The 72,089-nt window shown below is 46.0% G+C and overlaps 1 protein-coding gene across 1 annotated transcript; it reads left to right on the top strand.

Moving 5' to 3' along the window:
• Positions 1 to 16,928: 16,928 nt before the first annotated feature.
• HPGD (15-hydroxyprostaglandin dehydrogenase) lies at positions 16,929 to 62,630 on the top strand. The gene is made up of 7 exons (XM_038755147.1): positions 16,929 to 17,296; positions 18,190 to 18,313; positions 26,171 to 26,277; positions 45,184 to 45,280; positions 56,527 to 56,603; positions 57,897 to 58,060; positions 61,667 to 62,630. The coding sequence occupies exons 1-7, from the start codon at positions 17,204 to 17,206 to the stop codon at positions 61,803 to 61,805; spliced, it is 801 nt and encodes a 266-aa protein (XP_038611075.1). The 5' UTR covers positions 16,929 to 17,203; the 3' UTR covers positions 61,806 to 62,630.
• The last annotated feature ends 9,459 nt before the right edge of the window (positions 62,631 to 72,089 follow it).

The following is a 72,089-nucleotide window of genomic DNA, read 5'->3' as shown; positions in this document are numbered from 1 at the left end:
ACTACTACTACTATTACAACTACTACTACTTATTAATTAATTAATTTATTATTTTTTCACATTGATATCTTTCTCCCTCTCTAGACTGTAAACTCGCTGTGGGCAAGGAATGTGTCTGTTTATTGTTACTCGCTGTGGGCAAGGAATGTGTCTGTTTATTGTTACTCGCTGTGGGCAAGGAATGTGTCTGTTTATTGTTACAGTGTACCAAGCATTTGGGGGAGTCCAATACAACAAAGTTGATAGACGCGTTCAATGCCCACAGTGAGCTCACAGTATACTCAGTCAATCAATTAATCAATGGTATTTATTGAGTGCTTACTATGTGCAGAGCACTCACTGGAACTAGAAAAATTGCTAAAGGAATAACGACTGTCTCCCACTATTATTATTACTATTGTATTTGTTAAGTGCTTCCTATCTTTCAAGCACTGTTCTAAGTGCTGGAATATTATTATTAGTATACATAAAAATAATAAAATAATTACTGGAAATTATTATCATGCAGTAATCAACGATTATTCATTGACGTGAGAGCAGTAATTAATACTACCAGTAAATATCACCCTAGTAATAAAACGTAAGGGATTTTCAACTCTGTCTACAGGAGAACAGAAAGGAAAAGGACATTTTAAAGTGAAAGCTGCCAAAATCCATTTAGACTTTGAAAAAAGACTTGGGGAGACAGTTTATATAAATTCACATTATCCATGTGACTGCCGACGAAAGTAAAAAGATGGAAGAACTTCAAGCAGGCGCTATATATGAAAAGGGGAATTACTTCTCAATCAATCAATCAGTCAGTTGGTCTTATTGAGGACATACTGTGTGCAGAGCACTGAACTAAGCATTTATGAGAGTATCATATAACAGAGTCGGTATCACATACCGCCCCACCCCGAGCTTACAATCTAAAGTTTACAGTCTACACAAGGTACAGCCTCACCCTAAGGAAAGAGGTTAAGGCACTTAGCGTTGATTGAAATGGTTCAAGTGTGTGGGTGAAAGGAACAAATAAAGTATGTGACTTGTCAGGTGTTCAGACAGAACAGAAACAGGGAAGAGACCAAAAAATAGATGAATCTGGACACAGGAGACAGTCAATCTATTACTGTAGGTCAAATACAAATTGAGTAATAGTAATAAGAATAATAATGGCATTTATTAAGCACTTACTATGTGCAAAGTACTGTTCTAAGCACTGGGGAGGTTACAAGGTGATCAGGTTGTCCCATGGGGGGACTCACATTCTTAATCCCCATTTTACAGATGAGGTAACTGAGGCCCAGAGAAGTGATGTGACTTGCCCAAAGTCACATGACTGACAAGTGGAGGAGCCGGGATTTGAACCCATGACCTCTGACTCCAAAGCCCAGGCTCTTTTCCACTGAGCCACGCTGCTTCTCTAGAGTGCTGCACTCCGCACTGTGTACATATCTGGAATTTATTTCTGTTAGTGTCAGTCTCCTCCTCTAGAATGTAAGCTCCTTGTAGTCAGGGAATGTCAGTTCTATTGCTATATTGTACTCTCCCAAGCGCTTAGTACAGTGCTCTCTGCTCAGAGTAAATGCTCAATAAATATGATTGACTAGCTAACTGACTCTATCCTCTAATGTGTCAGGGCTGTGTCACTGTGTTTTGGAGATGTTTCCACAGTAGAGTTTCTTTCAGCTGATCGTGGGTGTTGAAACACGCCCTGTCCTTTCGACACCTGGTATCCAGATTTAACAAGCTTTTAAATGCTTCTGGTGTTCAGGCTCTTGACTGAACAATAGAACAGTAATCTGGGGAATGAGAATAAATTCACAAACATTTCCTAAACTTCCGTAGCCTCATGCCATGTATCCTCGGGTGCAGGTGATCTAGGACTTAAATGCAGATCAATTTATAATTTGAGGACTTACAGGGTATCAATTACCCTGCGGTGCTTTGGTGCCATCATTTATTCAATGGTCCTTTAATGGACAGCATTAAATGAGTAGTGGTTAAATAATTCAGTGACTCTATACTGGCCTGAAGGGGTGGGTTAGGTCTGATATTAGTTCCATCCCTGTCAGGTGCTATTTTCTCATGACTCTTTACATAGGTCTTCAAGGCATGAGCTGGACAATCAGTAAAGCATCAATGGTATTTAATTATTATTATTATTATGGTATTTGTTAAGCTCTTATTACATGCTAAGCACTGTTCTAAGCACCAGGGTAGGGTAGATACAAGGTAATGAAGTTGTCCCATGTGGTGCTCACAGTCTTAATCCCCATTTTACAGATGAGGTCACTGAGGCACATAGAAGTGGCTTGTCCGAGGTCACACAGCATACTGGATTTGAACTCACGTCCTCCGACTCCCAAGCCCGTGCTCTTTCCACTAATGAGCATCTTTTGAGTGTTGAGCCCTATAAGAGGCAATTGGGCCAACACAACAGAAGCAAGGCACACATTTCCTGCCTTTAAGGAGCTTACAGCCTAATGGGGAAGAGAGAGAAAAACGGATGTACAAATACTGAGATTAGGAGGAAGAGCAAGGATAAAGCAGAAACTAACAGAAAAATGTCAATGTCTACATCTCCTACGACCCAATCCACACACCGCTCCTCTAAACGCCAACCTACTCATTGTACCTCCGTCTCATCTATCCCACCACCAAACTCTGTCCCCCATGCTCCCTCTGGCCCAGAACTTTCTCCCCCTTCGCAGCGGACAGTCCACCACTCTCCCCGCCTTCGAAGACCCACTAAAATCACACCACCTCCAAGAGGTCTTTCCTGACTAAGCCCTCTTTTCCTCCTCTTCAATTCCCTTCTGCGTCTCCCTGACTTCCTCCCTTTATTTATCCCCCCTCCCTGCCTCACACCACTTATCTGTAATTTATTTATTTCTGTAAATGCCTGTCTCCCCCTCTAGAGTGTAAGCTCATTGTGGGCAGGAAATGGGTCTGTTTGTTGTTGTATTGCACTCACCCAAGCGCTTAGTACAGTGCTCTGCACACAGCATAGGCTCAGGAAATGTGACTGACTGACTGACTGACTCACTGACACAACTATAAGCATCTCCGAACCCATGAGGGGTAGCCCAGACCCCCGAGCCACTGTGAATTTGCCAGCTGAAAAACCAGCCCCACCCGCTCTCCTCCCCCAAAGACCCATAGTGTGGGGCGGTTCGGCACTGATTTTTAAACACCATCCGTTCTGAAGTCATTCTTACCGCATCATCATCATCATCATCATCAATCGTATTTATTGAATGCTTACTATGTGCAGAGCACTGTACTAAGCGCTTGGGAAGTACAAATTGGCAACATATAGAGACAGTCCCTACCCAACAGTGGGCTCACAGTCTAAAAGGGGGAGACAGAGAACAAAACCAAACATACTAACAAAATAAAATAAATAGGATAGATATGTACAAGTAAAATAAATAAATAAATAAATAGTGAAATATGTACAAACATATATACATATATACAGGTGCTGTGGGGAAGGGAAGGAGGTAAGATGGGGGGGACGGAGAGGGGGACGAGGGGGAGAGGAAGGAAGGGGCTCAGTCTGGGAAGGCCTCCTGGAGGAGGTGAGCTCTCAGCAGGGTCTTGAAGGGAGGAAGAGAGCTAGCTTGGCGGATGGGCAGAGGGAGGGCATTCCAGGCCCGGGGGAGGACGTGGGCTGGGGGTCGATGGCGGGACAGGCGAGAACGAGGTATGGTGAGGAGATTAGCGGCGGAGGAGCGGAGGGTGCGGGCTGGGCTGGAGAAGGAGAGAAGGGAGGTGAGGTAGGAGGGGGCGAGGTGATGGAGAGCCTTGAAGCCCAGGGTGAGGAGTTTCTGCCTGATGCGCAGATTGATTGGTAGCCACTGGAGATTTTTGAGGTGGGGAGTAATATGCCCAGAGCGTTTCTGGACAAAGATAATCCGGGCAGCAGCATGAAGTATGGATTGAAGTGGAGAGAGACACGAGGATGGGAGATCAGAGAGAAGGCTGGTGCAGTAGTCCAGACAGGATAGGATGAGAGCTTGAATGAGCAGGGTAGCAGTTTGGATGGGGAAGAAAGGGCGGATCTTGGCAATGTGATGGATCTTGGCAACCATATGGTTTAACCCATGCAGAATTATTAATAATCATAGGAGTAATAATGCGGTATTTGTTAAGTGCTTACTATGTGCCAGGGACTGTACTAAGCACTGGAGTGGATACAAGCAAATCGGCTTGGACACAATCCATGGCCCACAAGGGGATTCCCACTCCCACTCCCACTCCCACTCCCACTCCCACTCCTAATCCCCATTTTACGGATGTGGGAACAGAGGGGCAGAGAAATGAAATGACTTCCCCAAAGTCACACAGCAGACAAGTGGTGGAGCCAGGATTAGAACCCAGGTCCTTCTGACCCCAAGGCTCTTGCTGTGTCCACTAGGCCGTGGTGCTTCTCAATAATTCCAGAAGGTTCCTGATTACTTTCATGAGTTACTCTGTATGTGTGTGTGTGTGTATTTGTTCCTTGATGTGTTCATTCATTCAATGATATTTATTGAGCACTTACTGTGTGCAAAGCACTGTACTAAGCAATGGAAAGTACAAGTCGGCAACATATAGAGACGGTCCCTACCCAACGACCGGATGTATCTTTGCAAATGTTTGTGCGCATGTATGTATATGTGTGCATTTATATTTCTTTGTATATGTGCGTATGTGTGTTTATGCATGTCTTTGTATGTGTGTATTTATATCTTTGTGTACGGTTTGTATTGTGGTATTGTGGATATATGTATGTGTGGTTGTATGTTTTTTGTGTGTGTTTGTATGTACGTTGCAAGTTTTGTGTGGATGTGTGCACAAATGTAACTATCAATCAAAAGTATTTATGGAGTTTTTACTGTGTGCAGAGCTTTGTACTAAGCACTTGGGAGAGTATAATAATAGTAATAAGTGTGGTATTTGTTAGGTGATTACTATGTCCCAGGCACTGTACTAAGCACTGGGGTAGATACAAGCAAGTCGAATTGGAGACAGCCCCTGTCCCACATGGTGCTCACAGTCTCAATCCCCATTTTACAGATGAGGGAACTGAGTCACGGAGAAATGAAGTGACTTGCCCAAGGTCACACAGCAGACAAGTAGAAGAGATGGGATCGGAACAGATTTGGTAGGCACATCCCCTGCCCACGACAAGCTTACAGTCTAGAGAGGGAGACAGACATTATTTTAATATATTAATTTATTATCTTAAGTAAATAAATAATGGATATGTACGTGAGTGTTGTGGGGCTGAAGATAAAGTGAATATCAAGGGTCCAAATCTGAGTGCACAGACAATGCAGAGGAAGAAGGGGCTGGGGAAGAAGGCTTAATTGCGGAAAGCCGATTGGAGGAGAAGTGACCTTTAATAAGACTTTGAAGAAGTGGAGTGAGGTGATCTGAAGTCTATGAAGGGAAAAGGAAACTCTCCAGGTGTGACCCTGAGAGGGGTGAGATTAAGGTGCAATTAGTAAATTGGGGCTAGAGGAGCAAAGCGTGTGGTCTGGGTTGTAGTAGGAGATCAGTGAAGTTAAGGAAGGAGGGAGTGAGCTGATTGATTGCTTTAAAGCCAAGCGAGAGGAGATTCTGTTTGATGCAGAGATGGATGGACAGTCAGTGAAGGTTCTTGAGGAGTGGGAAGACATGGACTGGATATCTTCCTAGAAAAATGTTCCAGACAGCAGGGTGAAGTATGGACCGGAGAGGGGAGAGACAGAAGGCTGGGAGGTCAGGGAGGAGATAGATGCAGTAGTCAAGATGAGCGAGGATGAACATGGTAGCAGTTTGGATAGAGAGAAAAGGGCAGATTTCAGCAGTTATGAAGGTAGAACTGACGGGATTTAGTGACAGAATGAATATGTAGGTTAAATGAAAGAGATGAGTCAAATGTCGAGGTGACCCGTTGGTCAGTTAAGGAGGATAGTGGTATTGTCTACAGTGATGAAAGACGGGGGATGACAGGGCTTGTGTGGGAAGATGAGTTCTGTTTTACATGTGCTTAGCTTTGAGGTGTCGGCAGGACATCCAGGTCGAGATAGCCTTAAAGTCCGGAGGAAGTGTGACACCGCAGAGGACAGAGGTCAAGACTGGAGAATCGTCTGTATTAAAGTGGCAGTTGCAGTCATGTATGTAAGAGTGCATTGACGTTTCTTTGTGCATGTGTGTGCGTGTTTGCATATGTCTTCAGGTGTGTCTGTACGTGGGTGTGTGTGCAAACACTGGCATTGTCCCTACTCCTCCCCCTCCCACCCCCTTACTGTAGGGGTTCCTCAAGGTTCAGTTCTTGGTCCCCTTCTGTTCTCGATCTACACTCACTCCCTTGGTGACCTCATTTGCTCCCACGGCTTCAACTATCATCTCTATGCTGATGACACCCAAATCTACATCTTTGCCCCTGCTCTCTCTCCCTCCCTCCAGGCTCGCATCTCCTTCTGCCTTCAGGACATCTCCATCTGGATGTCTGCCTGCCACCTAAAACTCAACATGTCCAAGACTGAACTCCTTGTCTTCCCTCCAAACCCTTCCCTCTCCCTGACTTTCCCATTACTGTTGACGGAACTACCATCCTTCCCGTTTCACAAGCCCGCAACCTTAGTGTCATCCACGACTCCGCTCTTTCATTCACCCCTCACATCCAAGCCGTCACCAAAACCTGCCGGTCTCACCTCTGCAACGTTGCCAAGATCCGCCCTTTCCTCTCCATCCAAACAGCTACCCTGCTCATTCAAGCTCTCATCCTATCCCGTCTGGACTACTGCATCAGCCTTCTCTCTGATCTCCCATCCTCGTGTCTCTCTCCACTTCAATCCATACTTCATGCTGCTGCCCGGATTGTCCTTTTCCAGAAATGCTCTGGGCATGTTACTCCCCTCCTCAAAAATCTCCAGTGGCTACCAATCAACCTGCACATCAGGCAGAAACTCCTCACCCTCAGCTTCAAGGCTGTCCATCACCTCGCCCCCTCCTACCTCACCTCCCTTCTCTCCTTCTCCAGCCCAGCCCGCACCCTCCGCTACTCTTCCGCTAATCTCCTCACCATGTCTCATTCTCGCCTGTCCCGCCATCGACCCCTGGCCCACGTCCTCCCCCGGGCCTGGAATGCCCTCCCTCCCAACATCCGCCAAGCTAGCTTTCTTCCTCCCTTCAAGACCCTACTGAGAACTCACCTCCTCCAGGAGGCCTTCCCAGACTGAGCCCTCTCTTTCCTCTCCCCCTACTCCCCCCTCCATCCCCCTGCCTTACCTCCTTCCCCTCCCCACAGCACGTGTATATATGTATATATGTTTGTACGTATTTATTACTCTATTTATTTTATTTGTGCATATTTATTATATTTATTTTATTTTGTTAACATGTTTTGTTTTGTTCTCTGTCTCCCCCTTCTAGACTGTGAGCCCACTGTTGGGTAGGGACCATCTCTATATGTTGCCAACTTGTACTTTCCAAGCACTTAGTACAGTGCTCTGCACAAAGTAAGCGCTCAATAAATATGATTGAATAAATGAATGAATAGGTCATAAGGGGGGAAAGCTAAGATCACCCCCAACTGACTCAGCAGTTCTAGACTAGAAAACCTGGATTTCTAGCTCTCCAGATAGTCGATCCAAGGAGAATAAGAGAGTCCCTCCGGAAAGGGTGGGTGGAACAAATGGAGGGAATCCTCTCTCTACCATTCCTCTTCCCTCTCAAACCCGTTTTTCAGCCCCTCCTAGCTTCAATTTTCTGCTCCGCTTCACATCAGTTCTCTCCCGCATTGGAGCTGTCTTTCTGAAGGGAAGTAAACAGGAAACAGCAGAGGGTAAAAAGGATTTTCCACAGATTATGCTGGGATTCTTGGAATGATTTACCTCTTTTTGTTTGTCCCTTCTCTAAATAATAAGGCAAAAGGTCCTTGAGGTGTCAAGGAAGACGGCACCTTATCCAGGTACTTGGTTTCCATTATATACATTATTGTAAATTATTACTGGTAGTACTAATATTATAATCAATAATAATAAATTATATTTAAGGAGGGCTGATGAGCACTGTACTTACTTTGTGAAAAGCTATTGTGAGAGAATAATGCAGTTGGTAGACATGATCCCTGCCCTCAAGAATCTTACATCATCATAATTATTATTAATAATAGTGCATGTTTACTGTGTGTTAAGCCCTGCGATAAATATAAATTAATCAGACTAGACACAGTCCTTTTCACACATGGTATTTACAGTCTAAGAGGGAGGGACAGCAAGAATCTTGTGCTCATTTTACAGGTGAAGAAACTGAGGCAAAGAGAGATTAAATGATTTGCCCAAGGTCACAGAGGACACCCAAGTATGCCAGCTATTGTTTGACAGTGGGTCGATTAAAGTGTGTAACAAGATGTAGCTTGTGAAATGTGTTTTTCTCTCTGTGTGTGTACATGTGTGTGCGTGTGTGTGTTTGCGTTATTTTTATTCCTGATAGAGTTCAAAGGTTTTCATGTCCTGACACCAGGTATATTAAAGGACAGGGTGTGTTTCAAAAACCCCCATTACCTGGAGGAAATTTTAACTTGGAAACTTCCCTAAAATGCAGTGACATACAGTGTCACAGTATCACTACAGGTGGCATATTCCCTCAAGAGTCCTGAAAGTCTTTGGGCTTGGAGGACCAAATAGTAGTAATTCAGCGCTTAGACAGTGCTTTGCACATTGTAAGCGCTTAACAGATACCATTATTAGTAGTAGTAGTAGTAAGAGTTGCATTTATTAAGTGCTTACAGTGTGCAGAGCATTGTACTAAATAATGGGAACGTCTACCCTGGTGGGAATTTAGGTATAGTCCCTGGCCTAAAATCCCAGGTCTACAGACTATCAGGTCAGTGTCTGTGGTTATATTGTACTCTCCCAAGCGCTTAGTACAGTGCTTCACGCACAGTAAGCACTCAATAAATATGATTGATGACTGACTGGTGAAGGATTCCCCTCTCCACCCCCTGCTAGTTCTCCATAGAAATGGTGTGTCAGATGGACTTTAGCTAAATGATTGGTTTCCATCCAAATCATTGGATCCAGGCGAGAATCTAGGTCACCTTTGCATCTCCCCTCACCAGGGAGAGCCACTGCAATTTTCCTGATCAATAATCAATCAATCATATTTACTGAGCCTTTCTCAATGTCCTAATTGTTGAGCAATTGGCTTCTGCCCCACTCTCTTCTCCTGAAGGGGTTGATCGGGCTGTAGAGACACAGACATTTGGGAAGAGAGAGACAGAGGAAGAGAAAAAAAGGCAAAGACAGAAGAGCAAAGCACTCTAGTAAGCACTGGGGTAGACACAGTACAATCAGATCCCACACAATCCTTGCCTCACATGGGGTTTACCATCTAAGATGGACAAAGAAGAAGTATTTAATCCCCAATTTGAAGAGGAGGAAACTGAGATGCATAGAAGTTAAGTGACTGTCCAAGATTCCACCACCAGGGAACTTAGAGCCGAGATTAGAGCCCAGGTCATCTGACACCCTTTAGTCCCTGAGGAGGAGGAGGAAAAAAAAAGAAGAAGAAGAAGGAGAAAAAGGAGAAGAAGAAGAAGAAGAAGAAGAAGAAGAAGAAGAAGAAGAAGAAGAAGAAGAAGAAGAAGAAGAAGAAGAAGAAGGAGGAGGAGGAGGAGGAGGAGAAGGAGAAGAAGGAGAAGGAGAAGAAGGAGAAGAAGGAGAAGAAGGAGAAGGAGAAGAAGGAGAAGAAGGAGAAGAAGGAGAAGAAGGAGAAGGAGAAGAAGGAGAAGAAGGAGAAGGAGAAGAAGGAGAAGAAGGAGAAGAAGGAGAAGAAGGAGGAGGAGGAGGAGGAGAAGAAGGAGAAGAAGGAGAAGGAGAAGAAGGAGAAGAAGGAGAAGAAGGAGGAGGAGGAGGAGGAGGAGGAAGAGGAGGAGAACAAGAAGAAGAAGAAGAAGAAGAAGAAGAAGAAGAAGAAGAAGAAGGAGGAGGAGGAGGAGGAGGAGGAGGAGGAGGAGAAGGAGAAGAAGGAGAAGGAGAAGAAGGAGAAGGAGAAGAAGGAGAAGAAGGAGAAGAAGGAGGAGGAGGAGGAGGAGGAGGAGGAGGAGGAGGAGGAGGAGGAGGAGGAGGAGAAGAAGAAGAAGAAGAAGAAGAAGAAGAAGAAGAAGAAGAAGAAGAAGAAGAAGAAGAGTATTTGCTAAGTGCTTATTATGTGCCAAGCACTGTTCTAAGCACTGAGGTAGATACAAGGTAATCAGGTTGTCCCATTAGGGCTCACAGTCTTAATCCCCATTTTCCAGATGAGGTAACTGAGGCATAGAGACGTTAAGTGGCTTGCCTAAATTCACACAGATGACAAGAGGTGGAGCCGGGATTAGAACCCACGACCTCTGACTCCCAAACCCGGGCTCCTTCTGCTAAACCATGCTGCTTAATGGCACGGAAGCTCTAGGCTGCATGAATCTAGAAGGCACAACTTCATTAAGCCTTTCCTGATTAGGCCCTCATTTATTTATTCATTCAATTGTATTTATTGAGCGCTTACCGTGTGCAAAGCAGAGTACAACACCAAGGGCTGAGTACTGTGCTCTGCACACAGTAAGCGCTCAATAAATACGATTGAATGAATGAACAACATTCCCTGTCCACAATAAGCTTCTCCCACTGCCTTTTCTATAGCTCTTTCCCTTGGATTTAACATCCTTTCTTCACTTCTCCCTCAGCCTCCATGGTACTTATGTTCCTATCCATATCCATTTCTATCGATGTCCGTCTCCCCATCTAGACGTTGAGGGCAGGAAATGTGTCTACCAACTCTGTTATATTGTGCTCTCTGGAGCACCTGGGACTCAATAAACACGATTGATCTATTGACAGATACCACCTACCTTGCACACTTTGCTCCTCTAGTAACAACCGCAGCATCCCTGACTGTGGCTTTGGTTGTCTGGCTGTCCACCACTCGCTCCCATCCCCTCTATATGTTGCCAACTTGTACTTCCCAAGCGCTTAGTACAGTGCTCTGCACACAGTAAGCGCTCAATAAATACGATTGATGATGATGACGATGATCCCCGCTTCTGTCCGGAGTTTCCTCCCCCTTCAATGGCAGACCATCACTCATCATCAAAGCCTGTGTGAGAATCACATTTCCTCCAGAACCTGTTCTCTTCCCTACTGCATCCCCCATCCACGTGTGTGTGTGTGTGTGTGTGTGTGTGTGTTTGGTGTGTGCACTTATGCATGGAGATACTTCATCATTCCTATGTGTGTCATAGGTGGATTGTTCCTGGTTGGGGTTGTTGAGTGTGACTTCACCGGTAAGTGACGTGAGAGGCTCCTGCAGGGAACTCTTGGGCTGTCCTAGAATTTATAATAATAATGATGGTATTTGTTAAACGCTTACTATGTGCCAAGCACGAGGTAATCAGGTTGTCCCAAGTGGGGCTCACAGTCTTAATCCCCATTTTACAGATGAGGTAACTGAGGCCCAGAGAAGTCAAGCGACTTGTCCAAAGTCACACAGCTGATAAATGGTGGAGCCAGGATTAGAACCCACAACTTCTGATTCCCAAGCCCATGCACTTTCTACTAAGCCACACTAAATAAATGATAATAAATATGGTACTCCTTAAGCACTTACTATGTGCCAAGCACTGTTTTAATCGCTGGTGTAGATACAAGTTAATCAGTTGGGACACAGTCCCTGTCCTCCAAGGAGCTCACACTCTTTACCCCATTTAACAGATGAGGTAACTGAGGCCCAGAGAAGTCAAGTGACTTGTCTGAAGTCACACAGCTGATAAATGGTGGAGCCAGGATTAGAACCCACAACTTCTGACTCCCAAGCCCATGCTCTTTCCACTAAGCCACGCTAAATAAATGATAAATAAATATGGTACTCCTTAAGCACTTTCTATGTGCCAAGCACTGTTTCAAGTGCTGGTGTAGGTGCCAATTAATCAGTTGGGACACAGTTCCTGTCCCCCAAGGAGCTCACACTCTTTATCCCCATTTAACAGATGAGGTAACTGAGACCCAAAGAAGTGAAGTGACTTAATAATAATGATAATGATTACGGTATTTGTTAAGCACTTACTATGTGCCAAGCTCTGTTCTAAGCACTGGGGTAGATACAAGGTAACCAGGTTGTCCCACGCGGGGCTCACAGTCTTAATCCCCATTTTACCGATGAGGTAACTGGGGCACAGAGAAGTGAAGTGACTTGCCCAAAGGCACACAGCTGACAAGCGGCGGAACCGGGATTAGAACCCACGACCACAGACTCCCAAGCCCAAGCTCCTTCCGCTAGGCCATGCTGCCTCGCATAGCAGATGTGGCAGAGCTGGAATTAGAACTCAGGTCCTTATTTATCTTCTCCAACCAGTGTTCCAGGCTGTCCAAATCACGGAAAAACCACCCCTGGTGTTTAGCAGATCACTGGATTCCTGTAAACACAAAACCATTCCTTCAGGAGTACACACACACACACACAAACACACACATACACACACACTCTCTCTCCCTCGCTCGCTCGCTCGCGTGCTACAGACGGAATAAAAGATTCAGGGCGATCTGCATAAGGCAGTCTTCAATACCAACAGCCCATCTGACCCTGAAAAAAATTTATGTCGCAGGGGAGAGAGAAGAATAAGGGGCGAAGAGGAATGAACAGTAATCACAGAGACTCTTTTGCCTTCTGGCAGCAAAATCTCTTTTCCCTTCTTTTCGAGTCGTACTGCTTCTTCCACATTCCAGGACCGGAGACTGAGAGCTGGGTGTAGGGCTGATGGGTTGGGGGGTGGCTGGCGGAGGAGGCCTGGGAGGGGAAAAAGCCAGCAATTATTCTTCTTATTGTTTATCCCAGCCACTTATCTCCCTCTAGAACAGCTCTGACAGAGCCCAGAAGGTGGAATCTGGGCCTCCTCTGGAATACGTGATAAGTGAATGAGCCAGAAGACTGGAAGAAAGGCTTGATTTTATCCAAACCAGCCAGTCAATCCATCAAACACTAATATTTATTGCGAGCATTCATTCATTCAATCGTACTTTTTGAGCGCTTACGGTGTGCAAAGCGCCGTACTAGGCGTTAGGGAGGGTTCGACAGAGTGAATAGACAGGATCCCAGCCCTCAAAAGAGCTAGCAATCTAGAGGTTATAAAGGCTTTCTTTACGTTCTTCATCAAAGGTGCCATTTCTCCCAGTCACACGCACAGACCTGGGCTGCATTTTGCTTGGATCACTTTTTAAAAGATGTTTCCAAGCCTAGAAGCAAGTGTAAAGTGGAATTTGTCGAATGGAAATCAGTCTCAGCTCCAGAAGACTCTTTGGTGAAACTCTGGCAAAGGAGAACTCTGGAAGTTTGCTCACCCTGAAAGGACCTGTTGAGTGCACATTTGGATTGCTCTTTGATTAGAAATGTCCCTTCGAGGTGAAAGTTACAAATTCATTCATTCATTCAATCGTATTTATTGAGCGCTTACTGTGTGCAGAGCATTGTACTAAGTGCTTGGGAAGTACAAGTATATATTGCCATATATAATAATAATAATAATGATGGCATTTATTAAGCGCTTACTATGTGCAAAGCACTGTTCTAAGTGCTGGGGTAGATACAAGGTAATCAAGTTGTCCCACGTGGGGCTCACAGACTTAATCCCCATTTTCCAGATGAGGGAACTGAGGCCCAGAGAAGTGAAGTGACTTGCCCAGAGTCACACAGCTGACAAGTGGCGGAGTCCGGGATTCGAACCCATGACCTCTGACTCCAAAGCCCGGGCTCTTTCCACTGAGCCACGCTGCTTCTCTCATAAAGATGGTCCCTACCCAAGAAGGGGCTCACAGTCTAGAAGGGGGAGACAGACAACAAAGCAAAACACAAATGAAGAAACTACCTGAATGACGTTGAAGTCACTCTCGGAAATGGGGTAACGCTTCTTTTATTTCATTGCTCTATAAGGATAATATACATGCAACTCATGGACACTGTGATTCTTTGACCATGACGAAAATAATAATGATGATGATGATAATAATGATAATAATAAATTACGGCAGAGCATGTATTCACCATTTCTCCCTCCTCGAGGTCCTGTGACGGGATTTCACAGCAATGGAAATAGTAATATTATTTTAAGGTTTAAACAACTCTGATATCCAAAATGCAGTTTAAGGTCATCGTACTCATCGGGCAGAGAACTGTTTCCAAAGAGTCATCCTCTTGGCCATTTCATAGCCCGCCGGGCTCAATAAATGTCAAACAGCAGCGTGTAGAATTCTGACAGTCGTGAATTCGCAAATGTAAATATTCAAAAGACAAACATCCCGATTTATTCAGCGTTTTTGCCTGTGGTCAAAAACCCCAGTGTGGTGCCGTTTCTTGCCATTCTATTTGAACTTGTGCTTGTACCGCCAGCCTCTTTCGAGGAGAATCTGGATGAATAACCCAATTGACACAATCACCCGCACTCCGTGAGGCACGAGTGTTTATTTGGACTTGGAGAGTGCACTCCTAACTTCCTGACGACTCAACTAATTGAGGAAAAATAAACTCTGGAGGGAGTGTGAGCAAGACCAAGAACCTTCTTTTTTTTTTTCTTTGAAACAAAATCCACAGGAAGGGAATTTGAACTGGGGCAGGCCTGAGTCCAGAGTTCAGTGGGCTTTGTTGCTTAGTGGAAAGAAACGTGTATGGGGCCAGCCCCTGCAAACAACCCACAACTCTTCGACCTTACACCCCAGTGGATAGTGTAAGCTTGCATCCCTCAAACCCCCAAACACAAAAAAAGAACACAAAACACACGTTCCCCCACAGTCAATGACTCTGTTGTATTTGTGAGCTCCATTCATTCATTCAATCGTATTTACTGAGCGCTTACTGTGTGCAGAGCCCTGTATTAAGCGCTTGGGAAGTACAAGTCGGCAACATATAAAGACGGTCCCTACCCAACAACGGGCTCCCAGCCCAGCGCTTAGAACAGTCCAGCGCTTAGGACAGTGCTTTGCAAAGAGTAAGCGCTTAATAAATGCCATCATCATTATTATTATTATAAGGGGGAGACAGACAACAAAACAAAACATGGAGACAGGTGTCGAAATCGTCAGAACAAATAGAATTATAGCTATATGCACATCATTAGCAAAATAAATAGAATAGTAAATATGTATAAATAAAATAGAGTAATAAATCTGTACAAATATATACAAGTGCTGTGGGGAGGGGAAGGAGGTAGGGACAGCAACTGTGTCTAACCCTATTTACCGGTATCTGCCCCAGCGTTTAGTACAGTGCCTGGCACAGAGTAAGCACTTAACAAATACAACCATTATTATTATTATTATTATTATTATTATTATTAATGGGGCATTTACTGTGTTTACAGCTCTAGACTGAATCCTGTAGTAGACGAGATCTCTGCCCTCAGTGTATACACACACACGCACACACAAACACAAAACACACATTCACCCAGTTAATGAATCTACCATCTTCATAGGGTGCTTTACTGTGTTTCCAGCTCTGTCCTGAATTCTATAGTAGACACACACGCACACGGGGAAAAACCCAGAAGCACACCCGACACCGGAACAAAAACCCACAAATCCATTCACTCATTCTTTCCTTCAATCGTATTTATTGAACGCCTACTACCGTGTGCGGAGTCCCGTACTGAGGGCTCGGAAAGTAGAATTCGGCCACAAATAGAGATCATCCCTGCCCAACAACGGCTCAAATCTAGCCCCTTCCTCCAAAGGCACAAATACAAAGTGACCCAGCCAGGCCCTCCCCGAAAGTCCCACACCTATACAAAGACTCTGTGCTGCCTGCCACATAGGAAGCGCTTAACAAATGCCATTAAGAAAACCCCAACCTCCCACCCCAAGAGATGTCCCCAGTTGGATTTGGTCACACCTGGCCCCCCAGGCAGACCCCCCAGCCCCGGTTTGCCCCCGGCACAAGTCTATGGAGGCGGGCAGGGATGGGGGGGAGGGAGAGGAGGAGGAGGAGGAGGAGGAGGAGGAGGAGGAGGAGAGGAGGGAGGAGGGGGACTGCGAGGGCGAGGAGGAGAGGGGGAGGAGGGAGAGGAAGAAGAGGGGGAGGAGGAGGACGGGAGGAGGAGGGGAAGGAGGAGGGGGAGGAGGAGGAGGAGGAAGGGAAGGAGGAGGAGGAAGGGAAGGAGGAGGGGGAGCAGGCGGAGGAGGAGGGGGAGCAGGGGGAGCAGGAGGGGAGGGGGAAGAGGAGAACGAGGAGGAGGGAGAGGAAGAGGAGGGGAAGAGGGGAGGAGGAGGGGAAGGAGGAGGAGGGAAAGGGGAGGAGGGCGAGGGGGAGAGCAGAGGGAGGAGGAAGGGGGGAGGAGGGAGGGGGGAGGAGGGGGAGCAGGAGGAGGAGAAGGAGGGGAGGAGGAGGAGGAGGAGGGGAGGAGCAGGGAGAGGAGGAGGAGGAGGAGAGGGAGAATGAGGAGGAGAGGAGGGGGAGGAGGAGGAGGGAGGGGCCCGTTGTTGGGTCGGGATTGTCTCTATCTGTTGCCGAATTGTACTTTCCAAGCGCTTAGTCCAGTGCTGCGCACAAAGTAAGCGCTCAATAAATGAAGGAATGAATGACTGGATGGATGGGGGGAAGAGGAGGAGGAGGAGGAGGAGGGGGCGGGTCAGAGCAGGGGGGCGGCCCCAGGGGGCGGACCGCTCCCCTTTCTGCCTTCCCTCCCTCCGTCCGTCGGTCGGTGGGCCGGTGGGTCGGTGGGTCGGTGGGTCGGTGGGCCCGGCCCCGCCCCGCCCCGCCCCGCCCCGCCCCCCCGGAGGACCGGCCGGCCGGCTCCCTCCGTCCGGCCGGCTCCCTCCGTCCGGCCGGCCGTCTGTCTGTCCGGCCGGCCGTCTGTCCGGCCGTCTGTCCGGCCGGCCGCCCACAGCAGCGCAGGCCAGAGCAGCGCCCCATAAATAGCCCGCCCGCCCGCCCGCACCGACACACACACATACGCACACGCACACACACACACACGCCGACACGCATCACACAGCGCACATCACACACACTGACCCACACCACACTACCTCCCCATATCTACACATCTCCCCCCCACACTGACACACACCGCACACTGACCCCCAAACTGACCCCCCACACAGACACACAGACACACACACAGAGACACACACACACAGACAGACACACACACACACACACACGCAGACACACACACAGACACACAGAGACACACACAGACACACGACAGAGGCCGAGCAGCATGCACGTCAACGGCAAGGTGGCCCTGGTGACCGGGGCGGCCCAGGGCATCGGCAGAGCGTTCGCCGAGGAGCTCCTCAGCAAGGGGGCAAAGGTCAGACACAGACAGACAGCACAGACAGACAGACAGACAGACGGAGACAGACAGTTAGGGACGGGCAGACAGACAGAGACGGAGAAACTGAGGCAGACAGACACAGAGACAGAGAGGCACAGACAGAGACGGAGAGACAGACGGATGGAGAAACTGAGAGAGACAGACAGACAGAGACAGACAGTCAGAGCCGGAGAGACAGACAGAGACGGAGAAACTGACAGAGAGACACAGGCAGAGACGGAGAGACGGAGAGACAGACGACAGGCAGAGAGACAGACAGAGAGACAGAGACAGACAGAGACGGAGAGACTGAGACAGACAGAGAGAGACAGAGACAGGCGACGGGCAGAGAGACAGAGACAGACGACGGGCAGAGAAACAGAGATGGAGAGACAGACAGAGAGACGGAGAGACTGAGACAGACGGACAGAGACAGACAGACAGGGACAGACGACAGGCAGAGAGAAAGAGACAGAGAGACAGAGACAGACAGAGACAGACGGCAGGCAGAGAGGCAGAGACAGACAGAGACAGACGACAGGCAGAGAGACAGAGAGAGAGACAGAGACAGACAGAGACAGACGACAGGCAGAGAGACAGAGACAGAGACAGAAGACAGGCAGAGAGACAGAGAGAGAGACAGACAGACAGACAGACGGACAGATCCCAAGCAGGCGGAATACCGACGGTCCCGGGGAGGCGCTGACTATGTGCCCGGCCTGGACTGAGCGCCCCCCCGCCCCCCGTCCCTCCGTCCCTTCCTCCCTGCCCCCGGCCCCCCGGGGGTCCCCCCCCCCCCTTGCCCCCGGGCCGTCCCCCGGGCCGTCCCCCGGGCCGTCCCCCGGGCCGTCCCTGCGGGCCTCCTGAGTCCCCCGGGGTCCCCGCCTTAGGTGGCCCTGGTGGACCTCAATGGCGAAGCGGGGGAAAAGTGCAAAGCCGCCCTGGACCAGCTGTTCGACGCCCAGAAGACGCTGTTCCTCCAGTGCGATGTGGCCGACCGGGCCCAGCTCAGAGGTAAACCGAGGCAGGGGCGGCGGCGGCGGGGGGGTGAGTGGGGGGGGGGGGCACCTGGCAGTCAGCACCCACCCCGGCATAACACGCAGCTCGGCAACACGGGCTCCCCCACCTCGTCCTTTCTTCCATCAATCGTATTGATTGAGCGCTTACTGTGTGCGGAGCACTGAACTAAGCGCTTGGGAAGTACAGCTCGGCAACAAATAGCGACAACAGTGCTCTGCATACAGTAAGCGCTCAATAAATGCAGTTGAATACATGAATGAATGAATCCCTACCCAACAACGGGCCCCTCCTCCTCCTCCTCCTCTTCTTTCTCCTCCTTCTGTCCTCCTCTTCCTCCTCCCCTCCTCCTCCTCCTCTTTCTCCTCCACCTCCTCCTCCTCTTCCTCCTCACCTCCTCCTCCTCCTCCTCCTTCTTCCCTCCTCCTCCTCTTCTTCCTCCTCTACCTCTTCTTCTTCCTCCTAATCCACCTTCTTCTCTTCCTCCTCCTCCACATCCACCTCCTCCTCTCTGCCTCCTCCTCCTCCTCCTCCTCCTCCACCTCCTCCTCCTCCTGCTCTACCTCTTCTTCCTCCTCCACCTCCACCTCCTCATCCTCATCCTCCTCCACCTTCTTCTTTTCCTCCTCCTCTACCTCTTCTTCCTCCTCCACCTCATCCTCCTTCACCTTCTTCTTCTCTTCGTCCTCCTCCTCCCTCCTCCTCTTCCTCCTCTACCTCTTCTTCTTCCTCCACTTCCACCTCCTCATCCTCCTCCACCTTCTTCTTCTCTTCCTCCTCCTCCTCCACCTTCACCTCCTCCTTTCTTCCTCCTCCTCCTCCTTCTGCACCTCTTCCTCATCCTCCTTTCATCCCCAAGAGCAGTTGGGGCAAGCCATAAGTCCACTAATGCTCCCCCCCCACACACACACACACACACTTCAAAGCCCTTCTGAAGGCCCATCTCCTCCAAGAAGCCTTCCCAGACTAAGCCACACTTTCCCTCTTCTCCCGCTCCCTTCTGCCTCACCCTGACTCCCTCACTTTGCTCTCCCGTCCCCCCTGCCCCACAGCACTTATATACAGATCTGTCATTTTATTTCTTTATATTGATGCCTGTTTATTTGTATTGATGTCCATCTTCCCCTGTCGTCCCCCCACCGCACCCCCCAGACTGTGAACTTGTTGTGGGCAGTGATGATCATGCTTTTTGTTGTTGCATTGTACTTTCCCAAGTGCTTAGTACAGTGCCACACACATAGTAAGCGCCAATAAACATGACTGAATGAATGAATATTGAGTGCTTTACTATGTGCAGAGTGCTTTGTTGAGTGCATCCTTGTCCTTAAGGAGTCTAGAGGGGGAGACAACAGACATTATTAGAAATAATTAAAATTTAAAAATGTGGTTTGAAATTGCGAGCCCCATGTGGTACAGGGATTGTGTCCAATCTGAGATGCTTGTACAAAGCCTGGCATGTGGTAAGCGCTTCAAAAATACCACAGTTCTTATAAGTGCTGAGGTCGGGGGAGGGAGAAGGGGAGGGCTTTCCACAACCACAAACAAAACCTTGGAAGTGTCATGCTTTAAAATTAGGGAAACTGCACTGTAAATCAAATTCTAAGCTCCTGGAGGGCAGGGTCCTGCTCTGTAATCCTCTCCCAAGGACTTATTGCAGGGCTTCGCAAGGAGTAAGGGCCCAATAAATACCACCGATGATTGATTGAAAGGGAAGATTGATTTGAATTTCTCACAGAACCATGCTCGGACTGGGTAGGGTCAGTCAGCAAAGGCAGCAGTGTTTTCAGCAAAGGCAGGATTGCTACTTTTCTAAATGAGTTAAAACGTTTGAGTGAAAGGATCACGTCCCAAGCATTCATTCCTCTGTTCTTCCCTGTCAAAAATGTGTTCCTTTTACCGTCCGTGTCACATTATATCATTGCTTTCTGCGAACAATTGTAAACTTGGCTTTGGAGGAAATCTCTATAAGAGACTCACCCAAAAGCATTATTGTTCCACGCTCCTCTCCCCGGGGGAGGTCAATGGACTTGTGTAAAGTTAATGACAATATTAGTTTAGGGAAGATTCTAAACAGATGGGATCACTTGGAATCCTGGCAGATTTGAATAGACTCTTTTGGTGTCTTCCAGTGTGTCAGCTACGAGGAAACATGTTTTTTGCAAATGTTTCAACGCCCTCACGTTATCTATAATAAGGGGGGCATTTTAAAAATGTAACTTTCTCTTTTTTATGTAATGGAGAGGCTAAAGGTTAACACACAACTCAAGATTTCTCAAAACATATTTCATCTCTCATGACCAAGAGGGAATTCAGTGGTGGTTCACTCCGTGGTATTTATTGAGCACTTACTGTGTACAGAGCACTGTACCAAGTGCTTGGGAGCAGATGGTAAGTTGTCAGCCGTGACCCCTGCTCCGAGGAATCGATCCATGATATTTATTAAATGCTTACTGAGCATGGAGCCCTGGGCTAAGCCCTTGGGAAAGGACATTACGGCGGGATAGGTGGTCAAGTTCCCTGTCCACGTCAACGAGCTTAAAAGTATAGAGGGGGAGACAGACATTGAAATAAATAAAAAACTTAAGAAGCCTGCAGTCTTGGGGGTGAGGGACCAGACATTAAAATAAATAACACATCGGGGAAGACGTGTTCAAGATAAAATCACACCAACAACTCTTCAGAAGGAGGATGTGCTCGGGAGAGGAAAAGGAATATTCTTCGGTATCTATTAGGGGAGGTCTGGTGGTTGGTTGTTTGAGGAAATTGGGCAGCTGGGTTCAGAAAATGGGAAGGAGGAAAAGGGGGCTAAAAATCAGTGGGCAGAGGAGAACCCCCACCTAAAAATAGAATTCCGAGTAACAGTGTGGGCTTTGGAGTCAGAGGTCATGGGTTCAAATCCCAGCTCCACCACTTGTCAGCTGTGTGACTTTGGGCAAGTCACTTCACTTCTCTGGGCCTCAGTTACCTCATCTGTAAAATGGGGATTAAGACTGTGAGCCCCACGTGGGACAACCTGATCACCTTGTATCCCCCCAGAGCTTAGAACAGTGCTTTGCACATAGTAAGTGCTTAATAAATGCCATTATTATTATTATTATTATTATTGTTATTATTGGGTGCAGATGGCACAGCGCCTTTCTCATCAGCCTTTATCGACTTCCAACCCTAATCCTTTGTGGACCATGTACCCAGAACACAAAGGACAGTTGACTGAGTGCTGCTTAGGCATTTCAACTAGTTCCTAGTGAAGGCGGCTTCCTCTGAGCGAAATGCTTGTTTTACATTGTGGAATTGGGGGTTGGAAAATTCTGGATAAGGCTACAGATACTGCTTTGGTTTAGCTGAATGGCTATGGTCGAGTCTGCGCCCCATAATAACGGCGAGGTGATAATGATATTTGTTGGGTGCTTACTATGAGTTCTAAGCGCTGGGGTAGATACAGGTTTTGCAGGTGGGACACAGTCTGGAGAAAGGGGGTGATGTCGGCTGGTGTCAGCCCACTGCCCTCTGGGAACGGTGGACTGTAAGCTCGCTGTGGGCAGGGGATGTGCCTGTTTATTGTACTCTTCCAAGCGCTTAGTACAGTGCTCCATGCACAGTAAGTGCTCAATAAATAGGATTGAATGAATGAGACAGCTGCCCAGGACCCACATTCTTGGGGGCCAGGGCAGAAACTTTAGACTCCCCATTCCTGATTAGCCGGACATGCTGCTGGAGTCACTGTGTGATTCCCCAACCCATTCCTCCTCTCGCTCCCTCCTCCCTTATCGCTCCTCCCCGCACCTGACCATGGAACAGACTCGGATGCTGTCTCCCTCCTCCCTGCATCACATCCCCTCCCACCTCCACTCCTGGTCTGCTCCATTCCCAGACTGAGCCCCCTTTTTCCTCTCCTCCACCCCATCCCCCCCCCGCCCTACCTCCTTCCCCTCCCCACAGCACCTGTATACAAGTTTGTACAGATTTATTACTCTATTTATTTTACTTGTACATATTTACCATTCTATTTATTTTGTTAATGATGTGCATTTAGCCTTGTTCTGACAACTTGACACCTGTCCACGTGTTTTGTTTTGTTGTCTGTCTCCCCCTTCTAGACTGTGAGCCCATTGTTGCGTAGGGACCATCTCTATATGTTGCCAACTTGTACTTCCCAAGTGCTTAGTACAGTGCTCTGCACACAGTAAGCAATCAGTGAATACGATTGAATGAATGAATGAATGAATGAATGAATGAATGAATGAATTCCCAGGGAATTGGCCCAGACCCCGGCCCGGCTCCCAGATCTGACCTGGGCCGCTGTTTGCAGGATGGAAGGAGGCAGGCCGGGAAAACCCAGGAGAGAAGGGAGTGAAGGAAGGCCCCATCCTTAGGGTGGAGAGGCTCAGAAGCCAGGGAAAGGAACTTGAATTTTAATTCAGAGACGGGTGAAAAACCTATAAAGGCGTCTGAGTAGAGGGATGGTCAGAATAATCCTTTTCGCAGTAGTGCGATGAACGACCTGGGATCGCTCAGGTCCAGGGAGCCAGGATCAATTCATTCATTCATTCAGTCGTATTTATTGAGCACTTACTGTGTGCAGAGCTCTGTACTAAGCTCTTGGGAAGTACAAGTCGGCAACATATAGAGACAGTCCCTACCCAACAACCGGCTCACAGTCTAGAAGGGGGAGTCAGACACCAAAACAAAACATGTAGACAGGTGTCAAAATCATCAGAACAAATAGAATTAAGTCTATATGCACATCATTAACAAAATACATAGAATAGTAAATATAAGTAAAATAAATAGAGTAATAAATCTGTACAAATATGTACAAGTGCTGTGGGGAGGGGAAGGAGATTGGGCGGGGGGCTGGGGAGGAGGAGAGGAAAAGGGGGGGCTCAGTGTGGGAAGGCCTCCTGGAGGAGGTGAGCTCTCATTAGGGCAGGGTGATCAATGAAGGAAGCTGCAGGAAGCTGAAGACCAGCACTAGGACAAGGCTATTGCCCAGAAGGAGTGTGGGAAGATGTGAGAGACTTTGGTAACGGATAAATCTTGCTCTGTGGCCTCACTCCTTCCCCTCTGCCTTTTATGTTCTGTCAGTGAGTCAGAATTCACCCTCTTCCCAAATCAGAGCCCCTTGAGACTGTAAGCTTGTCGTGGGCAGGGAACGTGTCTACCCCTTCTGTTATCTTCTACTCTCCCTAGTGCTTAGTACAGTGCTCTGGACGTGAAAAGCATTCAGTAAATATGATTGATCGATTGATTGATCACTCCAGCCTCTCCTAGGGCCTTCGTAAAGCACAGAGGCTAAAAAAAATGGTGCCTGGGGAGTTGAAATCGGAGGGCGATGAATTGGAAGTTTGTCTGAACTCGCTTAGGTGCCCGCTGCTTCTGCTACAGCTTTTTTCCCTCCCTTTTTAAAATCCCAATCTCTTTTCTCCGTAACCTAAGCTGGGTTGAATCTCTTCAAATAATTTCCCCTCAAAGCTGCATTTCGGCCTCGGGGCTCTAAATCTAGGAGGGTGGGAGGGTGGACAACTTTGTCCCCATTTTAAAGATGAGGAAACTGAGGCACAGGGTGATTAAACGACTTCCCCCAGGTGAGACAGCGGGTCAGAGGCATAGCCGGCATGAAAACCCTCATCTCCTGACTCCCAGTACAGCGCTCTCGACTTTCTAAAGAAGCCGATGATGAGTGTTGTAAATTGTGTCTAGCTGGTGATTAGCTAGCTGCTGAAGGGAAGATGGGAAGGGGAAGAAAAGGGGAGGACGAGAGCGGAGAGGGAGTGATGAAAGGGTTGGGCGATTGGGTTCAATCCCCAAGCAGACCCACCTCAGGCGGGTTAGATTTTACCGTGTCAATCAACAACCGGACCGCCGTCCATTTTGGCCTGAGATAGAAGGCGATAACATTGTCCCTGTATAAACGATGCATCCTTCCGTTTCTCTGGAGAAAGGCTATCCAAGGTCACCCGGTGAATGGGTGGCAGATTTTACTTGAAGGGCTCGATTGCCTGTCCCATTCTTAGTAGCCACATTGTCTGCACAAAAGACAATGCAGTCCCCGGCTTTGCCTTCGAGTAGTAGAAGTAATAGCAGCGCTTACTATGTGCAGAGTACTGTCCTGAACACTAGGAGAGAATACACCATTGAGGACTTTGAGGACTTTGAGGGGTAAAAGACATTCACCAGCCAAGGCTAATCAAATGGTAAAACCGCTGATGATAGACTACATACATCAGCACCACACATACACCAGAGAAGCAGCGTGGCTCAGTCGCAAGAGCCTGGGCTTGGGAGTCAAGGGTCATGGGTTCTAATCCTGGCGCTGCCACTTATCAGCTGTGTAACTTTGAGCAAGTCACTTCACTTCTCTGTGCCTCAGTGACCTCATCTGGAAAATGGGGATTAAGACTGTAAGCCCCATGTGGGACAACCTGATTACCTTGTATCTCCCCCAGCGCTTAGAAGAGTGATTGGCACATAGTAAGCACTTAACAAATACCAAAAGTATATTATTATTATTATCTTCACTGTATGTGGTTGAGGATAATCAGCAACCTCCTTTCCCATTTCTCCCGCTCCTCACATATTGCTTTTGGATTCCAGAGGAATCCTGCAGGTGTGGGGAGGAGGGGGGCTCTTTCCCGGTGAGGATTTAAGTTTTCCCTGCTGAATTGAAATTTAAAAGAGATAGCTGTTTCTAGTCAGAGCCACATTAAGGAGGCCGAACTTTGGTTTGACAGTTGGGTTTCGCCTCAGATATACCAGAGTTCTCTGGGGAAGCTAGGGAGATGGGAAAAGAGTTGTCTGTGGATTTTGACATGGCCTCTCCCTCTTGCCCCCTGCTCTATCCTTCCATTTTCACTAAAGGCTTCTGAGAAAGCGGGGCTGAGCCGGTGATGGTGGGTGAGAAGAGAAAATCAGTAAATGCCAGCCCTGAAGGCTGCATCCTTATATGTTAAACCCAAGGGTAAATGCCATAGGTATGGGCAAATTTTATAATTTTTTTTTGTGCCAATACATTTGTGGTCCTAAAGATCTCCCCATCAGTGAAGGTCTTCAGGGAAGATCCATTTGCACAGGTCTGCATCAATTCTGATGCTGTTTGGAATGGAAACCATCAAAACCCAACATCATTTATAGCAGCAATTAACCTCAATTATGTGTAAAGAAATTAAGAGAGGTGAATGATCGGCTAAAAATACACTCTGCGTATTCCTTTTGTAAACACAGATAACACTGTAGATTCAACATGTCTTTTTAGACCTCCAAGAGTTAACAGATGTTGTTTATCGCCATCTGTAATTGCAGTCTAATAACTTCTTGAGGCTAAAGGAAAGTTTTGGACAGTCCAAATAGACTTATGAAGTAGTTTTGCTTGAGGTGGTGAAAGATTTTACTGTGTTGGGCTCTTGAGAGAGTATAATAGAGTTAGTAAGATATGATCCCTGCCCACAAGGATCTCAGAAGCTAGCAGGAAAGACAGACACTAAAAGAAACTACAGATTCTAAAAATAAGTTGTGTGGCAATGGATCCCGGCTAGTTTTGCTGGCATGACTTTTTTCAGAATCAATATGAATGGAGGCACTAAAGTCAAAATGGTTAGAACAGTCCTCAGTGCTTAGAACAGTGCTTGGAACATAGCACTTAACAAATACCGTCATTGTTATTATTATTATTAAAACAGATTTGCTGTAATCATAATGGAAATACAATTTCATTTGAACAATTCCTTTAAAGCACCTTCAAGATAGAATGCAGGTTTCACACTGGAAAACATGTTAGAATTGTAATTCAAGAGTAATGTTTTATATTGGAAAAATAAATGGAATTGAAATACACTAAACATTTCTTTTTTAAATTAGATACTTTTAGAAAAGTGGTTGACCATTTTGGAAGACTGGACATTTTGGTCAATAATGCTGGCGTGAATAATGAAAAGAACTGGGAAAAAACTGTGCAAATCAATTTGGTAAGTAGACTCTGAATTTTATGCTTTCCCCCTCCAATAGTCAGGCACAAAGACATTTACAGAGAAACAAAATTCAGACCAATTCTTCTTGAGATGAATTGAACTATCAAGAATAATAGGCATACCCTGGGAGAAAAGGGAAACTGCAGAATATGAGAGAGATAGAGAGACCGGGGGGTGGGAGGGATGAGGGAGAGAGAGAGAGAGTATATTTCCCTTTGAAAAACAAGGAAACTTTCTGGTCTCAAGTCTAGAGCTGAATGTGTCTAAAATACAAAGGGGAAGTCGTGGTCATTTTTGAAGTTGTTTTCTAAGACAACAGTGGAAAATATAAACATAGGACATTCTAGTAAAATCAAAACCCACAGCAATAATGTATTTGGCTTGGCAGTATGTCGATTTCAGGACTTTGAGTTATTTTGTAATTGTGAGAGGCTGTCTGTGACGTTGATGATAATTTGATAGCTGCTACTATAGATGCTATGACATTTGTTGAGCGCTTACTATGTGCTAGGCATTGTAGTAAGTCCTGGGGTAGATTCAAGCTAATCAGGTTGGACACAGTCCACGTCCCACATGGGGCTCACCAACTTAATCTCCATTTTACAGATGAGGTAACTGAGGCCCAGGGAAGTTAAGTAATTTGCCCAAAGTCGCCCAGCAGACAAGTGGCAGAGCTGGGATTAGACTCAGGTCCTTTTAACTCCCAGGCCCAGGCTTTAATGCTTAGTACAGTGCTCTGCACACAGTAAGCGCTCAGTAAATACGATTGATTGATTGAATGAATGAATGAATCAATCAATCAATGTCCACTAGGCCATGCTGCTTCTCCGTTCTGCTATAGCTGCCGCAATGAGAAGCTGCCCTCTGACATGTTTTCCTTCTCCCCAAATACCTTTCCAGATGTTCTCACACCGTGTCGCAAGTTCTTCACGGTCAGAAAAATAATAAATAGGTTTATCAGCAGATGGTAGGAATGTTGTTGGATTCGGAAACCCGAACCAGTCAAAACACAGCTAGGTTTGGGGCTTGAGAATAGAATCCAAACCGACAGAATTCTGCCTGGACCTGCAGAAACCTATAACTCTCCACCCAAACAGGCATTTGCTCCTTATCAATTGGCATGGGTCAGGGGAAATGTGTTTCCTCAGTTCTTAGCTTTGCTTTTGTAAAGCAGTAGGATATCTGGCATCTTCTCCAGTGCTTAGCACAGTGGCCGGCACTTAGAAAGTGCCCAATAAATTCAATTAATTGTACTTAGTGTTACCAATGCCAGGTAAGCAACTGATGTTCAGTAAAAATTGGCCGATCCATCAGTCATATTTATTGAGCACTTACAGTGTGCAGGGCTCTATATTAAGCAATTGGGAAAGTGCAGCACAAAAATAAAACAGACACCTTCTCTGCCCACAACAAGGTTACAGTCTAGATGGAGAGACAGAAATGAATAAAAATAAATTACGGATATGTATATAAGTACTGTGGGGCTGGAGGCCGGTGGGTAGGGAATAAAAGGAGCAGGATAGGGTGTCGCAGAAGTGAGTGGGAAAAGAGGGACTGAGGGCTTAGTCAGGGAATATCTCTGGGAGGAGATGTACCTTCAGGAAGGCTTTAAAGGTGGAGAGAGTAATTGCCTGTCAGATCTGAAAAGGGAGGGATTTCCAGGTCAGAGGCAGGATGTGGGCAAGAGATCAGTGGGGAGATAGATGTGCTCAAAGTATAGTGAGAAGGTTGGCATTAGAAGAGCAAAGTGGGCAGGCTGGATTGTAGTAGGAGATCAATGAGGCGAGATAGGAGGGGCAACATATTGAGTACTTTAAAACTGATGATGAGTTTCTGTTTGACATGGAGTTGGATGGGCAACCACTGGGAGTTCTTAAGGAGTGGAAAAATATGGCCTGAATGTTTTTATAGGAAAATGATCAGGGCAACAGAGTGAAGTAGGGGCTGGAGTGGGGAGAGACGGGAGGCAGGGAGGTCAGCAAGGAGGTTGATACAGTAATCAAGGTGGGATCGGGTAAGTGTCTGGATTAATGCATTAGCAGTTTGGATGGAGAGGAAAGGATGGATTTTAGCAGTGTTGTGAAGGTGGAACCGATGGGATTTAGGAATAGATTTTGAATATGTGGGTCGAATGAGAGAGAGGACTCCTGGATAACGCCAAGGTTATGGGCTTGTGAGACTTTAAGGATGGTGGGTGCTGTCTACAGTGATGGGAAAATCAGGGGGAGAGCAGGGTCTGGGTGGGAAGATAAGGAGTTCTTTTTGGATATGTTAAGTTTGAGGTGATGGCAGTATATCCAATTAGAGATGTCTCAAAGGCAGGAGGAATTGCAAGACATCAGGGCTGGAGATGGAGATTTGGGGATCATCCGCACAGATGTGGGAGTTGAAGCCATGGCAGCGAATTGAGTTCTCCAAGGAAGTGGATGGAGATGGAGAATAGAAGGGGATCCAGAACTGAACCTTGAGGGATCCCCACAGTCAGGGGGTGGAAGGCAAAGGAGGAGCCTGTGAAGGAAACTGACAGTGAACAGCCAGAGAGATAAGAGGAGAATCAGGAGAGGACAGCATCCATGAAGCCCAGGTTAGATAGTGTTTCTGGGAGAAGGGGGTGATAGACAGTGTCAAAGGCAGCTGAGAGGTCAAGGAGGATTAGAACGGAGTAGAGGTCATTGGATTTGACAAGAAAGAGATCTTTGGTGACCTTGGAGAGGGTGGTTTCTAAGGAGTGGAGAGATCAAAGAGAATTTGCTGATAACGACTGTGAACTCATTGCGGGCAGGGAACATACCTACCAACACTGTATTGTACTCTCCCAAGCACTTAGTACAATCAGTCAATCGATGGTATTTATTGAATGCTTACTGTGTGCAGATCACTATACTAAGTGCTTGGGAGAGTACAACACAGCAGAATCAGCAGACATATTCCCTGCCCATAGCAAGCAGTGCTCTCCACACCATAAGAACTCAATAGATAGGGCTGATAATGGTGATGGTGATGATTTTAATGAGACACTTGTTGAAAGTATTAAATAAGGGATAATTGACAGAGTTTTCAGTACATCTGAAACTTAGCTTGGTGCCCACTTTCCCAAGTCCCAACAGAAAACTGAAGATTTCAGTTCAGGGGCACTAATATCCATGAGGTTAAACAAAATATGCTTGTCTTTTCAGAATGATCCTCCGGCAGTCAGGAAAACCCTTACGCTTCCCTGTCTTCTTCTTAATACTACTGTCCCCCAATCCAACATGTATTCAGCAAAATCTCAGGATCAGCTGGGGGAACAGGGAAGATTATGAAGGTTTTCTGTTTTGTTTTGTAAGGTATTTAAGTGTGTATTATGTATCAAATACTGTTCTAAACCCTGGGGTAGGTACATGCTAATTAGATCTGACATAGTCCCTGTCCTATTTGGGGCTCACAGTAGGAGGGAGAACAGGTATTTCTTCCCCATTTTACAGTGGAGGAAACTGAGACACAGAGAAGTAAATGACTTGCCCAAGGTCACACAGCAAGCAATTGTCAGAGCCAGGATTAGATCCCAGGTCCTCTGACTCACAGCTCCTGTCTCACATGGAGCTCACAGTCCAAGTAGGAGAAAGAATAGATATAAAATCACCATTCTACAGATGAGGAAATTGAAACACAGAGAAGTCAAGTGATGACTTGCCCAAGGACACCCAGCAGGAAACAAAATGTAGTATTTAAGTGCTTACTTTGTGCCAGGCATTGTTCTGAGCTGTGGGGTAGATACAAGATAATCGGGTTGGACCCAGTCCCTGTCCCCCGTAGGACTCACAGTCTTAATCCCCATTTTGCAGAGGAGGTAACTGAGGGCCAGAGAAGTGAAGCGACCTACCCAAGGTCACCCAGCAGACAAGTGGAGGAGCAGGGCTTAAAACCCACATCCTGCTGATTCCTGGGCCCAGGTTCTTTCCACTAGATCACGCTACTTCTATGTGCTTTGATTTCATTGTCGTTCGGGGGGGACCGAACATAACTCTCTGTCCTCCCCAGTGCAGAGGGTGATGGGGAATATCAGAAGAGGCATCTGTGTCTTCCTGGCTCCAACACCTGGGCCGAACAGGATGGGTGGTGGCCCATTGCCCCCACTCTCCCTACACCTCTGCTAAAGCAGCAGCCTCAATCTCTCCTCAGAGAGGAGTTTCCCTGGGGTCCGTTGGAGAACTCACCCTAACCCCCCTGCTGAGCCCCCCAAAATAAGAATCAGCTCCTGCCAGCCCTTGGGGCAGCCTGCCTCCTGGAGCAGAACCCAGTCCTGTCTGACTAACAGCCCACCCTACAGACCCTTCATAAAGAAGAATAGAGAAGCAGCGTGGTGGCCTAGTGGCCTGGCACACCCCTGGGAATCAGGGGACGTGGGTTCTAATCCTGCCTCCACCACTTGTCTGCTGTGTGACCTTGGGCAAGTCACTTCACTTCTCTATGCCTTGGGTAAAATGAGGGTGCAGACTGTGAGTCCCATGTGGGACAGGGACTGTGTCCACCCTCATTAGCTATCTACCCCTGTGCTTAGAACAGTGTGTGGCACATAGTAATCGCTTAACAAATGATGATGATGATGATAACTTTGAGCCCACTGTTGGGTAGGGACTGTCTCTATATGTTGCCAATTTTGTACTTCCCATGCACTTAGTAGAGGGCTCTGCACACAGTAAGCGCTCAATAAATACAATTATTGATGATGATGATGATGATGATGATGGCATTTGCTAAGCGCTTACTACGCGCGAAGCACTGTTCTAAGCGCTGGGGGGGATACAAGGTAGGTGATCAGATTGTCCCATGTGGGGCTCACAGTCTTCATCCCCACTTTACAAATGAGGTAACTGAGGCCCAGATAAGTTAAGTGACTTGCCCAAAGTCACACAGCTGACAAGCGGCGGAGTCAGGATTAGAACCCATGACCTCTGGCTCCCAAGCCTGTGCTCTTTCCACTAAGCCACTCTGCTTATAATAATAAGTAGTAGTAGTATTAAGATAGTAAGCTCCTTGAGGGCAGGGATTGTGTCTACCAAATCTGCTGAATTGTCACCTTCCAAGTACAGCGTTCTGCACGCAGTGAGGGCTGACTGGGTCTCCTGGTTTCTCCTCCTATCTCTCCAAGTGGGCAGAGCTTCAGATATAAAAGGATGATTTCACATTTTTCTGTGCTGCATAAAGAGCGTCACTAGGCCAGGTTTATGTCTCTTGCTATTCCTCCAATTGGAGAAATCAGATGGGAGTTTTCAGGAGTGGCTCCTTTTGAATTTGGCCATTTTGATTACCGTGCCACTTATTTGAGAGACTGGATCAATAATCGTTATTGAGAGCCTGTTGTGTGCAGTGCACTGTACTAAACGCTTCGGAGAGTACGATAGAATTAGGAGATGTTAGCAGACACAGAGCTTACAGTGGAGCAAGTATGTTTTTTTCCTGAATCTCCCCAACATACTTCAGCACATTCGCTGGGAGAGCAAAATGGTGCTTTAAAATGGCAGCTTTTAGAAAGCTGGCATTTTCAGGAGTTGCCTTGGTTTTGGGGGACTGTCATAGAAAGTTTAAGTAGAATGCATTACCATGCATAGAATTTTGGTTTAAAGCCCAGACGCGAGGCAGTGGTATTAAATATAGAGATGAAACGTTACTCCTCAGTCGTTCTGCTTTGGTTATTGGGAAAGTTCTTTTAGTTCATGGACAGGCATGAAAATGTGTCTGGCCAGTTGAGAGGAACAAGCCCAACACACTAATCCTCACCTTACAAAACAAACAGGCTGACTATTGGCCCTGCCTCACTCTGCAAACAAAATAAGCCCTGCCAGTCCTCACCGGTTTGTTTTGAGTGTAATTCCAGTAAAAGGATAACTTTGGGAAGGTTCAAGAATAGTTTCCCCTTTGTTTTTGTTTTTCAAAGCCAACACCGAGCTCTCTGTCCCCTTAACTAGGCATTTGAACCAAGCCGAGGTGTCTCTCTGTCCCCTTAAGTAGGCATTTGAACCAAGCCGAGGTGTATCTGGGGAGATCATTTCTCTCAGGGTGTCTGTCTTTAAACCTCTCCATAAGTGCTCTTCAAAAGCAATTCAGTCACCCCCCAGGGACCCTTCTTGGATAAGTGAAGAATACATGGAATTAGAGTCTCAACAAAAGGCCAGCCTAGCTGCTGCTCTGAGAAGCTTCAATCAATCAGTCACTCGATGGTATTTATTGAGTGCTTACTGAGTGCTAAGCACTATTCAACCAGTTCTCCTACCTCCTGGGGTTTGCTTTCTAATAATAATAATTATAATGGTGGTATTTGTTAAGCGTTTACTATGTGTCAAACACTGTTCTAAGCCCTGGGTTGGATACAGAGTAATCAGGTTGTCCCACATGGGGCTCACAGTCTTAATCTTCATTTTACAGATGAGGGAACTGAGGCATAGAGAAGTGAAGTGATTTGCCCAAGGTCACACAGCTGACAAGTGGCAGAGCCGGGATTAGAACCCAAGACCTCTGGCTCCCAAGCCCAGGCTCTTGCCACTGAGCCACGCTGCTTCTCATTCAGTAGTATGTATTAAGTGTCTACTGTGTGCAGAGCACTGTACTACCCGTGTGGGAGAATACAAATTAGGAGACAAGTTTCCAGTCTTCCAGGAATTTACAACCTACCATCAAGGAAATCCCACATTAAGTAAATCTCACACTCTCGTGTTCACCCATTCCGATGTCATGTGCATGACCACAACGATTTCTTCCAACATTGTGGCGAGCTGAAGCCAAACAGGGTGAGGTCGTCAGGCTGTTGTTCTCTAGAATCCCTTAACAGAGCTCTCGCCGAGACGGGTGGCGTGAGCATTCATTATTGTACAGTTCAGTGGACAAGGAATAATAATACAGGTGCTCGCTTCAGTCCATTTATTGAGCGCTTACTGTGTTGGGAGCACTCTTCTAAGGACTTGGGAGAATTTGGTAAAATAGAGTTCGTAGACAAATTCCCTGCTCACTCAGAGCTTACGGTCTAAGTGTTTACTACATTCCAAGCAAGCATGGTACTAAGCTTTAGGATAAGTACTGTTGGATCAGACACAGCCCTGTCCCACATGGGGCTCCCAGTCTAAAAAGGAGGAAGCTTACAGGTGTTTTGTCCCTATTTGACAGATGAGCAAACTGAGGCCTAAAAAACAGAAGGGGTCCTACAGCTGGCAAATGGTGGAGCCGGTTCTGACATCAATCAATCAATCAATCGTATTTATTGAGCGCTTACTGTGTGCAGAGCAGTGTACTAAGTGCTTGGAAAGTACAAGTTGGCAACATATAGAGACAGTCCCTACCCAACAGTGGGCTCACAGCTCCCAGATGCTCTTTCCACGAGGCCATGCTGTTACTTCATTTGCAAAAATACACCGGAAGCAAGGCACATATTCCCTGCCTTCAAGGGGGTTTGCAGTCATTCCAGCAAGGGAGACTGATGGGAAACATTAGGAGAACATGACTGAATCCACAGTGGCCAATACACATTATGGGCAGGGAATGTGTCTGCTTAATTCTCTCAAGCACTTAGTACGGTGCTGTGCACACAGTAAGCTCTCAATTAATATAATTGAATGTAGGAATGAATGAATACATTTAATGGTATTTGTTCAACACTTACTGTGTGCCCAACACTGTTCTAAGCACTTTCCTTGCTCCAATCCCAGTGGCCCTTCCTTTACTAAGGATTCTCTTGAGATCTACCACCCTCTCCTTGGCCCGAGAAAGTGATTAGACCTTCTGTTTCCTTTTGCTGGGCCTCTGAAGGAGGAATAAGATATATTTGGGGTTCTCAATCGACTATAGTGGTATTTGTGATGATAATGATGATGGTATTTGTTAAGTGCTTACTATGTGCCAGGCACTGAGCACTGGCGTGGATACAAGCAAATCAGGTTGAAAACAGTCTCTGTCCCCCATGGGGCTCACAGTCTAATCCCCCCGAACAGTGCTTTGCACATAGTAAGAGCTTAACAAATGCCATCACTATTTAATAGTTGAGGTCACTGAGGCCAGAGAAGGGAAGTGATTTGCCCAAGGTCACACAGCAGACAAGTGCCAGAGTCAGGATTAGAACCCATGACCTTCTGACTCCCAGTCCAGTGCTCTTTCCATTTAGGCCCCACTGCTTCTATGCTTACTGATTCATTAATGCATTCGATCTTATTTATTGAGCGCTTATTGTGTATTGACTCACTTACTGTTGTGCAGAGCACTGTATTAAGTGCTTAGCAGAGTACAATTCAGTGGAATTGGTAGACACATTCCCTGCCCACAATGAATGTACAGTAGAAGGGGAGACAAAAATTAAAATCAAATAGGGGAAATGGAGGAACGTAAGCCTATAGCTGTAAATGTTGTGGGGATGAGAGTGGTTAATAATAATAATAATGGCATTTATTAAGCGCTTACTATGTGCAAAGCACTGTTCTAAGCGCTGGGGAGGTTACAAGGTGATCAGGTTGTCCCATGGGGGGCTCACAGTCTTAATCCCCATTTTACCGATGAGGTAACTGAGGCCCAGAGAAGTGAAGTGACTTGCCCAAAGTCACACAGCTGACAATTGGAGGAGCTGGGATACGAACCCATCACCTCTGACTCCAAAGCCCGGGCTCTTTCCACTGAGCCACGCTGGTTGAATAATAAGTTCTTGTGGGGAACAAATCTGAGTGCACAGGTGATGCAGAAGGGAGTGGGAGCCTGTGAGCCCACTGTTGGGTAGGGACTGTCTCTATATGTTGCCAACTTGTACTTCCCAAGTGCTTAGTACAGTGATCTGCACACAGTAAGCGCTCAATAAATACGATTGATTGATTGATTGATTGGGAGTGGGGGAAATAAGAGCTTAGTGTGGAAGACCTCTCTTGGAAGAGATTGTGATTCTAGAGGTGGAGAGAGCGATGGTCTGTCGGATGGGAGGGAGATCCAGGCCAGGGGAAATATGTGCTCAAGGAGACGGCGATGAGGTTGATGGAAACGTGGCGTGGCTTAGTGCATAGAGCACGGGCATGGGAGACAGGAGGTCATGGGTTCTAATCCCAGCTCTGCCACATGTCTGCTGTGTGATCGTGGGCGAATCACTTCATTTCTCTGGGCCTCAGTTACCTCGTCTGTAAAATGGGGGTGAAGAACATGAGCCCTCTGTGGGACAGGGACTGTATCCAACCTGAATACCTTGTCCCTACCCCAGGGCTTCAAACAGTGCTTGGCACGTAGTAAGTGCCTAGCACATACCATTATTTTTATCAAGGTATAGTGAATAGTAGGTGGGCATTAGAGGAGCCAAGTGTGCAGGCTGGGTTGTAGTAGCAGATCAGCAAGGTGAGATAGGAGGGAGAGCTGAATGAGTGACTTAAAGATGATTGTACAATATTCCATATCACTTTTTTTTTTTTATTTCTCATGCCTTTTGAGTTCACCCAGCTCTAGCTTTTCTTGCCTGGCAAGAAGGATGCCAATGCTTCTGCCTAAGATAAATATTGATTCCTGCCAACATTGTGCTCTAGGAGTACTGTATGGTTAGACACCATTCCTATGTTTTCTGGACATAGACGGTATGAGCTGAATCACTGTTTACTCTGCCTTGATATTCCTGCCAGTGTTCCTTCCATTTCAGTCAGTCAGTCAGTCAGTCAGTCAATCGTATTTACTGAGCGCTGACTGTGTACACAGCACTGTTCTCAGTACTTGCGAGAGTACATTACAACAGTAAACAGACATATCCCCCGACCGCAATGAGTTTACAGTCTAGAAGGGGGGAGACAGACATTAATATGAATAAATTCCAGTTATAATAATAATAATAATAATAATAATAATAATGGCATTTGCTAAGCGCTTACTATGTGCAAAGCACTGTTCTAAGTGCTGGGAGGATACAAGGTGATCAGGTTGTCCCACGTGGGGCTCACAGTCTTAATCCCCATTTTATAGATGAGGTGACTGAGGCCCAGAGAAGTTAAGTGACTTGCCCAATGTCACACAGCAGACATGTGGCAGAGCTGGGATTCGAACACATGACCTCTGACTCCAAAGCCCGTGCTCTTTCCACTGAGCCACACTCAGATATGTACATCAGTGCCGTGGGGCTGGGAGAGGGGATGAATAAAGGGAGCAAGTCAGGGTGACGCAGAAGGGAGTCGAAGAAAAGGAAAAGAAGGCTTAGTTAGGGAAGGCTTCTTGGAGAAGATGGGCCTTCAGTAAGGCTTTGAAGCCCGGAAGAGTCATCGTCTGTCCGATATGAGGAGGGAGGGCGTTCCAGGCCAGAGGAAGGACATGGGCGAGAGGTCGGCGGTGAGATAGAAGAGACTGAGGTACAAGTGAGAAGATTGGCATCAGAGGAGTGTAGCATACACCCTGGGTTGTAGTAGGAGAGCAGTGAGCTCCGGTAGGAGGGGGCAAGGTGATTGAGTGTTTTAAAGCCGATGATGATGAGTTTTTCTTTGACGTGGTGGTGCACGGGCCACCTCTAGAGGTTCTTGAGGAGTGGGGAAACATGGCCTGAAAGTCTTTGTAGAAAAACGATCTGGGCAGCAGAGTGAAGTATGGACTGGAGTGGGGAGAGACAGGAGGCAGGGAGTCAGCGAAGACGCTGTTAGAGTAATCAAGGCGGATGGGGATAAGTGACTGGATTAATGCGGTAGCAGTTTGGATGGAGGGGAAAGAGCAGATTTTGGTGATGATGTGAAGGTGTAACCAATGGGATTTAGTGATGGATGGAATATGTGGGTTGAATGAGAGAGAGGATCAAGGATAAGTCCAAGGTTATGGGCTTGTGAGACAAGAAGGATGGTGGTGCCGTCTACAGTGACGGGAAAGTCGGGGGAGGACAGGGTTTGGGTGGGAAGATAAGAAGTTCATTCATTCATTCAATTGTATTTATTGAGCACTTACTTTGTGCAGAGGACTGTACTAAGTTCCGTTTCAGGCGTATTAGATACAAGCTAATCAGATCAGACACACTCCATGTCCCAAATGGGGCGTACGCTCTGAGAAAGGAGAACATGTGTTGAATCCTCATTTTACAGATTTTTACCTTTTATTTGTTTCTAAGGTGTTACGTGCTTACTGTGCGCCAGGCACTGTACTAAGCACTGAGCTAGGTACGAGGTAATCAGGTTGGTCAAAGTCCATGTGACATGAGACACGGAGCCCACAGTTTTAATCCCCATTTTACAGATGAGATAATTAAGGCACAGAGAAGCGAAGTGACTTGCCTGTGGTCCCACAGCAAACAAGTGTCGGAGCCAGGATTAGAACGCAGGTCCTTCTAACTCCCAGGCCTGGGCTCTAGCCACTAGGCCATGCTGCTTCTCCTCTTGTCTGCTGTTCCTGGGCTGGGAAAATTGCTTTTTCCCCCCAGACAATCCAGATGGTACACGCCAGGGTTGTGAAAGAGGAAAGGGTGCGCAGGAAAAGCTACTTGCCAACAGGAGGAAGAGAGAAGCTCCTGCAGCTTTTGACTTTCGGAGCCAGGCTCGTGACGTCAATGTAAATGAACAAAAGGAGCCAGAAATGAATGGTTTCCTGGGGGCCTGAAAGAACCTGAGTATTTACTGAAGCGCCTCATCGGGAAGTGGCTCAGGCCCAGCCCAATCCAGCTTGGCCTGAGTTCTGCACCCTACGCCAGGCACAGGGCATTTTGGTATCTGCCCCACGTGTTTTCACACTTCATCATCATCATCATAATGGCATTTATTAAGCGCTTACTATGTGCAAAGCACTGTTTTAAGTGCTGGGGAGGTTACAAGGTGATCAGGTTGTCCCACAGGGGGCTCACAGTCTTCATCCCCATTCTACAGGTGAGGTAACTGAGGCAAGAGAAGTTAAGTGACTTGCCCAAAGTCACACAGCAGGCAAGAGGCGGAGTCAGGATTCAAACCCACGACCTCTGACTCCCAAGCCTGGGCTATTTCCACTAAGCCACGCTGCTTCTCTAATAATCTGTCACGTCCCCATTGTTCAGTACAGAGTTCGGCACATAGTAAGCGCTTCACTGAATACCACAATGATTATCACTAAGACGGGAGAAAGGCGCCGGGGAAGGCAGGGAACCTACATGGACTCAAACAGAGATGCCAAGGAAAGGGAGTCGATAGTTATCCTGTACAGGATCGAGCTCATTCCTGTCAGAAGCCCATCAGTCCCTTGCCTTTTTCCGTGGAATAGGAAGAGTGAGAGGGAACGACTCAGACCTCCAAAGTCTCCAGTGGGCAGAGAGGCAATGTGGCCTGGTGGAATGAGCACGGGACTGGGAGATTCCAGAGATTCCAGACCCAGATTCCAGTCCCAGCTCCTCCACTGCTTTCAAACTTGAAATGATGTGGAGAAGAAAAGAAGGGAATCTACGGCAGAAGCGTGGGAAGAAAGAGAAAGAAAGCAGAGTCTGGCGACTTTTCCATTATTATCTGAGTCATTGGGAAACACCATCCAGTGGAACCGCGGTCTCCGGCCAAAAAAATCCAAGCACGCTAGGAAGGAAATGTGAGGGAAAATAATGCCTGAGGAGGCCTCTAAAGATACATTTTTCATTCAACATAGTCCTATTGCCCTTCACTTAGTCACAGAAAACTGGGAAACCATCCTACTAGACTTGGGGAGATGTTAAAATTTCTGGAACATAGGGATGACTGAGAATCACAATACGCCAATTCCATTTTCCATGCTTCTTTAAGAATCCATTTTTGGGCCTCTACAAAGGATGGAAAAAGTGTAATTTAGGACTTTGATCAGGCAGAGAATGAGGTGCAGCCATCTGACCTATGAGTCTGAATTCATTTTTACTGGCTATGTAGAATTTTTTTAATTAATTCATTCATTCATTCAATCGTATTTATTGAGCGCTTACTGTGTGCAGAGCACTGTACTAAGCGCTTGGGAAGTACAAGTTGGCAACATATAGAGACGGTCCCTACCCAACAGTGAGCTCACAGTCTAGAAGGGGGAGACAGAGAACAAAACAAATTAACAAAATAAAATAAGTAGAATAAATATGTACAAGTAAAGTAAATAAATAAATTTTACACCTATAGCTCCTCTTGAGCAGAAATCCTGCTGTGGGATTCTGTTATACTTTCCCAAACACTGATCTGTGTTTTTCTTAATTTATTACAGCGCTTGCTATGTGTCAGGCACTGTTCTAAGTTCTGAAGTAGATACAAGCTAATCAATTCAAACACAGCCTGGGTCCCGCATGGGGCTCACAGTCTTAATCCCCATTTTACAGATAAGGTAACTGAGGCACAGAGAAGTTAAATGACTTGCCCAAGGTTACCCAGCAGACAAGTGGCAGAGATGGAATGAGAATCCAGTTCCTGCCAACTCCCAGGCCTGTGCTCTATCCACTAAGCCATGCTGCTTCCCTGTTCTCCGCCCTAATTAGATAGTGAGCCCTGGGTGGGACAGGGGCTGTGTTTGATCCGATCAACCAAATATGCCCCAGTGCTTAGAACAGTGTTTGACACAAAGTAAGAGCTTAAAAAATAAAGAAGCAGCCTGGCATAGTGGATAGAGTACGGGCCTGGAAGCAAGAGGGACCTGGGTTCTAATCCCAGCTCTGTCACTCGTCTGCTGTGTGAACATGGGCAAGTCACTTCACTTCTCTGGGCCTCAGTTATCTCATCTGTAAAATGGGGATTAAGACTGTAAACCCCATGTGGGACGTGGACTGTGTCCAACCTGATTAGCTTGTATCTACCCCAGGGCTTAGTTTAGTGCCTGGCACATAGCAAACACTTAACAAATACCATAGAAACACCCCAACTGTTGTTGTTGTTATTATTATCATTATTGTTATTACTGAGAACAGTGTATTGAACTCAGAAGTTGTTTAATAATACCAATAAATCAATCAGGCATATTTACTGAGCACCTACGATGTGCAGGGCACTCTACTAGAGGTCATGGGTTCAAATCCCGGCTTCGCCAATTGTCAGCTGTGTGACCTTGGGCAAGTCACTTCACTTCTCTGTGCCTCAGTTCCCTCATATGTAAAATGGGGATTAAGACTGTGAGCCCCCCTGGGGGACAACCTGATCACCTTGTAACCTCCCCAGCGCTTAGAACAATGCTTTGCACGTAGTAAACGCTTAATAAATGCCATTATTATTATCATCAATCGTATTTATTGAGTGCTTGCTGTGTGCAGAGCACTGTACTAAGCACTTGGGAAGTACAAATTGGCAACATATAGAGACAGTCCCTACCCAACAGTGGGCTCACAGTCTAAAATTATTATTATTACTAGTCTCTGGGGAGCACTCAATAGAATTAGTAGACAAGATCTCTGACCTCTAGGAATTTACAATGTAATAGGGGAGTCAGATAGATAGGAGGAAGAAGGAGATCTATTCATGGGCTAGTGCTTAGGTAATAAAATAAATGTCACTGCTACTGTTAATACTACACGATTCTGGATGAAGAGAATTATATCTTAGTTGATTAATCGTAGTATTCGTTAAGTGCTATTTGCCAAGCACTATAGTAAGCTTGGCACATAGCACTTAACGAATCTTACGATTACGGGATTATCAGGTCCCAAATGGGGCTCACAGTCTAAGTAGGAGGGAGAACAGGTATTGAGTCCCCATTATGGAGGTGAGGGAACTGAGGTACCGAGAAGTGAAGTGACCTGCCCAAAGTCACACAACAGATGTGTGGCAGAACCGGAATTAGAACCCAGGTCCTCTGACATTTGACATCCAGGCCTGCGTTCTTCCCATCGGGCCTCCCTGCTGCCCATCTTCTCTTTCCCAGGTAAGGCCTGGAAATGAAGCCAGGTTTCTGGAATAAAAAGAGATTGGTTGGCTCCTGGGGGTGAATTCAGTTGTATCTTGGGCATGCGTTGAAAACTGGGGAATTAGCTGTCAGCACGGTTGTAAATGCATAAGAGCAGTTACAGGTGAGATGCCTAATGCAACTCCACAGTGTACACAGATCTGTTCAGGCACGCAAACCATTTGGGCAAATCCTGACGATAGCGGACAAACTTCAATCCAGTCATTCTATCCTTCCCTTACCACTTATATAAACAATTACCTTAAAAAAAAAGCTTCTTTCGGGAGATTTTTATCGGATTTTGTTCATTTAGCCTAAAGACTGCTTAATGACACATTGCTGGATGGCTTTACATTAATAATATATTCAATTTTGTTTCTGCGGTAGAACTTCAACAGCCAAGTGGCTGTGCCCCACCTAGGCCTGGGAGATCAAGCACCACAACATTTCCAAAGGTGCTGAACTTAGTTTTCTTATTCAGTGAACAGAAAAGGGGTCTGGGCTATCAGGGACACAGAGCAGAGCCCCCCTCCTTCCCAAGCGCCTAGTACAGTGCTCTGCACATAGTAAGCGCTCAATAAATGCGATTGATGATGATGATGATCTTGCCATTATCTGCCTCCCTGGAAGTCAAGTCAGCAGGCACTGGGATCTACCAGAAAAAAATTACCCAGTGCCAACTTGAGTCAATCGATTATTGGTATTTATTAAGGGTTTACTTTGCGCAGAGCACTGTACTTAAGTGCTTGGGGGAGTAAAATACAATAGAGATGGTAGACACTGTCCCTGCCGTCTAGGAGCTTGCAATCTAGTCGGGGAGACAGGCTTTAAAATAAATTACATATAGGAAAGTGGTATTTACGCAATTGCTGCGGGGCTAGGGGTGGGGTGAGTATTAAAGTGCTTAATCTCGATCACTCGCTGTGTGACCTTGGATAAATCTCTGCACCTTTCTGTTCTGCCCCCAATCTCATAGGAATCTTGTGAATCGGGGTCACGGTGTGTGAATCATTCCCACTGTGTTTGAAGCCCTCGGATCCCTTCGGTTGAAATGAATTGTATCAGTTATTTTCTTGATTTAGGGAGATCAGAGAGCCCGGGTTCTTTATAGCAGCTCCAACCCTGAACGGCTGTGTGACCTAGGGTTACGTCAATTTGTTTTTCTGAACCTCAGTTTCCTCATCTGTAAAATGGGTATTAAGCGCCTGTTGTCCTTTCTCCTTCGACTGTGAGCCCCATGTGGGTCAGAGACTGTGTCCAATCCGATTAGCCTCTGGGTACCTCAGCATTCAGCACAGTTCCTATATGTAGAGTTTGGAAAAAAATTCACAAATACCTGATCCATGGAGCCCCCAGAGGCTCGCAATCCAACAATGAAGCTAGGAGGGGAATTGACGTGAAACCAGAACAATATATGACAAATTCAAGGGTGACAGAGCAATGTGGCAGAATTTCAGGCTCCCCTTTTTTTGGTATTGTTAAGCACTTACTATGTGCCGGGCACTACTCTAAGCACCCGGCTAGATACAAGGTAACTGAATTGGACACAGTCCCTGCCCCAGGTGGGGCTCCCAATCTTCATCCCCATTTTACAGATGAGGCAACTGAGGCACAGAGGAGTGAAGCGACTGGTTCGATGTCATACAGCAGACAAGAGACAGAGCCAGGGTTAGAACCCAGGTCCTTCTGACTCCCAGGCTCCAAGCCCTATCCACTAGGCCACACTGCTTCTCACGGCTTAGCCTAACAATCACACCAGTCGCAAGGGCGTCCTTCTCGACGATCTGAAAGTTGAGAAAGCCTCACACCTCAGGAGTTTCTTCTCCTCTTCCAGGTCGGAGCAGGGGCCCCTTGCCGGCATTCCAGGGCATTCCAGGGTCTGAGCAGCTTCTCTCCCGTGTGACTCACCCTGGAAATGATCGGTCAATTGTATTTATTGAACACTTACTGTGTGCAGAGTACTTTACTAAGCACTTGATACAAAGTAAAAATAGAACATAAACATTCCCCACCCACAACGACTTTATAGTCTAGAGTCGAAAGTCTAGTGATTAATTAATTCATTCATTCAATCGTATTTATTGAGTGCTTACCATGTGCAGAGCACTGTACTAAGCGCTTGGGAAGTACAAGTAGCAGGCCTTTCCCTTTCTAGACTGCAAGCCCACTGTTGGGTAGGGACCATCTTTATATGTTGCCAACTTGTACTTCCCAAGCGCTTAGTACAGTGCTCTGCACACAGTAAGCGCTCAATAAATATGATTGAATGAATGAATGAATGAATGAGGCCTACCCATACTGAGCCCCCTCCTTCCTCTCCCCCTCCTCCCCTTCCCCATCCCCCCACCTTACCTCCTTCCCTTCCCCACAGCACCTGTATATATGTATATATGTTTGTGCGTATTTATTACTCTATTTATTTATTTTATTTGTACATATTTATTCTATTTATTTTATTTTGTTAATATGTTTTGTTTTGTCTCTGTCTCCCCCTTCTAGACTGTGAGCCCACTGTTGGGTAGGGACCATCTCTATATGTTGCCAACTTGTACTTCCCAAGCGCTTAGTACAGTGCTCTGAACACAGTAAGCGCTCAATAAATACGATTGAATGAATGAATGAAAGTCGGCAACATATAGAGACGGTCCCTACCCAACAATGGGCTCACACTCTAGAAGGGGAAGACAGACAACAAAACAAAACATGTAGACAGGTATCAAAATTGTCAGAACAAATAGAAATAAAAGCTAGAGGCACATCATTAACAAAATAAGTAGAGTAGTAAATATGTACAAGTTAAACAAATAGAGTAGTACATCTGTACAAATATGTACAAGTGCTGTGGGGAGGGGAAGGAGGTAACATGCCCAGAGCATTTCTGCACAAAGATAATCCGGGAAGCAGAGTGAAATTGAGACTGAAGTGGGGAGAGACAGGAGGATGGGAGATCAGAGAGGAGGCTGATGCAGTAATCCAGTTAGGTTAGGATGAGAGATTGAACCAGCAAGGTAATGGTTCGGATGGAGAGGAAAGGGTGGATCTTGGCGATGTTGCGGAGGTGAGACCGGCAGGTTTTGGTGACGGATTGGATGTGTGGGGTGAACGAGAGAGCTGAGTCGAGGATGACACCAAGATTGCGGGCTTGTGAGACGGGAAGGATGGTAGTGCCGTCTACAGTGATGGGAAAGTCAGGGAGAGGACAAGGTTTGGGAGGGAAGACAAGGAGTTCAGTCTTGGCCATATTGAGTTTTAGATGGCGGGTAGACATCCAGATGGAGATGTCCTGAAGGCAGGAGGAGATCTGAGCCTGGAGGGAGGAAGAGAGAGCAGGGGCAGAGATATAGATTTAATTTAGAATGAATAATACTGATGGTATTCGTTAAGCGCTTATGATGTGCCAGCGCCGTTCTAAGCACGGGGGTAGATACAAGATAAGCAGGTTGGACACAGGTTGTGTCCCTGTGCTGCATGGGGCTCGCATTCTAAGTAAGAAGGAGCACAGGGATTGAATCACCATTTTAAAGATGAGGAAATTGAAGCACAGAGATGTTTAGTGGCTTGACTGAGGTCACACAGCAGTCGAGTGGCAGAGCTGGAATGAGAACTCAGGTCCTCTGACTCCCAGGCCTCTGTTAGGCCTTGCTGCTTGCCTAGTCATAGTAATAATAATAATAATAATAATAATAATAATAATAATAATAATGGTATTTGTTAAGGGCTTATTATGAGCAAAGCACTGTTCTAATGCTGGAGTAGATATGGGCTAATCAGGTCGGAAACAGTCCCTATCACACATGGGGCTCACAGTCTCAATCCTCATTTCATGGTTGAGGAAACTGAGGCACAGAAAAGTGAAGTGCCTTGCCCAAGATAACACAGCAGCCAACTGGGCAGACCCTTCTCCCCCCTTTTCAATAGCCTAGTTGAATAACATGCAATTGTGCACATTTTCCTGGAAAGGCAAGTACTCTAGGAAACAAGGCAAAAATGCAGAAGAGATGATGAAATTCTGCAGCGATGCGGGGAGTTCTGCATTTATACCAGGCTTTGGCAGGGTTTGAATAACTGGCAAAGTCACTTCATACAATGTTTACCTCTTTTGTGTCACCAAATCAGGTTTCTGTGATCAGCGGAACATATCTCGGCCTTGACTACATGAGTAAATTGAATGGACGTGATGGAGGAGTCATTATTAATATGTCTTCTCTGGCAGGTAAGCCAACAATAATAATAATAATGATTATGGTATTTACTAAGCACTTACTACATGCCAGGCACTGTACTAAGCACTGGGTTGGATACAAGCAAATTGTGTTGGACACAGTCCCTGTTACACGAGGGGCTCAGTCTCAACTCCCATTTTTTAGATGAGGTAACTAAAGCACAGAGAAGTGAAGTGACTTCCCCAAGGTCATCCAGCAGACAAGTGGCGTAGCAGGATTCTGATGCCCAGGCCCATGCTCTCTAGTTTTTACCAGAAATATCTACCTATTCAAAGCATCTCTTTCTTTTCTCCCTTCTCCGCCTTCTATCACTTCTTCCCATCTGAAATCACATCTGTAAGAAACAGCAGAACTTGCAGTTTGTTCTGCTTTGATAATGATGCACAGCGATTAAGCACTGAGTAATGTTGCTGTTATGAGCCTCTGTGTTTGTCTTCAGGTGGCTGTTGTCATCTTCCTCACTGCTCTCATATTTCCTCTTCTCTTCCTACGTCCGTTAAGGTCTCAGTCTCTTCACCACTTGCTGTGGTTTCAAGATCCACAGTTCCATACCTAGTGCATTGTTCTTGTGATCGAATCAGCTATTGCATCGTTTAACGTCTCAGGTTCACAAATAAGAACGCTAAGGGAATCATTCCCTACCGATCCTTCTGACTTTTCTTTTAGCTTGGCCTTGGATTGTTTGTGTTCTGTTTGCCCGGAATATTGGACTGTAGCCATTTTGGTGATAATAATAATAATAATGGTATTTGTTAAGCGCTTACTATGTGCAAAGCACTGTTCTAAGCACAGGGGAGGTTACAAGGTGATCAGGTTGTTCCACAGTGGGCTCACAGTCTTTATTCCCCATTTTACAGATGAGGGAACTGAGGCACAGAGAAGTGAAGTGACTTGCCCAAAGTCACAAAGCTGACAATTGGCAGAGCAGGGATTTGAACCCATGACCTCTGACTCCAAAGTCCGGGCTCTTTCCACTGTCATACTGCTTCTCTAAGAGTGATAGCAATAGTTGTAGCGGTAGTAATAATAGCAGTAGCAATAACTGGAGCAACAGAAGCAGTAATAGCAGTAGCACTAATAGTAGCAGTAGCAGCAATAGTAGAATTAGCAAGAATAGTAATAACATTAATGACAATAATAATTATCATTATTATGGTACTTGTTAAGTGCTTACTATGGACTTACTAAAGAGGGATGCAAACAAAAATATTCGTAAATGGAGTGGTAAAAAGAAATAGTCGAATAACCACATATACATGACGGGAGAGGACTGGTATAAATAAGCTCATAAGTGCTAGACTGTTGTCAGACTTAGTCAGTATTTAATCTATCAATGTTGCCGAGTGGTTAAAGGCCCAGCCTGGGAGTCAGAGGACCTGGATTCTAATCCTGGCCTGACATTCGTTGGCTGTGTGACCTTGGGCAAGTCATTCGCTGTCACTTTTAGGAAGGATTTGAATGTGGGAAAGCTATGGTCTTTGGGGATTGGGAAGGGAGTGAACGGTGTGAGCAGAGAAACAGATGTGGGGGAGATGAACTAGGAACACCTGGAAGGCAGTGTGTAATTCAGAGACTTCATTCTGGGCAATCAGAGAGTCAGTAAGTCCTGGAATGTTTTCTAATAAACCCTTAAGGGACTTTCTGTAATGGTAGGGCCAAATTCCAAAGGCGATGCTATTTTTCCTCAATAGCAGGGTTTGTGTTGATGAGTGCGGAGATTTGACTCGTGACCCAAATTGTCACTGGCTTTTGGGAGGCTATTTCCCTTCGATTCACGAAGCAGGAGGCCCAATTTCCAAAGTCTTGGTGTTTCTGAAGAACACCATTATGTAATTTTCTTTCTGATCTAGTAGAATCTCAATTATCCCAACTCCCTGGATCTGAGGATATCACTAAGTAAGCTTCTTGTGGGCAGGGATCGTTTCTGTCAACACTTTACCAAGAACTGAATACAGTGCTCTGCATGAATTGCTCAATAATTTCTGATGATTGATTGATTTTTTTTTTCCCCACTCGTATTTGTTAAGTGCTTACTACGTGCCAGGCACTGTACTAAGCACTGGGGTAGAATTAAGATAAACAGGTGGAACACAGTCCCTGTCCCCCGTGGGGCTCACGGCCTTAATCCCCATTTTACAGATGAAAGACCTGAGGCCCATTGAAGTCGCTTGCCCAAAGTCCCACAGCAGACAAGTGGCAGAGCTGGGATTAGAACCCAGGTCCTTCTGCCTCCCAGTCCCGGGCTCTTTCCATTAGGCTACCCAGCTTCCCGATTGTTCGATTGCTCACTTCTTGTCACCGAGGTTTTCGTTCTTCTGACATGTTCCTCTCCAATTCGACGGTGTAATTGACCCGGGACATGGCAGCCCAGAGACGGGCCTGGCTCGTTGTTGACAAAAACTGAAGTGAAACAGTCATGACAAACAATTACCCGTTGGGTTCCGGGTCTCAAGAGTTGAGCACACCCTCCTCCAGTACGCTGAATAACCATTTTTCCCCTCCACCTTCCTCCTCTGTTGTTCAAGCTTATTAGTGGCGTTTGGCTCTTCCCTCACGTCACTGGCCATTACTCATTAACGTCTCTGCCCAACCCAGCTGAACTTTAGAATAGGACACTACACCCCTGAATAGGTGCAAGAGATCGTTCGGATTCCTCCGTTCAAGTTGAATATAATTCTCAGGCACGTCCAGTAAAGGGAAATAGAGAAACAGTCTCTGAGAAAATAGGGGGAGGATGAGGGAGGGAGCGGGTAAGGAGAAAACCTAGAGAGGGAACTCTGTAGACTGAGCTTTAAGATGACCTCTGTGGTGTTTACTTGGAGTTGGGACCGAAGGTCAGCGGTCTGAAGGAGTGGCGTAATTGGAATGGTATTTCCTATAAAAGGTTGAGAGGACACACCACGAAAGCGATAAACACAAATATCGCTCCTTATTGAAAGCTCGGTGTGTTTGCGCACCGTGGTGTCCACCTGGTTAGGGAAAAGGATGCCTTAAAACCTGCTGACTGAGACTGGAAAGTTTGCTCGAGCTAATCAGTGGTTCCTCTGGGTCTCTCTCAGTTGTCTCTCTGGCGACGAAGGCGATGATTTCCATGAGTCTGTCGTTATGGAATCTTAGGAGCCTAAACAGGCAGATCCAGGATCAGCCAGGTTGTATCCTGGATACAAATTTTCAATCCATCACTGATATTTATTGAGCTCTTTCTGTGTACAGAGCACTATACTGAGCACTTGGGAGAGGACTGTACAACAGAATGGGTAGGGGAGATCCCTGGCCACAAGGATCTTACCGTCTACAGGGAAAGGTTACAAACTATTTTCCCATTGAAGGTTAGCCGTGAGTGTTTGCTTTTATCTGAGCTGCACCTTCTCAGTTTCAAAACCGATCCTAAGATCCAAGCAGCAGATTTCTACTCTCATTTTGGCTCTCCTGGTGATATTTCAATTAATTAAATAAGACTCTTATTAATCAATCAATGAATAGTATTTATTGTGCTTACTGTATACAGAGCACTGTGCTAGGCACTCAGCGGGGTTAGACACGGTCTCTGTCCCACATGGGGCTCACAGCCTTAATCTCCATTTTACAGATGAGGTAACTGAGGAAAAGAGAAGTAAAGTGACTTGCCCATGGTCACACAGCAGACAAGTGGCAGAGTTAGGATTAGAACCCAAGCCCACGCTCTATCTGCTAGGCCGTGCTGCTTTTCACTGTGGGCAGAGAACGTGTCTACCAACTCTGTTGTATTGTACTCTCCCAGGCAGTTAGTTCAGTGCTCTGCACATAGTAAGTGTTCTGCACACTAAATACCACTGATGGATTAATTTCTACTCTCCCCTGATTTAGCACCCCAAAACCACCACCCTAGCACTTTATGCCAACCACGCACTATGTACTAACAAGCATCTACATAGCACCTGTGAAGATACCCACCCTATAATGATGACGATGATGATGATGGTATTTTTTAAGCGCTTACTATGTGCCAAGCACTGTTCTAAGCACTGGGGGAGATACAAGTTATCAAGTTGTCCCATGTGGGGATCACTGTCTTAGTCCCCATTTTACAGATGAGGTAATGAGGCAGAGAGAAGTGAAGTGACTTGCCCAAAGTCACACAGCTGACAAGTGGCGGAGCCAGGATTAGAACCCACGACCACTGACTCCCAAGTCCGGGCTCTTTCCACTGAGCCACGCTGCTTCTCCCTACGGCTAAGCACTTAGCCTCTGAACCCCATATGGGACGGGAACTGTGCTCAACCTGATTAATTCGCATCTACCCCAGCGCTTGGAATATGTAAACTCTTAACAAATACCGTAGTAATGATAGTGATAATAATCTGATTATCTTGTATCTGCCCAGTGCTTAGTACAGCGCTTGGTACATAGTAAGAACTTCATAAATACTCTTGTCTGTAGACTGGTAGCTCATTGTGGGCAGGGAATGTTTCTGATTATTGTTGCACTGAACTCTCCTAAATGCTTAGTGCAGTGCTGTGCACATAGTAAGCACTCAATAAGCATGATTGAATGAATAATAATGACAATGGTAATGATAATGATAATATTAATCTCTCAGTGTCTCTCACCACTAGATTTGGATTTCCTCCATCTAAACTGTTGGGTAGGGTCTGTCTCTATATGTTGCCAACTTGTACTTCCCAAGCGCTTAGTACAGTGCTTTGCACACGGTAAGCGCTCAATAAATATGATTGAATGAATGAATGAATGAACACTGTGGAACACATACCTCCTAGAAGCCCATCTAGGGCACATTTAGCAGAGAAAACCTCCAAGTTCCATTTTTCCAGTGCCTGTGGAATGCTCACTCTCTCCTTAAAAGGAGAATGTCTCCCTTAGTTACGGAACTCCAAAGGATAGCATCCCTTGCATGACATGGCTAATTTATAACACAAAAATAAAATAATCCCTGTGGTTTATATTACTGGGATCTACAGAGTTACACGGGTTTTAAATTCTCTCCAGAGTCTGGGCCAGTAATCTTTTTCCTGGGCATGCACGCCCACTGACAGATAGATGGAATGAACTCCAATTAAAGCATCTGAAGCAGGGTGGCCTAGTGGAAAGAGCAGGGGACTGGAAGTCAGAGTTCCTGGGTTTTAATCTTGGCTCTGTCATTTACCTATTGTGTGTGACCTTTTTTTATCAGTTGAGGGCTAACTAGGTGCTGAGAACTGTACTAAACATTTGGGAACAGACGGTACAACATTCCCTGCTCACAGCGAGCTTACGGTCTAGAGGGAGAGACCTTGGGGAAGTCACTTCACTTCTCTGTACCTCAGTTCCCTCTTCTGTAAAATGGGAATTCAATGACTGTTCTTCCTACCTGTTAGAGTGGGAGCCCCATGTAGGACATGATTATCTTGTGTCTACCCCAGAGTTTAGTTCAGTGATTGGCACCTAATATGCGCTAAACGAATACAGGGTCAATTCAGAAGTCAAACGAATACATTTAATTTCAACACGTCATTCCAAATCCACCTTTTAGGGAATCCATCAAATACTACTATTTTTCTTTTATTTGATTTATTTTTTTTTATTAGTTAAGTGCTTACTATTTGCCAGGCTCAGTTCTAAGCACTGGGGTAGATACAAGTTAATCAGGGTGGACACAGCCCGTGTCCCACATAGGGCTCACAGTCTTATTCTTCATTTTACAGATGAGTGAACTGAGGCCTAGAGAAGTTAAGTGACTTGACCAGGGTCACACAGCAGACATGTCAGAGCCGAGATTAGAACCCAGGTCCTTCTGACTCCCAAGCCCGTGCTTTAACCTGAGTGATCTCCCTTCTTCCCCCAGACTGATCCCCCTCCTTCCTCTCCCCCTCCCCATCCCCCCCGCCCTACCTCCTTTCCCTCCCCACAGCACCTGTATATATGTTTGTACAGATTTATTACTGTATTTATTTGACTTGTACATATTTACTATTCTATTTATTTTATTTTGTTAGTATGTTTTGTTGTCTGTCTCCCCCTTCTAGACTGTGAGCCCGCTGTTGGGTAGGGACCGTCTCTATATGTTGCCAACTTGGACTTCCCAAGCGCTTAGTACAGTGGTCTGCACACAGTAAGCGCTCAGTAAATACGATTGAATGAATGAATGAATGAATGTTTACTGCGTGCACAGCCCTGTACTAAGTGTTTGGGAGACTGCAAGATAACAGAGTTGGTAGACACATTCTCTACACACAAGGATCTTAGAATCATTTTAATAAACAAATTACAGATATGTACTTAAATGCTGTGGGGCTGAGGGAGGGGTGAATAAATAGAGCAAATCAGGGTGATGCAGAAGGGAGTGAGAGAAGAGGAAAGGACGGCTGAGTCAGGGAAGGCCTCTTGGAGGAGACGTGCCTTCAATAAGGCTTTGAAAGGGGGGAAGAGTAATTGTCGGATTTGAGGAGGAAGGGCGTTCCAGGCCACAGGCAGGATGAGAGGGAGAGGTTGGTGGCAAGATAGATGACACAAGATACAGTGAGAAGTTTAGCATTAGAGGAGCAAAGTGGTTGGCCTATGTGGGAGTAGCAAATCGGAGAGGCAAGAGAGGAGGGGACAAGGTGGTAGAGTGCTTGCAAGCCAATGTAAGTAGCATTTTTCCCCCCATACCTAGTTCTCACAGCTGGGAGCTGCCTCTATTGACGTGCGTTCATTATGGTCTTGGCACCTCCCTGGATGCTAGACAGACTTCCTTCTGCATGTCCTGTCACAGAAAAAAGTGAGCTTCCTTAACTGGCCCTCTTGCCCCATAGCCGCTGCGGCTCTGGTTAAAGAACAGGGACAGGGAAAAGCCCCAGGTTCTTCGGACTGCCACTCTCAAGTCAACTTGCCCACTCTACCTCACTCTCATCTTTTCTGCCGTTTCCCCCAGCCTGCAGCCCCTTCCCTCTGCAAGTCCAGCGGACCAAGGCGCTTTCCACATCCAGAGCCCTCCTGAAATCTCAAGGCAGTCAGTCAGTCGTATTTATTGACCGCTTACTGTGAGCAGAGCCTGTACTGAGCGCTTTGGAGAGTGCACTGTAAAAATAATAATAATAGTAATTGTTAAGCACTTACTATGTGCCAGGCACGGTTGAGTTGGTAGACACGTTCCCTGCCCACCATGAGTTTACAATCTGGAGATGAGCTTACAGTCTAGAGGTGAATTTACTCTGTCTTACCTCCTTCCCTTCCCCACAGCACCTGTATATATGTATATATGTTTGCACATATTTATTACTCTATTTATTTTACTTGTACATATCTATTCTATTTATTTTATTTTGTTAGTATGTTTGGTTTTGTTCTCTGTCTCCCCCTTTTAGACTGTGAGCCCACTGCTGGGTAGGGACCGTCTCTATATGTTGCCAACTTGTACTTCCCAAGCGCTTAGTACAGTCCTCTGCGCACAATAGGCGCTCAATAAATACGATTGATGATGATGATGATGAGAAGCAGCGTGGCCTGGTGGCTAGAGCATGGGCCTTGGAGTCAGGAGGACCTGGGTTCTAATCCTGGTTGTGCCAGGTGTCTGCTGTATTACCATGGGCGAGTCGCATTGCTTCATCCATAAAACGGGGATTAAGAGCGTGAGCCCCATGTGGAACAGGGACTGCATCCAACCTGATTGACTTGTATCTAATCCAGCCCTTGGAATAGTGCTTGGCACAACGTAAGCGCTTAACAAGTACCATAGTTATCGTTAATTTTTCCGGTTGGCTGAGCCAGGATGACATCTCTCAGTCAGAATGACTTAGCACGGTTGAACAATATAATGGGCATTCAGCATTAATCGTTGATTCCCACCAAAACTGCTAGTTCCTCTTTCAGAGAAACTGAACAAGGAAGAAGTGGTTGAAGGGAAAATGTTACTGAGACAAGTCCAACTGGAAATATTTAACAGACTGGGCTAATAATAGCTAGTCACTATTATTAGTCAACCTTAAGTCTTTACCCATCCACGCAAGGTATTGCAGTTTTTGTAGAAGAGATTTCCCCAGATTTGCTGGATTCTCATTCTATTGCCTGCCCTGAAGAGAGAACAGAAAGCTCTGAAGAATGTTTGGGCTCTTTCAAGAAAATTTTTTGGTTAGCCTGCCCAATTTTCAGTGAGGATGATGATGATGATGATGATGATGATGAAGGTGACTGTGGTACTTGTCAAGCGGTTACTACGTTCCAGGCGTTGTGCTAAGTACTAGGGTAAATACAGTACAGGTCAGACACAGTGTCTATTCCTCATGGGGTTTAGAGTCTAAGTGGGAGAATGATATTTAATCGTCATGAGACCTTGGTCAAGTCACTTAACTTCTCTGTGTCTCAGTTTCCTCATCTGTAAATTGGGGATAGACTATGAGCCCCAAGTAGGAAAGGGACTGTGTTCAACCTGATTAGCTTGTGTCTATCCCAGAGCTTAATACATTGGCTGGCACCTAGTAAGCGCTTAACAGATACTATGAAAAAAAATCTCCATTTTACAGATGTGGAAACTGAGAAGCTGAGCAGTTTAGTGATTTGCCCAAAGTCACATGGCTGTGAAGAGGAGGAGGCAGGATTAGAACCCAGATCTCCTGACTCTTGAGCCTGGGTTTTTCCCACTAGATCACACTGCTTCTAGACTGTGAGCCCACTGTTGGGTAGGGACTGTCTCTATATGTTGCCAACTTGTACTTCCCAAGCGCTTAGTACAGTGCTCTGCACACAGTAAGCGCTCAATAAATACGATTGATTGATTGATTGCTTCTCTATGATACCCATAGGCAAGTAAATGCCAGCAGATTTCCTTTTACACATCAACAGAGCACAGAAAAGTTGAACACAATCATCACTTTGAATTTTGATCAACAAAATTGACATGCCACGTTAATTTCTGAAGATTAGGTTTTCATTTGTTCTGCTTGCTGTGGGACCTTGGACAAGTCACTTACCTTCTCTTTGCCTCAGACTTTTCATCTGTAAAATGGAGATAAAATAACATGTTCTCCCTTCTTCTTTGACTGGGAGCCTCATATGGTCAGAGACTGTATCTGATCTGATTATCATGTGCTGGGGAATCAGAAGGTCATGGGTTCTAATCCCAGTTCTGCCACTTGTCTTTTGTGTGACCTTAGGCAAATCGCTTCACTTCTCTGTGCCTTGGTTACCCCATCTGCAAAATGGGGATTGAGACTGTGAGCCCCACATGGGGTCAGGACTGTGTCTAACCCAGTTTGCTTTTATCCACCCCGCCACTCAGTACAGTGCTTGGCACATAGTAAGTTCTTAATGTATCCCATAATTATTATTATTACTATTACTATCTCAGATCTGCCTGAGCACTTAGAACAGTGCTTGGCACGTAGTAAGGGCATAAAAAATACCGCTGTCATTACAAAGTAGCGTGGCTCAGTGGCAAGAGCCCGGGCTTTGGAGTCAGAGGTCATGGGTTCAAATTCCGGCTCCGCCCATTGTCAGCTGTGTGACTTTGGGCAAGTCACTTCACTTCTTTGGGCCTCAGTTCCCTCATCTGTAAAATGGGGATTAAGACTGTGAACCCCACCGAGGGACAACCTGATTGCCTTGTAACCTCCCCAGTGCTTAGAACAGTGCTTTGCACATAGTAAACGCTTAATACATTTCATCATTATTATTATTATTAAAGTAGTAGTAGTATTGATATTTACTACTGAATCCAATGCAGTGTACTAAACTCTAGAGAGCAAAAACAGAAACAGACTAACCAGATGTGTCCCCTGCCCACAAGGAGGGGAGACAGATGGAAAAATATTCCCATACAGTGGAATAGGAAACATAGAAACTTGAATCCTAAGTGCTCAATTAAATACACTTATGGACACAAGTGCTGACTTCATTTTGAACCAGCTTCCATATCTGGAACCTCAGCAGGTTAGTAGAAAGCCACAGTTCTTCTAAATCCACCTCAACCCATTGTAGACCATAGACCAACCAGTCAGTGGTATTTCCTGAGCGTGTCTTGAATGCAAGGCTCTGGACAAAGTGCCACAGAAGCAAGAAACCCATTTCTTGCCCTTGAGGAGCTGACAGTCGAATGGTTAAGGAGGGGGTTATTGGCCGTTTCCAGTCCAGTGGTGAGAACCTCCCTGGATCCACCATATAGTCAGTCATTTCCAGTCAGCCGGAGTCCAGGTTATGTGGCTCAGTGGAAACAGCCTGGGTTTTGGAGTCAGAGGTCATGGGTTCAAATCCTGGCTCCACCAATTGTCAGCTGTGTGACTTTGGGCAAGTCACTTAAGTCCTCTGTGTCTCAGTTACCTCATCTGTAAAAATGGGGATTAAGACTGTGAGCCCCCCGTGGGACAACCTGATCACCTTGTAACCTCCCCAGTGCTTAGAACAGTGCTTTGCACATAGTAAGCACTTAATAAATGCCATCATTTATTATTATTATGACTCTTTCCCATAAGTGGGCTGTCTCCCAGGACACCCTCTGCTCCACCAGCATATGTGACAGAGACAGTGGGTAGAGGGTCTCCGTCAGGGGCCTGGCTGGGACATTTTGCTAATTTTAATTCTATTCGTTCTGACAACCTTGACACCTGTCTACCTGTTTTGTTTTGTTGTCTGTCTTCCCATTCTAGACAGTGAGCCTGTTGTTGGGTAGGGACCATCTCTGTGTGTTGCTGACTTTTACTTCCCAAGTGCTTAGTACAGTGCTCTGCACACAGTAAGCACTCAATAAATACGATTGAATGAATGAATGAACTTCCCACTTGTCCAATCTTGGCTATGCTCATGACCTAAAGGAAGACCATTCGGAATCACCATGGTGTAGTGGAAAGAGCACGGCTTACTCCTTCCTACTCCACATCCCACTTGCCCAATCTTGGCTATGCTCATGACCTAAAGAAAGACCATTCGGAATCACCATGGTGTAGTGGAAAGAGCCCGGCTTACACCTTCTTACTCCAAGACCTGGGTTCTAATCTCGGCTCTACCGCTTTCCTGCTGTGCGACCTCGGGCCAGTCACTTCGCTTCTCTGGGGCTCAGTTACCTCATCTGTAAAATGGGGATCGAAACCGTGAGCCCCATGAGGGACAGAGACTGTCCAACTCGATTTGCTGGTATCCACCCCGTGCCTGGCATATAGTAAGAGCATAACAAATACCATCATCATCATCATCATTATTATTATTATTAAGTTACCCTTTTCACCCACACTGAAGAGCCCAGAAGCAAAACAGATTGAGTTTCTTGGAATGTGTCTCTTGGGTTTTACAGGGCTCATGCCTGCCGCCCACCAGCCCGTATACAGTGCTTCGAAACACGGCATCATTGGCTTCACGCGATCTGCAGCGGTGAGTGCAAACGGCCAAAGACGGGCCGTCGCCCTACGTGGTTTCCTCTAACCAAAAGACCCAGCCTTGGGGCCTCCTGGGTCCGTGGCTGAATGGTAAACCAGAAGGTGGGGGGGGTGGAAGGGGAAGGTGAAATTCCTCAATAACCCGGGCCCTGGCAAGTAGGACTGTAGGCCCGCTGCTTATTTATTCATAGAGCTATTGACAGTTGACATCGAGTACATGGTTCACCTCCCTTATCCTCAGCTTTTTCTCCAGAATGCAAAACCCACTCCCTTAATTCAGAGCCCTCCCTCTTCCCTCTCTGTTTGTTGGAGGAAAGAAAAACGTTAAGGTGAAAACAAGTCATAGAAGCGGCAGTGAAGATCTTTAAGATTTCGCAGGAGCTCCAGACAGAAAAAAATAAGGATTACTTTCAGAATAATAATAATAGCATTTGTGGTATTTGTTTAGTGCTTATTATGTGACAAGCACCATACTAAACTCTGGGCTTGAGGCCAGATGATCAGGTCAGACGCAGTCCCTGCCCTATGTGGGGCTCACAGCCTAAGCAGGAAGGAGAACAGATCCGGACTACCCATTTTACAGAGGAGAAGATCAAACCATCCATAGTCCACAGTGTAAATGTGGATTGAGACTGTGAGCCCCATGTGAGACAGGAACTGTGTCCAACCCGATTTGCTTGTATTCATTCAGTCGTATTTATTGAGCGCATACTGTGTGCAGAGCACTGTACTAGGTGCTTGGGGAGTACAATTCAGCAACAAATAGAGACAATCCCTAACCACAAAGGGCACGCAATCTCTACCCCATTACTTAGTACAATGCCAGGCACATAATAATAATAATAATGGCATTTATTAAGTGCTTACTATGTGCAAAGCACTGTTCTAAGCCCTGGGGAGGTTACAAGGTGATCAAGTTGTCCCACGGGGGGCTCACAGTCTTAATCCCTCATTTTACAGATGAGGTAACTGAGGCACAGAGAAGTTAAGTGACTTGCCCAAAGTCACACAGCTGACAATTGGCAGAGCCTGGATTTGAACCCATGACCTCTGACTCCAAAGCCCGGGCTCTTTCCACTAAGTGCTTAACAAATACCACAATTATTATTAGTAGTAATTAGGGAATTCCCCAGCGCAGATAACCTGCATCCCTTCACCAGCCCTTCATGAGCAATATGATAGTTTCCAAACAGGATGTTTCAGATGAGGCCCATGCAAACCTCATCGTGTTCAGTGTTGCCATGTCTCCAGCCGAGTGCCCTTTGACCCCCGCCGTTCTCTTTTGCAGATAGCTGCCAAGTGTGCCAACAGCGGAGTGCGACTAAATGCCATCTGCCCCGGCTTCGTGAACACCCCCATCCTCGAGTCCATCGAAAAGGAAGAGAATATGGGACAATATATTGAATACAAAGATAAAATCAAAGACATGATGAAATTCTACGGCGTGTTGGAGTAAGTAAACTATGTCCATTTCCCCTCTGATGAGGTACGATCCTTCTCATTCATTCATTCAGTTCATTCAGTTGTATTTATTGAGTGCTCCCTGTGTGCAAAGCACTGTAGTGAGCTCTTGGGAGAGTACAATACAACAATAAATAGACACATTCCTTGCCCACAACAAGCTTACAATCTGGGGCGTGGGTGGAGGATTCGAGGGGGAGGCGTACACCTTGTAGCCTTTGATATGACATGGACAGGACCCGAGCAAGTGGATGGTTCAGGAATCATTGGGGAACTTATAATAATAATAATATTATAACAATAATAATAATGGTATTTGTTAAGTGCTGACTATGTGCCAAGCACTGTTCTAAGCTCTGGAGGGGATACAAGGTAATTAGGTTGTCCCGTGTGGGGCTCACAGTCTTAACCCCCATTTTACAGATGAGGTAACTGAGGAACAGAGAAGTTAAATGACTTGCCCAAAGTCACACAGCTGACAAATGGCAGAGCCGGGATTAGAACCCATGACCTCTGACTCCCAAGCCCGTGTTCTTTCCACTGAGCCATGCTGCTTCTCTATCAGACCAGTTATACCTCCATAGACTGGGTTTGTTCATCTAATTCATTCATACATTCACTCGTATTTATTGAGTGCTTACTGTGTGCAGAGCACTGTATTAAGCACTTGGGAAGTACAAGTCGGCAACATATAGAGACAGTCCCTACCCAGCAACGGGCTCACAAAAGCGATGGAGAATCGAGTTTAATCTGAGTCATCTCTGGGTACCACACTGTTTCATTCATTCATTCAGTTGTATTTCTGGTGTGCTTACCGTGTGCAGAGCACTGTGCTAAGCACTTGGGAGAGTACAATACAACACTACAACAATACAACAATGAGAAGCAGCATGGTTCAGTAGGAAAGAGCCCGGGCTTTGGAGTCAGAGGTCATGGGTTCGAATCCCGGCTCCGCCAACTGTCAGCTGTGTGACTTTGGGCAAGTCACTTCACTTCTCTGGGCCTCAGTTCCCTCATCTGGAAAATGGGGATTAAATCTGTGAGCCCCACGAGGGACAACCCGATCACCTTGTAACCTCCCCAGTGCTTAGAACAGTGCTTTGCACATAGTAAGCGCTTAATAAATGCCATTAAAAAATAAAAAATAAATAAACAGACAAATTCCCTGTCCACAATGAGCTTACAGTCTAGAGAGAGATAGAGTCTAGAATACTTGGTATCTCAAGTGCTTAAGAAAGATTATTATTTCCCTGCCCACAATGAGCTTACAGTCTAGAGAGAGATAGAGTCTAGAATACTTGGTATCTCAAGTGCTTAAGAAATATTATTATTTTCATAGAGCGCACAATATCTCAATCAGTAATTTTCTTACAGGAGGCTTACTGGGCATAAGGGAACAATGATTGTAGGTCAGAGATAGGGAGGTCCAAGTCTGATGTATGAAATACCCCAGAAGGATCTGTCTGTTTTTGGTTTTTTAATGGTATTTGTTAAGCACTTAATACGTGCCAGGGAAGGTACTAAATGATGGAGTAGATGAAAGATAATCAAGTTGGACACAGTCCATGTTCCACATGGTGCTCACCATCTTAATCCGATTTTATAGATGAGGTCACTGAGACGCAGAGAAGTGAAGTGACTTGCCCAAGGTCTGTTTTCTGAAGGCTTACTCTCACTATCCTGCCTTGAGAAAACTTTAGTATCAAATAATAGTATTTATCATCATCATCAATCGTATTTATTGAGCGCTTACTGTGTGCAGAGCACTGTACTAAGCGCTTGGGAAGTACAAGTTGGCAACATATAGAGACAGTCCCTACCCAATAGTGGGCTCACAGTCTAAAATAATAGTATTTATCAAGAACTTAAGAAGTCCCAAGCCCTGTAGTTGAGATGAGTCAATCAGAAAGGGCACAGTCCTGTTCTCACACCATTTTAGATGTAGGGAAAACATGAAGCCCAGAGAGTCTCAATGACTTGCCCAGAGACACACAGCAGACCCCTTGCAGATCTGAAACTGAACCCCAGGCTTTTTGACTTCCATCCCATGCTCTTTCCACTAGGACATCCTGCCTTGTGTGAGGAGATGAGCCAAAATCAAGTTGTTGGTTTTTCTAATGGTATCTATTAAGCGATTATTATGTGTCAAACACCGGTCTAAGTGCTGGGGTAAATACAAGATAAGCAGGTTGGAGAAATTATCTGTCTCACAAAGGGCTCACAGTCTAAGTTGGAGGGAAAACAGGTATTTTGTCCCTATTTTAGAGATGAGGTAACTGTGAGCCACTGTGAGCCCCATGTGGGACAACCTGATCACCTTCTTTCTCCCCCAGGGCTTAGAACAGTGCTTTGAACATAGTAAGTGCTTAACAAATGCCATCATTATTATTATTATTATTATTATTATTATTATTATTATTATTATTATTATTATTATTATTATTAAGATAGGGAAGCAATATGGCCTAGTGGGAAATATGGCCCAGAGAAATTAAGTGACTTACCCAAGGTCACATAGCAATCAAATGGCGGAGCCAGGAGTGGAATCTAGGTGCTTTCATTCATTCAATCATATTTATTGAGCCCTTACTTTGTGCAGAGCACTGTACTAAGCGCTTGGAAAGGACAATTTGGCAACAATTACTAGGAGTCCTTCTGAATCCTAGGCCCATGCTCTATCTACTAGGCCTTGCTGCTTCTTCTGGGGGCTAGAGAAGCAGCGTGGCTCAGTGGAAGGAGCCCGGGCTTTGGAGTCAGAGGTCATGGGTTCAAATCCTGGCTCTACCAATTTTCAGCTCTGTGACTTTGGGCAAGTCATTCTCTGTGCCTCAGTTCCCTCATCTGTAAAATGAGGACTAAGACTGTGAGCCCCACGTAGGACAACCTTATCACCTTGTATCCTCCCAGCGCTCAGAACAGTGCATTGCACATAGTAAGCACTTAACAAATATTATTATTATTATTATTAGACACTATACCATCAGATCAGATCCAGTCTCTATTCGACTTGTGACTCTATTTCCATTTGGCCTCCACAGACCGAGGGAGAAGGGCTCTCTGTACAGGCAGTGAGTGAAGAGAACCCCTTGGCTGGGGGGAAAGTCCATTTAGTTCAAGTCAGTGGTATTTATTGAATGCCTTTTGCAGACTAAGCTTTGGAGAGCTCAGCATCAGCAAAACACACACCACGTGCCGTCACAGAGCTTACAGTCTTAATGAAGGAGACAGGCAAAAGTGAGAAGCAGCATGGCCTAGTGGGAAGAGCACCGGCCTGGGAATCAGAAGGAAGTGGGTTCTAAAGCTGACTCTGCCATGTGTCTGCTGTTGTGACCTTGGCTAGTCGCCTCACCTCTCTGGGCCTCGGTTTCCTCTTCTGCAATGTGGGGGTTCGTAACTTCCTTAGGCTGTGAGCCCCATGTGGGACAGGAACCGTGTCTGACATGATTACCTTCCATCTACCTCAGCGCTTAGTATTCGGGAAGTGCTTAACAAATACCACAGTCTACCCCAATAATTCAGGGCAGGACCAAAATGAGGATTAGTGTAGGCTACTCCAATCCTTCCAGATTCAACTGATTACACCTATTTGCCTTCCAGCCCTTCCATCATCGCCAAGGGACTGATAACCATCATTGAGGATGATACTTTGAATGGCGCCGTGATGAAGATCACAACCTCTCAGGGGATTCACTTCCAGCACTATGACACGTTGCCTTTTCAGTCCAAAAGTCTGTAAGGCGTCTAACAGCGATGGCTTCATCCAGCTGCCGGCTTCCAAAGGATTTTGCCGGTTGAAGCCTTTTCTGAAAAACACGGAGAGATGACATTTTCCTAGAGTGCGCAATATCTCAATCAGTAATTTTCTTCCGGGAGATTTATTGGGCATAGGGTGATCAGTGATGCTAGATCAGAGATGAGAAGGTCAAAGTTTGATGCACGGAACATCCCAGATGGGTCTGTCTGGTTTCCGAAGGTTCGGTCTCACCATCCTGCCAGTAGAAAAGCTGCGTTCAGCCAGTCAATCAGTCCATCAAGAGTACTTATTGAGCGCTTATTGCGTGTACTAAGTGCTTGGAAGAGTACAATGGAAGACACAATCCCTGCCCACGAGGAGCCTTCGATCCAGTGGAGGAGTTTACACACAAGCATAAAATGGCTTTCGGAGTGGTGATTTTTTTTTAAGATACTTGAATCTTAGTCCTATAATATATATATGTATATATATCCACAACATATTCCTCCCTCCCAAAGGCGTAATTCTGAACAAAACCCTTTTATTACCAAGCCAAGAATGATGACTCGTTCACGCGTTTGAGCCGTCCTATCAACAACTGCGCGGGAATACTATTTTGTACTGCGTCACTCCATGGCTCCACAGAGTTTATTCCCCTCATCTGGATGGGGTCCCTCAGGCCTCAGAGACTGAAGGATGGGCAGTGGGAGGAAAAACAGGGCTCTCAAAGCAACTGCCTACCCAGCGGATACATTTCCTTCCTTCCTGAGTAGCAGCGTGGCTCAGTGGAAAGAGCATGGGCTTTGGAGTCGGAGGTCATGGGTTCAAATCCCGGCTCCGCCAACTGTCAGCTGTGTGACTTTGGGCAAGTCACTTCACTTCTCTGTGCCTCAGTTACCTCATCTGGAAAATGGGGATTAAGACTGTGAGCCCCCTGTGGGACAACCTGATCACCTTGTAACCGCCCCAAGCACGTAGAACAGTGCTTTGCACATAGTAAGCGCTTAACAAATACCATCATTGTCATTACTATTATTACTATTCTGAGGATCAAGACGGTTCTTCCCTCTCTGGCCTCACATCATCCACAACCCATCGTCCATTGATGTCTGCCGGTACACTCTGTACCTTCGTGGATCTTTGAAGACTCTTTGACAAGCTCCGTCTTCGGCTGAGAGAGAGAGAGTAAAGGGGGCAGAAAGGTTCTCCAAAAGAGGGTGTCTACTCGGGGAGGTCATTCATCTTTCCAGCGTCCTTCTGATGCACCGTCGATTCCCAGGGGCCTGACTTTCATCAGGATTTGGAAGCTCCTACTGCTCTACAGCTCCTACACGCTCTATAATCTCCGCTCTTCCAGAACCGAAACTCATTTCATCAGTGACAAACACCATCTGGGTGCTGAAAGCCGTAACGCTTTGACAGCCTCGAGAGCCATGGCATCTGACCTAATTTGTCTCGAGTTTCATTTCGATAAATGATGCTGGACCCCTCGAGGCATGGTGGGGAGGCTCTAGATCGGAAAGGGCCGATCCCCTCATCTATGGGGAAGTGAGAGTTGAAGTGGGTTCTGAGCCTCAGGAGCCTCATGGGGGATAAACCAAGGGGCGCAGCTCCCTGCCGCACAACAAGAATCCTAAACTAGACTGGCAAAAACGATAATTGGATCAGTCAGGGATCACCAATTTTCCTGTGATGTTCGTATTCCTCTTCCTACTTTCTTCCCAGTGACATTTCCTCGGCTGTCTTTTCAGTGCTGTTCTCAATCCATCAATCAATCAATGGTATTTATTGAGTGCTGTGAGCAGAGCACTGTACTAAGCACCTGGGAGAATACAAAAAAAAAGTAGGCAAAAATGATCCCTGCCCACAAGGATCTTACAGACTAGAGGGAGAATGATGATTGTCACCAGGAAGCATTGAGCATCTGCTGTTGTCAGGGCTTTTCATCACCCAAAACCAACCAGTCAGTAGTATTTAATCAATCAATCAATCAATCGTATTTATTGAGCGCTTACTGTGTGCAGAGCACTGTACTAAGCGCTTGGGAAGTACAAGTTGGCAACATATAGAGACAGTCCCTACCCAACAGTGGGTTACTGAGTGCCTACTCTAAAGAGCACTGTACTCAGTACTTGGGAGAGTACAATAGAGGTAAGATACACAATCCTTTTATTTTGGTTTTTGTTAAGTGCTTAGTACCTGCCAGGCACTGTACTAAGCGCTGGAGTAGATACAAGCTTATCAGGGTGGACACAGCCCCTGTCCCACCTGGGGCTCGCATTCTTATTCCCCGTTTCACAGGTGAGGTAACTCAGGCACAGACAAGTGAAGCGACTGGCCCAAGGTCACACAGCAGACTAGTGAGGCGGAGCCAGGATTAGAACCCAGGTCCTCTGATTCCCTGGCCCATGCTCTACCCACTAGACCATGCTGCTTCTCACGGACCTTCCCTCGTTCAGAGCGAGTGAAGATGGGAGAACTTTCCCACTGAGAGTGAGCGAGGATGGTACTTCGAGAAGAACCTCAGGGAGGGTTTTTGCCCCACGGGACTCGGTTGGTCTAACTTTTGTAGCGCTATGGGTGAAATTCCAGTTGCGATTAGCATTCCTTCGCTGCTGCCCATCACAGATGAGGAGGCTGTTTGGCCTTCAGTGGTGCAGCGTCCAAAACACTCCCCTGGTTGGCACCATTCAGCGTGAGGTCACTGCTTTTTTCACGGGTGGTCTCTCATCAAACTCCCCATGGGCACATCTTCTGGTGACCCTTCTATTTCCGTGAGACCCAGGGCTGGGCTTTCTCTCTTTGGTGGAAATAAAGTACCATCCTGCAGACAGACTTTGGTCAAGCCAGCTCACGGAAACATTTACGCTTGGGGAAATTTGTATTTCACCACCAAGGCGACAGTTTCAAATCAACCGCTGAATTGCGGAAATGTGAGTGTAAGTAGATCATATCTTCACATCTTCAGAAGTTGGTCAGCTTGTCTCTCCAAAGTAGGAGGTTCATCCAGTGGCAGGGAGAAACCAACGAGAAATAGATATGCTTCCCTTAGTATGGCTTAAGATTCGTTTTTCTGGATGGAAAAGATCTTTCCGAAGCAAAAGATTGGATTCCACCCCATCAAGAGCATATATCTGCTGAATGGACACAAGCCACCAAAACCTAGGTGAAACATCATTTTAGGAGTGAAAACATTTATTGATTGTGGGAAAATCAAGGTTATTCATCTGATCTGTTTTGTTCTTCTGCTACTGAGTTTTGACTATCTTAGGGAATTTAGGATGTACGTTTTAAATAAAGAAATTATTTAATATACTCTATTGGGTTCCAAGTTCTTTCGTCTTAATAAAGAAATCAGGAGTTTAGACAAGTTAGAGGGCCTGAACAAAGATGAACAGAAAGGGGATTTTTTTTTCATCCTTCAGGTCTAAATACGGTATTGTTTCCTGGGCATAAAAATGCAGGCGTAAAGATAGATGTATGCTCTTTATTCTTCCCCACATCACCTGTTTATATTATTTGAATACATTTGTTTGGCAGGGAAGGGGTCATCCCATCTTCACCCTGCATCACCCTGACTGGCTTCCTTTATCCTTCCTGCCTCCCAGCCCTACATCTGGAATTTATTTCTAGAAATGTGTTTCTCCCCCTTTAGACTGTAAGCTCACTGTGGGCAGGGACAAGTGCTGAGGGTGGAAGGGTATGTAAATAAGAATGTGAGGTTCTACACAAGGGTAGCAAAGAATCAAGCATGAGCTGCTAACAGCTTGGCTAAAGAATATATTCCTTTTCCACAAACATAATCTCCACATCCACCTGTCCCTGCCTGCTCGGGTTGTCCCAATTGACATTTTCAAGTTCAATTCTAATGTCCTGGCTTCCCATCTGTCTCTACCTCTTCACTAAGGAAAGAAGCATAGCTTAATGGATAGAGCACGGGCCTGTGAATCAGAAGGACCTGGGTTCTAATGCTGCCTTTGCCGTTTATCTGTTATGTGACTCTGGACAAGTTACTTTACTTCTCATCTGTAAAATGGGAATGAAGACGGTGAGCCCCCTGTGGGAAAGGGACTATGTCCAACCCACACTACCTGGTATCTACCCCAGCACTTAGAACAGCACTTGACACTTCGTAAGCACTTAAATACCATTATTATTATTATTATTAGTATTATTATTGTTGTTGTTATTATTATTATTATTCACTAGGCCACTTTGTTCCTGCCCTCAAGAAGCTTACAGTGTAGCAGAGAGTAACAACAATTTATAGGTAGGGGGAAGTACTTCAGTTCACAGATTGGTACATAATGACATCTCATTTCCTCTTCCTTGATTCATTCATTCATTCATTCATTCATTCATTCAATCGTATTTATAATAATAATAATAATGTTGGTATTTGTTAAGTGCTTACTATGTGCCAAGCACTGTTCTAAGCGTTGGGGGGATACAAGGTAATCAAGGGTATCCCACATGGGGCTCATAATCTTAATCCCCATTTTACAGATGAGGGAACTGAGGCACAGAGAAGTGAAGTGACTTGCCCAAAGTCACACAGCTGAGAAGTGGCAGAGCTGGGATTAGAACCCACGACCTCTGACTCCCAAGCCTGGTCTTTTTCCACTGAGCCACGCATGTGCAGAGCACTGTACTAAATGCTTGAGAGACCACTATCGTCTGGGCCCTCCAAACACTGGCAGACAGAGCTTTTGTTGTACAGAAATGAGGCCGATCAATTATTCATTCCATCATACTTATTGAGCACCTACTGTGTGCAAAGCACTGTACTAAAAGCACTTGGGAGAGGACAACATATAACAATAAACAGACACATTCCCTGCCCATTGCTCATTGGAGTTTACAGTCTAGAGGGGGAGAAACACATTCATAGAAATAAATTCCAGATCAAGCGCTTAGTACAGTGCTCCACACACAGTAAGCGCTCAATAAATATGATTGAATGAATGTGGGGCTGAGAGGCGGGAGAGATAAAGGGAGTCAGTCAGGGTGATGCAGGGTGAAGACCGGTTCTGGAGTAAGGAGAGGCAACCCACCTGTGGCTGACATTTTTGTGTGTCTCACATAATCCTATTCCTTAAAGACTAGTTTATCTACAGATTGACTTTTCCTTCTTTCATCTATTAGTTGAGAGGCACTGTGGTGGACTAGTGGAAAAACCTCAGCTGTTTCTGCAGCTCTGTCCCACGTGGGGCTCTTAGTCCCCATTTTACAGTTGCAGTAACCAAGGCACAGACGAGTTAAGTGACCCGCCCAAAGTCACACAGCAGGCTAGTGGAGCAGAGTCAAGATTAGAACCCAGGTCCTCTGACCAAAATCTGACTCTGGGAGGAGTGACACTAATATTCGGGCCCCTGCTCCACCACATGCCCATTGTGTGACCTTGAGGAAGTCACTTATCTCCTCTGTGCCTCAGTCTCCTCATCTATTTAATGTGCATTAAATATGAGTTTTCCCTTCCCCTTAATAATAATAATTATGGTATTCGTTAAGTGCTTACTATGAGCCAGGCACTGTACTAAACTCTGGGGCAGATACAAGCAAATCGGATTGGACAGAGTCCCTGTCCCACCTGGGGCTCACAATCTCGATCCCCATTTTCCGGATGAGGGAACTGAGGCCCAGAGAAGTGAAGTGACTTGCCCAAGGTCACACAGCAGACAAGTGGAGGGGCTGGGATTAGAACCCTGACCTTCTGACCCCCAGGCCGCTCTCAATAATAATAATAATGGGATTTATCAAGCGCTTACCATGTGCAAAGCACTGTTCTAAGTGCTGAGGAGGTTACAAGGTGATCACATTGTCCCACGGGGGGCTCACAGTCTTAATCCCCATTTTACAGATGAGGGAACTGAGGCACAGAGAAGTTAAGTGACTTGCCCAAAATCACACAGCTGACAATTGGCTGAGCCGGGATTTGAACCCATGACCTCTGACTCCAAAGCCCGGGTTCTTTCCACTGAGCCACACTGCTTCTCTACGCCATGTGGGACAATGATTGTGTCCGATCAACTCATATCTTCCTTAGCGCTTGACACATAGCCAGTGCTTAACAGATACTATTATCATTGTTATTATAATTCTTATCATTATTGTTATTATTTCAGAGTCGTTTTTCCCCACTAGACTGTAAACTCCTTGAGTGTAAGGACCACCTCCACTTGCTCTATCAATCTCTCCGACTCCAAATCCAACTCTCTCCAATTCTCTCCAACTCCAACCACAGAGTGGGAGCTATCGATGGATTGATTCCACTTCTGCAACACACGCCCGTGTTCTTGGCACTCGATCCCCGGATAAGAATTCTAGGCTGGATTTTCCATCCCGCCTGGAAAGGCACCGGCTGTGTGACAGACGGATGCTTTCCTCCCTGGAAGCAAAGCGATGAATAAGTCCTGGAATCGGCTCCAGTTTAATCTAGAGCTTGGTCAGATAGTACCGAATAAAAAACATTTTAGCTGAGGAAACTGAGAGCGCATTCTTTCTTTGCTCAGCCTATCTAGCTACTCTATCTCTAGTGGTTTTCCCCTCTTTCTCCCAAGCAGTTGAAATGCAGGTTATTTGCCATTTGAAAAGCTTCCAAATGTTGTTGAAGTTTGGAAAGAAAAGCTTTGCTTTGTCCCTTTCTTTCAGCCATATGCTTTCAAAATCTCTTAGTTTCTCTTTCCTATATACCTCTAATGGATGTATCATGGTCTAATTCCTTCCATAGGTTCTGGAGTTTAGGTTGTGGAAATGTTCTAGTATTCTCCCCCTCTAGCCTGTAAGCTCATTGTGGGCAGGGAATGTGTCTGTTGGATTGCTATACGCTATATGAGAAGCAGCGTGGCTCAGTAGGAAAGAGCCCGGGCTTTGGAGTCAGAGGTCATGGGTTCAAATCCCGGCTCCGCCAATTATCAGCTGTGTGACTTTGAGCAAGTCACTTAATCAATCAATCAATCGTATTTATTGAGCGCTTACTATGTGCAGAGCACTGTACTAAGCGCTTGGGAAGTACAAATTGGCAACACATAGAGACAGTCCCTACCCAACAGTGGGCTCACAGTCTAAAAGGGGGAGACAGAGAACAGAACCAAACATACCAACAAAATAAAATAGGATAGAAATGTACAAGTAAAATAAATAAATAAATAAATAAATAGAGTAATAAATATGTACAACCATATATACATATATACAGGTGCTATGGGGAAGGGAAGGAGGTAAGATGGGGGGATGGAGAGGGGGACGAGGGGGAGAGGAAGGAAGGGGCTCAGTCTGGGAAGGCCTCCTGGAGGAGGTGAGCTCTCAGCAGGGCCTTGAAGGGAGGAAGAGAGCTAGCTTGGTGAAGGGGCAGAGGGAGGGCATTCCAGGCCCGGGGGATGACGTGGGCCGGGGGTCGACGGCGGGACAGGCAAGAACGAGGTACAGTGAGCAGATTAGCGGTGGAGGAGCGGAAGTTGCGGGCTGGGCAGTAGAAGGAGAGAAGGGAGGTGAGGTAGGAGGGGGCAAGGTGATGGACAGCCTTGAAGCCCACTTAACTTCTCTGGGCCTCAGTTACCTCATCTGGAAAATGGGGATTGACTGTGAGCCCCACGGGGGACAGCTTGATCACCTTGTAACCTCACCAGCACTTAGAACAGTGCTTTGCACATAGTAAGCGCTTAATAAATGCCATCATTATCATCATCATCAATCGTATTTATTGAGCGCTTACTGTGTGCAGAGCACTGTACTAAGCGCTTGGGAAGTACAAGTTGGCAACATATAGAGACAGTCCCTACCCAACAGTGGGCTCACAGTCTAAAAGGGGGAGACATAGAACAAAACCAAACATATTATTATTATTACTCCCCAAGCGCTTTTTACAGTGCTCTGCCCATAGAAGCACTCAATAAATATGATCGATTGATTGATATTCAGAAACAGATAGAGTTCTTCTTGAGAAACTGGAACCTACAATGATCCTGGGAATCGCATCCTCAATCAGTCGATCAATAGTATTGATTGAGCGCTTACTATGTGCAGAGCACTGTACTAAGCACTTGGGAGAATACAATAAGCGGAATTAGCAGACAGGTTCCCTACCTGAAACGAGCTTACCAGAGACTGATGCTCTCCTCTTTGTCAGAGTACCACGGACTCATCTAGCCACACACTAAGATAATAATAAGCAGCGTGGCTCAGTGGAAAGAGCGCGGGCTTGGGAGCCAGAGGTCGTGGGTTTGAATCCTGGCTCCGCCACTTGTCAGCTACGTGACCCTGGACAAGCCACTTAACTTCTCTGTGCCTCAGTTACCTCACCTGTAAAATGGGGATTAAAACTGTGAGCCCCATGTGGGACAACCTGATCACCTTGTTTCTCCCCCAGCACTTAGAATAGTGCTTTGAACATAGTAAGCGCTTAACAAATACCATTATTATTATTATTATTATTATTATTAAGATAGGGAAGCAATATGGCCTAGTGGAAAAAGCCCAGACTTGGGAGTCAGAGGACCTGAGTTCTAATCCATGCTCTGCTACTTTCCTTATGGTATGTGAGAAGTGCTTACTATATTCCAGTCATTGTCTAAGCACTAAGATAGATTCAAGTAATAAGACTGGACACAGTCCATGTGCTACATGGGGCTCACAGTCTTTATTGTTGTATTGTAGTTTCATAAGTGCTTAGTACAGTGCTTTGTATGCCCTAAGTGCTCAATAAATATGATTGAATGAATTAGTCCCCATTTTGCAGTTGAGGTAACTGAGACACAGAGAAATCAAGTGACTTGCCCACGTCACTACTGGCAGACAAGTGGTAGAGCCGGGATTAGAACCCAGACCCTTCTGATTGCCAAACCTGTGCTCTATCCTCTAGTTCACTCTGCTTCTCATTTACCTGATGTGTGACCTTGGACAAGTCACTTATTTCCTTTGTGCCTCAGTTCCCTCATCTGTAAACACGATTAAATCCTACCTTTCCCGAACTTGGACCGTGAGCCTCATGTGGGGCAGGGCCTGTATTCAACCTAATTTCAACCTGATTATCTTGTCTCTACCATTACTTTAAAGCTGTCATGAGATTTATTGAGTAGCCCAAAGTGAGATATCACCGATTGCAGCTCCTGGAGTGACTACTTCACTCCATGGGGTGATGACTATTGAGCGTTGTCAGCAGCCGTCCCAACCTTGACAGTTCCAGCTCTCTGACAATGATAATAACTGTGGTATTCATTAAGCGCTTATTTGTGCCAAGTTCCGTACTAAACCCTGGAGCAGACGCAATCGCAACTTTTTTGTACTCTACTGAATACAAGCAGAGAAGCAGCATGGTTTAGTGGAAAGGGCATGGATTTGGGCATCAGAGGTCATGGGTTCTAATTCCGGCTCCATCACATCAGCTGTGTGACTTTAGGCAAGTCACTTAACTTCTCTGTGCCTCAGTTACTTCATCTGCAAAATGGGGATTAAGACTGTGAACCCCATGTGGGAAAACCTGATTACCTTGTATGTACCCCAGTTCATAGAACAGTGCTTGGCACACAGTAAGCTCTTAACAAATACTATTATTATTAGTAGTAGTAGTAGTATTAGTATTATTACCCCAGTGTTTAGAACTGTGCTTGGCACATAGTAAGCACTTAACAAATACCATCACTATTATTATTATTATTACTATTATGGACTAGTGGATAGAGCAAGGGCCCGGGAGTAGAAGATCCTGGGTTCTAATCCTGACACTGCCAGGTGTCTGCTGTGTGACCCTAGGCAAGACTGGGGGCCTCGTGTGGGGAGGGACTGTGTCCAAACCAATTTGTTTGTATCCATCCCAGTGCTTAGAACAATGCCTGGCACAAATGCCACAATTATTATTATTATCATTACTACTACTAGCATTTTTTAAGCACCCTCTTGAAGCGGTGTAGACATGTGAAGTGTACAGAATAATGAAGTGATCTGTTTCCTGTTCACTTCAGGGACACAAACATCAAAATATTTACAAATAGAATGCTCAACATAGAGTGGTAATATAAACAGGAATGCTAAGGAGAGTGTAAATATGTTCAAAGCTTTTAGAGATGCTTGATGGGATGATATAATTCGGATTGCTAGAGAAGCAGCATGGCCTAATGGAAAGAACATCGGCTTGGGAATCAGAGGACCTGGGATCTAATCCCAGCTCCACCACTTTGCTGCACACACCTTGGACGCTCTGGGCATGTCACTCCCCTCCTCAAAAATCTCCAGTGGCTGCCTGTCAACCTATGAATCAAGCAAAAATTCCTCACTCTCGGCTTCAAGGCT

This window comes from Tachyglossus aculeatus, chromosome 12 (genome assembly GCF_015852505.1).
Source record: "Tachyglossus aculeatus isolate mTacAcu1 chromosome 12, mTacAcu1.pri, whole genome shotgun sequence".
Taxonomy (NCBI): domain Eukaryota; kingdom Metazoa; phylum Chordata; class Mammalia; order Monotremata; family Tachyglossidae; genus Tachyglossus; species Tachyglossus aculeatus.
The sequence above is the reverse complement of the archived record's forward strand: the minus strand, read 5'-3'. Positions and strand labels throughout refer to the sequence as shown.

Coding starts and splice junctions, on each gene's coding strand:
- HPGD (XM_038755147.1), top strand. CDS start 17,204: ATGCACGTCAACGGCAAGGTGGCCCTGGTGACCGGGGCGGCCCAGGGC. Junction 56,604..57,896: donor GCTTCACGCGATCTGCAGCG/GTGAGTGCAAAC, acceptor TCTCTTTTGCAG/ATAGCTGCCAAGTGTGCCAA. Junction 58,061..61,666: donor AAATTCTACGGCGTGTTGGA/GTAAGTAAACTA, acceptor TTTGCCTTCCAG/CCCTTCCATCATCGCCAAGG.